General features: G+C 40.0%; 3 protein-coding genes across 9 annotated transcripts; all 3 read left to right on the top strand.

Moving 5' to 3' along the window:
- Positions 1–8,640: 8,640 nt before the first annotated feature.
- IMPACT (impact RWD domain protein) lies at positions 8,641–29,043 on the top strand. 3 transcript variants are annotated; one of them, XM_087754831.1, is made up of 11 exons: positions 8,641–8,955; positions 9,657–9,785; positions 10,559–10,611; positions 11,602–11,664; positions 14,757–14,842; positions 16,524–16,652; positions 16,937–17,034; positions 22,067–22,140; positions 23,685–23,775; positions 26,906–27,040; positions 28,837–29,043. In XM_087754831.1, the coding sequence occupies exons 1-11, from the start codon at positions 8,920–8,922 to the stop codon at positions 28,906–28,908; spliced, it is 966 nt and encodes a 321-aa protein (XP_087610957.1). In that variant the 5' UTR covers positions 8,641–8,919; the 3' UTR covers positions 28,909–29,043. The 3 variants fall into 3 exon arrangements, with proteins under 3 accessions (XP_087610957.1, XP_087610948.1, XP_087610939.1); XM_087754822.1 differs by having other exon boundaries at positions 8,817–8,955; positions 9,657–9,796; XM_087754813.1 differs by having other exon boundaries at positions 8,819–8,955; positions 16,940–17,034.
- Positions 29,044–32,124: 3,081 nt separating this feature from the next.
- LOC104018157 (histamine H3 receptor) lies at positions 32,125–49,251 on the top strand. Of its 5 annotated transcripts, none has more exons than XM_087736129.1 (4): positions 32,125–32,164; positions 40,321–40,591; positions 43,219–43,385; positions 45,751–49,251. In XM_087736129.1, the coding sequence occupies exons 2-4, from the start codon at positions 40,345–40,347 to the stop codon at positions 46,540–46,542; spliced, it is 1,206 nt and encodes a 401-aa protein (XP_087592255.1). In that variant the 5' UTR covers positions 32,125–32,164; positions 40,321–40,344; the 3' UTR covers positions 46,543–49,251. The 5 variants fall into 5 exon arrangements, with proteins under 5 accessions (XP_087592255.1, XP_087592235.1, XP_087592245.1 ...); XM_087736109.1 differs by having other exon boundaries at positions 32,133–32,164; positions 40,303–40,591; XM_087736119.1 differs by lacking the exon at positions 32,125–32,164 and adding an exon at positions 38,402–38,436.
- A 2,535-nt stretch (positions 49,252–51,786) lies between these two features.
- On the top strand, positions 51,787–58,619 carry LOC104018159 (histamine H3 receptor). The gene is made up of 3 exons (XM_009471266.2): positions 51,787–52,302; positions 54,944–55,110; positions 56,738–58,619. Exons 1-3 carry the CDS (start codon positions 52,014–52,016, stop codon positions 57,521–57,523), a joined length of 1,242 nt encoding a protein of 413 aa, XP_009469541.2. The 5' UTR covers positions 51,787–52,013; the 3' UTR covers positions 57,524–58,619.
- Positions 58,620–68,456: the final 9,837 nt, after the last annotated feature.

The following is a 68,456-nucleotide window of genomic DNA, read 5'->3' as shown; positions in this document are numbered from 1 at the left end:
CCTCTGCCGAGGGGGGCTGCGGGAGGGGAGCGGGACAGGCGACGGGAACGCGAAGAGGCTGACGGGCGTTCACGGGGGTGGAGAGGGCTCGGGCAAAACGGCCTGAGGAGGGGAGTGTCGGAGTACGCGGACGGTGTATCGCCAGAGGGGAAAAGGGGTGTCCTCGGAAATGGCTTCAGTCTCACGTACGAGTACGGAGCAAGTAAGAGGAGATGGTGAATACCCGCACTGCTCCTAAGAACAGCGTGCCCCAAAGCAACCTAAGAGTCCTGGTACTCCTGGGGATGGGGTACTCCTTCGGTTCAAGGCCCTTTGGGCCACCACTCCTTCCCATCTGTTTGTCCTGCCTCTATTTCTTCTCCAAGCCAATAGCCGGCACCTTGTTTTTCTGCCTTTAGCACCTGAGAGGGGCTTTGCGTTTTGAAAGCTCCCACAGTGCCTTTGAAATCCTGCAGGAATTTATTAAGGAAGTAGGGAAGCTCTGAGGTGTTGAGGCATGACTGAGTCTGTGTCACATGCGGAAGGAGGGCTGAAAAGGCAGGGCAGGAGCCACAGGTGCCATGAGAAACTATCTCAAAAGATTAGGATTAAACTTCTGTTCCAAAAGTGGGCAAGTCTAAACCTGAGCAATTCTTGTGAAACTCTTGAGACATAAATAATGAGGCATGCTTCATTTTTCTGTATTGTCTATAGCTACATGTATTTTTAATGTTTTAAGAATGAAGTACCAAAAGAAGAAAAGGAATAGTTCCACACCTGCAGAGATAACACAAATTTCCCGTGTTGGGACTTCTCCTGCTTTTCATTACTTTAAATTAGTTTATCTTAGTTAAGAGACCCGCTTCCAGGGATGCTTCAGCAGTGAGTATATGACATCTGAGAGGCTTCAGTGAAGGATCACGTTGACTTGCTTTCCTTAGGAGCAGGTCTTCAAGTTGCCATCCTTACTTCAGAGCAGTAGCTGTTTCATGCCCACATTCCCATCTTTTCTTATGCTCTCAGCCACTGCTGTCAGTCTGTCTAAGCTTCTTTCCCATTTCTTTCTCTTGCTTCTGGCTTTGAGGCATCTTTCACAATGCCATAACTGCACCAAGCAACCTCACAATAAAATCAAGCATCCCTCCCTTTTCCTATTTTGTCCTGTATTTTACATACACAAATACAATACATAAATATTTATATTATTTCCTCATATTTATTATAATTTTTGTAATAAAATGAAAGTGTAAGCATCCCCCTACTCTATAACTCATTGCAACGCAGCACTGAGTTCATAGCACAGAGCTTTCCCCTTCAGCCAGTTAATTATATTGTAGCTCCCTGTTCTGCACCAGGGAGTAGGGGCAGTGAATTGAGAGGGACAGTGCAGCGTTTTTTTCTGAATCTCAGTAAGAAAGGCCTGACAACAAATGGCTTAATAAAATTCCTGTTTTAAACAGACAGAATAGAGTAATACAGCTAGCGAGTAAACCTTTGTGGCCCTTTAGGTGCTGTGGACCCCACGTTCCTGCAGCATTGGACTGGATGTCCCGGATGGAGTTCTCCCACGGCACGCTGCACAGATGCCAGCTGTGGAGGGAAGCTCCTCCTTTGGTCATTCGAGCTATTTTCATTTTCTTACAGGAAAACAGCTATTCGTAAAGGATGTTCACATGACAACTTCTTGCTGCACTTCTAGATAAAGGCAAGGCCACGCAGGTGCTGTAATCGCCTGCAGCGAGCGGGAGCTGCCCGCAGGCTTCTCTGTGACAAGGAGCTGGTGGAGTCCCCTGCAGCCAAGGGATTTGTACGCCGCACCAGCGGCCTGAAGGCAGCACAGGACAGACCTGCGCCTGCTCAGGTTCACTGTGCTGTGGATCACTGACTCCTGGATGTACAGCGGTCTCCTGGTCAGGATCGCTACGCTCCCGCTGCTTCCAGCATCTTCAAGGAGTGTCTATTTTTCACCAATGGTTTGCATCCTTGCACATCCCAGAGTAATAGTGTGTTTTGGACTTTGACCTGTGGAAATAAGAAAAACAGTGCTGCTGATATCAAGGGTTCTTTCTGTTTTGAGCATGTCTTTTACCTTTTTTTCCTTGTCTTTCCTTTTTTAGATAACCTGCTGAAATTAGTGATACAGAAAGCATGAAATGCTTCCCATCTTAGGGCTGAATGCACTGGCAAACAGCCTTGCACAGAACTCACTGAACTGTTTTGCCACTGATTTTCACAGCATAGTATATTTTACATCATCTCATGTTCTGGGATGGGGCGATAGGGCAACCTAACTGCAGAATTCAAAGCTGTAAGGCCAGAGCGCTTCCTGAGGAGAAACTTATTAGGGAGGGAGCTTCTGCTGGGTGTAGTGCATAATCAACTAGTTGAATTCATTGCTGCAGGCAACCAAACCCTATGACTAGAAGTATTTCGGCTAGAAATTTTGACATAATACCACTCTTCATTGCCGTTACTCAAAAAAAAAAAAACCCCACACTATTGTGGTTGGTGTCATCATTAGCAACTATACAAGCCAAGATGCTGATCACTTCTCATTTTGCAAGGTACCATTAGCAGCTGAGAGAAGATAAGCAGCACCTCCCTACACCCATTTCTGCCTCTGCGTAGTTGAGCTAGGTTGCTAATGGTTTATCCAGGGCTGAGCTGAAGAACTTTTGGAAAACATTTCAAACTTGGAAAGGGACAAGAATTACTGGGCATTTATATTGCCACCCCCCATGAAATATCACAGTTTTATTTATGACACAACAATACATTTCTTGTTTTCTTCCTCTTCAGACTAGAGCATACTGGTAAAATTTGAGATATACCACTTAGCAAGGGAGTGTACACATGGAAATGCTTAGTGAAGTAATAAATGATACGTGACAGGCTGCACGTGTATTTTCACACAATAAAATGTTTAATGACTGAATGTTCATTGATGGACCAACAGTCATTGGACAGAAATTAAAAATTTGTTCCCTAATAGCCTGCATGCAGCCCTGGTGTACTTCTTGAGAAAGTTACTCCTCAACTCTGTCTGGAAAGCAGTATAGGAAGCACAGGGCCTTGCCGTATTTCCATACTGATTTTACTTACTAGGCTGGCAGAAGACAGGCACAGGAGAAGTAATTAGAGTACTGACGCTCTCAGATGTGATTCCTGTGGATCTTCTCCCTGAATTACCAAGAGCAACTTCCAGTGAGAGATGAAAGTAAATTTTCATGTTGTTCTGAACTACCTGCAATAGGAATTTTTACAGATGCGAGTCTGTTGCTGATATTTCATACTTTGCAGGAAACAACCATGTAATGTGGTTAATTTGTAGATAGTGTGAGCCAGATTAACTGCTGAGATTAGGAATGCTTTTTGCTGCTCAAAGCAGGGCTGAAGCACACTCGGGCTGTTTCTGGAGGTATCCTCCAGCCAAAAAAAAAAATCATATAATAGAGAAGAGTTCATTTTAACACGCCCTTTGTATCTGAATGCAGGCATGGCAGGAGAAAATGTGAGAATTCACTGATCCTCTTCTGCCAGGAGGCTCCTAAAACCTGCTATTATTAGCAGGTTTATTATATAGCAGTTATTACTTTGTAGAAAAGCTTTTGGATTTCTCTAGCTCTACAGAAGACAACTGTGCACTGCTATAGCCAATACACAACTGCGCTGTGGCTAAAAGAGAAGAAACAGTCTTAACCAAGGTGTAAGTCACCTGTACGTATACTTCTCCTTAGTCTTACCAGACGTGTACTCTTAGACCAAGATTTAGGCTTGTTTAATGCACTTTTTTGTTCTTGTGGTTGAATTGGTTTCGTTTGGTTTTAGTTCCAAAACGATAAATTAGCTGCATGTGGAGAGCTTATAACTACAAACCTTATAGCTAATTTATGTCAGTTTAGATTGCAATCTAGCAAAACACATCATTGTGAAACTGAAATCAGCTGAACTACTTTGTGCTTAAATGCATATACGCTCCTTATTGGATAGCCCAGACTGAGATTTATATTGGATGCACAGTAGAATTAGAACATTAGAGAAAAATGTTGTATTTTGTTGGTAAGTTACTATAGCAAAATGCTCCCATTGAGCTATTATTAAGAGAAAGCTACAGTACTGGCAGAGCCTCAGTAGAAGAAAATCCTGCTCAAAAACAGAATACAGAACTGAGGGCATGAATTGGTAGTACGCAACATGACATTGTCCTCATTTGTTCTTAATCATCTTTTTTTACGAGAGAAGTTGCAAATACACTATGCTGCTTGAACTGTTGTATGCAAAATCAAGCAGGGTTATTGATATTTTACTCCAACGTTTTAGTTCTTACATATTTCTTAGTTCTATATTTTTCACTTATTTGTGATTCAATCCTGATTTATCCTTCTATGTTTACATACTGTGGCCCCATCAAAGTTACTAGTCAAAATGCCATCAGCTCTAGCGAAGTTAATATTTCATGATGTACGCTTTACATGTGATTCTTTCTCATAAATCAGAATTCTTCACTCATATCAATTGTGGCATTTTATTCCTAATCAGCATTTACTTTGTGCTGTCAAACTCTATACTGTCTTCCTCTGTTTTCCTAATATCTTTTATGTAATACCTTGGTGTATTATGCAAATCTAAAGTTTATAAGGTTTGCATCATGAAGTTAAAAGCCGACTAGCGAACATAAAATACTTTGCAACAAGTAAAGCTCACGTGAGCTGAAGCTATATACACAAGGAGAATGACTAGTTTTCAGCGAGTTCCCTTTTCTTTAGAGTAACATAAAAATGTGGCTATTTACCTCCCCCCTCTGGACGGATTTGGTAGTAGAATGTAAGCAGTATTTCATTAAATAAAAAAGCATTTCTGAATTGTTTATAATTTTTTCTTTCAAAACTGTTGATAGCTTTTGCATGCAGTACATTTAACATTCCTCTTATTTATGCTTTCTGTGTAAATACTGCTTCCTTATCTATGTGAATATTATTTGTATCTGGTTTAAGCTTTTTGTGCTCTAGGATTAGATTCTGGTTCCAGAAAGGCATCAGTAATTACCCAGTGTATTATCTTGTCCTGACAAGACAGAACAAAGAATTTGAATTCCCTGTAGTAATTTGGGACACTCCCTGACCTTCAGGGTCTTCTTTTGCTTAATTGATTTGATTTGAGCTTTGAATGTTTTCATTTGCTATCTATAGTTCACAAAGACAGAACTGATGGACCAAAGGTTAGATTTAGTAACTATTTTAAATGTCAAAGTTCATGCATTGCTGTGAAGAGTATCAGTTTAGGAGATGCCTCACCATAAAGAACAGTGAGGTTCAATTAGGTACTAAAAGAAGACCCGAAATATTTCAGTAAACTCTACTGTGCTGTGATCCCTAGTTTGAAAGCTGCGGCTATGTATTTCATATCCTGCTTTAACAGACTGTTTATCTCAGACAGACAAAGAAAGTAATTAGCCGTTAAATAGTCCTGTGCACCATATCAATTCCGCTACTCTGTTATTAATTTAGTATACGTAAACATGTTGGAGATTCATTAACCACATTTATCTCCATTTTAATATAGTAAGAATTATCACAAATATAACTGACAATGAAAGGAAATGACAGAGTCCTCAGAAATCTGTCAGAGATGTCTACAGTCCACAGTTTTTGTGATTTATTCTTTGCGTCTTTTTATCTGGTACAGTTTCTTCCTGGCCCAATGGTAGGCTGCTAAACTCCATCATATCAATGCTTTTATATGGATTATAGATAACAACAGTCATAAAAAATGTCAATAACAAGTTTAAGTTATTTAATAACAAATAATGTGTGTAGTCATGTAAACTCATTTGTTCAGCTAAGTCAAAACTAGCAACTTATAAAGCGCAAGCACTATATAGAGATTGCTATCAGAAAGTTAAAAAAAGTCTTGTGGTGTCATAGTCCTCTCTTTAAATTTATAGGGCAATTTCGTATTAGGACGAACAGATGCAGTACCATCTTTTCTAGGTCCTTGCAGATTAAAGTGTTCTGTTATGTTTTGGTCAGAAGGCAATTGTTTAAAAAAGCCCCCTGCCCCCCTGTGGAAGCTGTGACTTCACCTGATAAAATGTGCATTTTTGTCATGTTCTGAGACTGGGCGTATTCTTTTTATTATTGTTTCAAAAATAATTAAACCAACTCTGTCCATGACACTGAAGACAAAGAAGCCTCACTGATCTTGGGAAAAATTACCTTTCCATTTATCAAATATGGAAAAATTTTTAGTATTTATAATCTCACAAGTGTAAAGTTATATCTTTAGCTATATTGGTACTCAAACAACATCAAGATAGAGCTCTATTTTATTTTTTGAATTACTATGGATTGGCTAAACTAAGACAAAAGTTTTTTCCAAACTTCCATCCCTGTAATCTGAACGTGGGATTTAAGATTTCAGGCTCAGATAGCATCAATAGCATTGTTCATTAAGTTCTGATATGCGTATAAAAATACGCATTTTCTTAGATACTTCCAAATTCCAATTAATTGAACTTTAGGAGCCAAAATAAGAGTATGAAAACTAAGTATTTTTTTAATCTAGGTCTAAACGTGGAACCAAATTTTGCCTTTTTTACCATCTCTGTCATCTTTTTGCCCTCAAGTTAGGGTCGTAGTTCATAGTGACAATCTAATTTCCAATAGAACTATAAGCCCAAGGATACTTCACATAAGCATCCTAGGAATTACTGCTTTCACAGCAATCTATCCCATTTTCCTGCCCCAAGACAAGATTAACTTTGTCCAGGCCTAACCTTTCTTAGAGCTTCCAGTAATGATGGCTCAATAAGCTCCTCAGTGCTTAGCTTTTCCTCATAATTAGCTGGATCTTCCTTCCTGCAATGTAAGGTAACATGTTGCTTCATCAGCACGTAGTGCTGTGCCCATCTTTGCAACAGCCAACATGTAAATAAAGATGATTATCACACCACCACCCCTCTTCACCCAGGATGACTTACTTCATTGTCGACGAATTCTCTGTAGCATCTGATTTGAATCTCTCAAACATCAAAATTAAATCTTTGTACTCCACATCTTTTCTACATCTGAGAGGGACAAAAATCTAGTCTCTTCTCTGCAGCAATCTGTAGCATAGTAAGGATGCCTACCTCTCTCAGACTTCTCCTTAAACTAACGAACTCCTCCTCTCCAGTCTTTTCAGATATCAGGCTTTCTAGATTTGTGATTGATTTCATTGCTTTAACCCAGACTTCAGTTAGCGCACATCCTTCTTCAAGTGTCTAAAATTGGAGATAGAATTCCAGCTGCGGCTTTAGTGGTTCCGTACAAAGCAGGATTACCTCACATGTTTTACATTACCTCACAACTGTTTGAACATCCCGGCATGATGGTTCTCCTTGAAGCAAAAGCATGGCACTGTTGGTGAATGCTTAGCTTGGGATTCACTGTAACTCCCAAATCATTTCTGTGGAACTGCTGTGTAACCAGTGGTTCTCCATCCTGAACGTATGCAGCTGATAATACAGCGCTGGGTTTGCCTCTACTCAGTTGCATCTGGGTTTTTTGTTGCTGTTTTTTTGTTTTTAGAACGTGTCCTCTGTTTGTCAGAATCATTCTGAACTCTAATCCTGTCCTCCAGAGCAGGTGCAGATTCTCCCAGCTTTTGAGAAAGGGGAAAACAAAGCTTGCCTTGAATTCTTCACAACTAAGTCATTATGAAAACACATTGGAAGAAAACGCATGACCTGCGAACTGCAAAAAAGGTGACACCCATACTTCGCACTCAAGCAAAAAGAGATCTTTGCTGATCAGTGCTGTCTTTAAAAGAGATACGTAAAACTTGTCAATGTTAAATAAATGAACTGCATTTCTATAACTGTAGTGGAAACCGCATGGAACACTTCATGATTTTTCTTCAATCCTCTTAGAGGAAATTATGTAGTTATAAGAATGCCAGTCACTCATTTTGAATGACATAAATGCAAGGTAAAAATGACTGCATCTGCTGAATCATCGCTGAAATATAACTGCTTATACACTTCATTTTTAAAATAGGATGTCATGAATAAGGTGAGAATAGCACCTGACAAGTGTAACTGTGATTCCCTGTCAATGCATGACAGAAGTAGATGTTGTAACGATTTAATGCTATATCTTGACCTAGTTATTTGGGGTACTTACTGTATGAATATGTTATGTTTCTTTTACTCGGGCCAGCGATTAAACCTAAGCTAGAAAGGAAGCGATCGCTCATGATCCCTCATTCTTTCAGAAATGCGCAAGGGTGGTTCCAGGGAACATCATTGCGGGGCACCGGGGATGAAAAGAGTAGAAAGAGGGACTGCTCGCATAGTTAATTGGAAGTGAAGCTCGGATGTAGCTGTGCTCTGGTCTCTGAAGGCCTGCCTGGGCCACGGGAGAGTCCTGCTCTCAGGTACACCGTACCTAAGAAACACGGGCCGCAGAAGGGAAGGTGGCGAGGGCTGCGCCGAGCAGGGCAAGCACGGCCAGCCCCGCGAGAACCGGAGCCACGGGGCAGGGCGGCGAGGCCTACGGGAGCGCCTCGCACCGCGGACGCTTCGCCAGCTCGCCTTGGGCCCTGCCCTGCGGGCGGGCGAGCAGGGCCCGGCTCTCCCGTTAGGAGCCTGTGAGCCCCCCGCTGCGGCCGCCTCTGCCCTTTCGATCCCCTCGCCAGCCGGGACGCAACAGCAACCGCCCGGGCACACCGGCCAAAGGGGGACGGGACGGGACGAGCCCCGCGGCGACCCGCACGGACACCGACTCCTTACACCCGCCCGACCCAGAAGCGCTGGGCAGGAGCCCGCCCGCCGGCGGGGAGGGGGTGCTGGCGGAGGGAAGGGCAGGCGGCCTCGCCGCCACTACCGCGCAAACTCCCCCGTCGGCGCATGGGCACACAGCCGCCCGCCCTTCCTTCCTCCCTGCCTCCCCTCCGGCACCGATGGCAGCGAGCGACGCGGAAACGGCCCAGCAGCAAGTGAGCGGCGGTGGGGGCGAGGAGGGCTGCGGGCAGCGCGGGCTGGCGCGGTCCCGCCGGGCTGGGCCGGGCCGGGCCGGGCCGGGCCGCGCCGCGGCGTCCTCGGGCAGGCGGTGCGAGCACCGCGTCGAAAGCCGTGGCGATCGGTGGCTTCTGGTGAAGCCCGGCCTTGTGAGGAGCTGTGTGGGCCGCCGTGCTGCCCGAGTGTCCGTTCAGGCACCAAGGGGTGACTGCACACCTGCGCTGGAAAGCCGTTTCAGTTGTCTGATTTCTAGGTGGAAAGGTGGCCGTCCGGTTTTTACGGGAATTTGCTGGATAAATTTATTCAGTCTTAGTAAAAACTAGTGCCACGGCCTTGGGGTTTTTCTCTTGCTGAGGGATGACCCAGCTGGGAGTGGCAGCGGTTGGGAGCTGCAGGGAGGTGGTGTAGCGGCCCCGTGTCGCTTTACTCGCCTTGGCACTGCTGAGAGTTACAGGAGTGTCCACAGAAATGCAAAGGCTGGCGCACGTATGGAATAACTGAGCAAAGTTTACTTCTGTCGTGAATCAGGATTGGATCCCCGATATTTATGGCCCTCCGGTATCCCGAGTCTCATCACATTCATAAATAAGCTGTAGAAGAGCAAGACGTAAAACAGATTGGCCCACAAGGTTGTGGGCTTTGGGGGGGTTTATTTATTTTTGCATAACGTTTTTCCTAGATTGATGAAATTGAAGCCCTTTCATCCATATATGGTGAAGATTGGTGTGTTGTTGATGAAGATGAAAAAATCTATTGCATTAGGATTAATGATTGTCTGGATCAACCAAAATGGACCCTCTGTCTGCAGGTATAATGGTGGTAAGGAGTTTGGCACATAATTTGCAGCTGGACTGATGCAGGCAAAATCTTGTGCTTGCGTGAAACCCTTTTAAATAGGATTCATTATCTACTCAGATGGATTAAGGAGCTTTTGGATTGGAATCCGTGACAGACTTTTCAGGCATTGTTCCTGTAATGCGTCAATGTGCACGTGACGTTTTCAGTAGCTACATATCCTAATTCCATATCTGACAAAAACTAATTTCAGTGTTATTCTCCAAAGACTAATTTTTAAAGTATTTTTTACATTGGCTTTGTGTAGGACACCTCAGTGAATCTGCTGAAATTGCTTCTAGATTTACTTTCTGGAAAGTGTGGAGACAAAATGAAATTCGGATCAACTTAACTGAGTAACTTGCTACTTTATGTTTACGGAACTGAAAACAATGTTTACTTAGTGGAAGAAACATTGAAGTGTCTACTTATGGAAGTGCAGTGCCACTTAAATAAGTCCAGTAACCATGTATGCAGCTCCTTTCAAATTTCTTCTGCACTTTATTTTGCATGACACTTCATCTGCAAAAATTGCACCATGAAATATAATATTTGTATGCATTACCATTACTGGAATCCTAAATATAGATATTCAGGTTTTCTTGTCATTCTGTAACAACGTAGCCAACTATTTTCTTCATTTGTAACACTGATTGTAGTCCCAGTGCTCGACATCAGAGTCCATCAGTAAAGCTCAGCTAGCTGAGAGGAGTAGTCCAGTGAATACTTATCCTGAATTTATTTCAGGTGATTTTGCCGCCAGGATATCCAACTGCAGAACCACCTATTTATCAGCTGAAGTAAGTCAAGTTTTCTTTCAAACATTTGTATTTCTTTTCTGAATTACCACTGTTAATTGTTTACAGTGTAAGTTGAAGTTTAATTAAGATTACTCCTTGAATTAAACTATACTGGGGATGGGGGATGTTCCTAGCAGGAATATTCTCTTCTTTCTCCTGAGTTAGACTCATGGAGCTCCCTATGACAGTTTGCTCTCTTCCCTCAATTCTTAATTCTTGCGGCATTATTTTGTGGCAAGGCAGCAATTAGACTGTGGAGGTATGGTGGCTGCTGCCTGTGGTGCTGGACAGTGACGTCCCATCGCCTCCTTGGGTGTACCCCTCTTGTCTGGATCCTTGTTTCAGATTGTAAGGCATGCTTTTCATTGGAGCACTGACTCTTGTTGGGATGGAGCCATGGCATGTGCTGTCGTCTTGTTTTCCTTCCCTGCTCTCCCCTTGTCTCCTGACATGTAAATAAGACGGGAATAGAGACGCATAAGCCAGGTCCCTGATTTGGATGACAGAGGGACGTGCAGGGCATGACACACAGCATATCTACTGAGTTTTAGTCAGCAGTATTGACAAGGCAATACAAAATAGTGCTGGTAAACTTGAGGCAAAGTTTATAGTTTAACGTGAGACCAGGAGGATACAGGTACGGAACTGAACGGTCATTCTAAGTATAATAGGTACTATGGTGCTGAAGGAGTTGGAAAGGTAAACTAATAATATGTAAGGTGACTCTGGAGTGACAATGGCCTACCATGAAAAATGAGTCCAGCTTTCTTACCTGAGGTAAGAAAAGGCAGCTTAAGTTAGGAGTCTTGAAGGAGAACTGGGTGACCATGTTTTTATCAGGATATTTACAACTGGAATCTTGTTAAGTGGGAATGATTGACAGTGTTTTATTTTCAAGGTGTTTATCACATTTATTTTAAAATGAATGTTCATTTAGATGTTGGAATCAGTGTATGGGCACAATTTTCATTGCATTTCTTTTCATTCTAGTGCCCCTTGGCTTCGAGGACAAGATTATATGGAACTAGCAAATAGCTTGGAAGAAATATATGTGTAAGTTGGAGACTGTGGAATATAGTAAAAGGCGACAATGTATTTTCAATTTCATGCCCTGCTCAATGTATTCTTTTGAAGTACCTGCATGAACTAGTACTTGTGAAGTGATTGCTGCAATAGCCATAAACCAGCAAGTTTCTTTTATAAATCTAACAGTTAAAGATGCCGTGTATTTACTAAGCATTTTGCAAGAACAAATTGTGTTAAACTCTGACAAATTTATTTTATATTGCTTAGACCTGGTGTTCTGTAAGGATAGAAGTCTTCATTTTGACTCTCTTTTAAAATCTGTGAGATTGCTTATGCATTGGTACTATGAAGTATGAGATTTCTCCATCTATTCTGCATTTGAATATTAAACCACAGGATGTGAAAGCATTTGTTCGTGTCTTAGAGCGTAAGTGGCAAAACAGTTTTTCTTAAATGATAGCTAAGGGATAAGTAGGTTTTAAAACAAATTAAACACGTGTAGAATCTATTAACTAGAATCTGTAACATAGCGGACTGTTTATTATCACAGTGTGCAGCTAACAACAACAATGCATAATGAATGCATGAGAATAAACAGAACATCTAGTAATACTCAGATTACATGTTTTTGAATTGCTGTGAAATTGGGGTAGTAAATGTAGTAATTTTATATGGTTTATTTAATTCTTTCAGATCCCAAAGATAACATAAACTAAATGAAATGAAAATATGTCATAAGGAAGCACAGTCATGCACAAAATATTGAAATCTGAACATTTTACATAAGGAATGGTTTTTAATGCCATAAAATAAGGAAGAGAGCACTTAGCTTGCATGAGGGTTTTTTATCCAATTACTCAGTTACTTTGATTAACTGGGTTTCTTATCTAATTAAGCAACAGATAATTTAAGCAAGTTAAATTGAATTTGAAGTGTTAAAAATGCACAAGAATTTTAAGTGAAAAGTTCTATGGGATCATATTAATCACAGTTATTCAGTGGAGCAAAAAGTACAGAGATTGTCCTTAACTCTGTCCAGATCAATAGGATTTGCTGGAGTCTCTGCTAGAGGTAGAGCTGCTGTAGGTGGTTCTTCAAATGTTCTGAGCATCTGGCGCAAGTTGCCACCTGAGGACTGTGAGGAGAAATAGCATGGTTGTGAAGCGTTTGGTTTTTTTTTTTCCCCTTTTCTTTCCACCTGCAGTCTTGTAGGCTGTTAAGCTGTGCTGGTTAGATCAGTCCCTTGCAGCTCCGTTCTGTCTATATCAGTTGCTGTTCAGAACCCTCTCTGGTCTCCTCTCCTTTTTGTTGTTCAGCAGGAAATGAATGCATTTGTACTTTAGGCCATATACGTCACTTTAGACTGTTTAACAACCTTCTGGAGTAGTCACTGATGTGCACAGTGTTTGTGAAAGCCCTTTATCTATCCAATGGCTAAATAGCTGTCAGGTAAACAGAGGTACTGTGCATCATTTATAATGTGTGTTTTACCAGGTTTCAAGTCCCTACTGATCTAAATTGCTTAGTTCTGAATTCTAAAACAGTATGAACTATGCTGTCCGTCACTGTCTTCTCAAGGAGTTGGAAAAAACAGATAATTAGAGATCGCAAGTCTGTTTTGGGAGACACAAAGTTCTTGGAAGTTAAGAATAGTAGCAAATATTTGGATTTTTTTTTTCTCCAGATATTTTTCTGGTAAGACTTTTATTCAATACAAAGCTTTGTTTCATGACTTAGACAGAAGTGAAAGAAAAATAGCAACATAGAAAGGTAACCTTTGAGAGTAATTGTAATTCGTGAATAGGCAGAAACTGAAATTGGGTTGTAGCTGAAGAAATTGCTGTTTCCTTGCATATAACAGAGAAATCTTATTCGTTGTCTAATCTCTCTCATGCCATCATTAAAACAAATACAGTTCTTCATGTATTAAAGCAGTGCTTCTGTATGATAAGAAGCAACATGAAATCAGGGCATTGAATTGTTCTGGAGTCTGTCCAGATTTTGAAGACAGAGCTACAAGGTTATAAATTCCTTGGGTTTGCTTGAATATTTTTCTTAAAATATGTATATTTGTTTGAATTTCTTATTGCATTCAGGAATAGTGCTATATACATTAAGCAAAGTAAGATTTAAAAAATGTGATTCTGTCACTGGTATGTGGTGCTCCAGATGGTGGCAGTAAGAATAAAATTAGTGAGAAACCCACAGCTCTAAATCTTTAGTTTTGTTTTTGAGACAAACATGCACAGTTCATAAACATTAAAATATAATTACAAAGACAACTTTTCAGGATACCATTTTAAATATATTTTTGATTGTTTGGGTCCTGCTGCACATTAAGGCAGCATTTCTTAACTCTCATTATGCACACAAAAAACGTGTTCATCCCATCCTCCCCCAGTACCTTAGTACAGACCTGTGCCCCTGACTAAGGACTCCTAGACCTAAATCCTTACCTCCCTGTCCTATAGGACTGCTTGTTACCCAAACCGTAGCATGTAAGTCCAACGCTCCACTGTGTCTACTGCCACTGACCTACTGTCACAGTCCACCAAGATCAACCTCTGCTGTGTGTGCACTGACTACTTGAGGGGGAAGAGAAGTCACGCTGTTCCAAGGAAGAGCCCCCCTCCCAAACATGAAGGGAAAGAGTCCCCTCCAGCCACAGAGTGGCTGAAGGAGCTCATCACTGGCAGTATGGTACTTTTTGTAGAGAAAACCGATCCTGAGCAAGCTCTAAGGCTAGACATCCTGGCTTAGTGTTCTTTTGAAAATACTGAGGACTGTCCAACTTACTCTTCTCGCAGTTGCTTTCCCTTTCTTTAGCGGTCAGAAAGTTTCTGTCAGTTGCCTATTTTTCTCCAGCATTGGTGTTTTTACTGTTTAAAAAGAAAAAAAAAAAAGGCAGCCACAAAGCAAGTATATAATGATGCAGATACCATGAGTTTCACCCAGTGAACTGCTGAGACAGAGCTTTTCACAAGCCTGTCTAAGCTCTTTATCTCACTAGATTATAATGTTCTATTTTTGCATGTCTGAAATCTGTATGTTCTTTGGGGTACTTTCCAAGTGAAATCCACAAAAATGATTCTTCATTCACTGTGTGTTTTAACTTCCAGGCAGAACCTTGGTGAAAGTATACTTTATTTGTGGGTGGAGAAGATACGAGAAGTTCTGATAGAAAAGGCACAGTCATCAGATCCAGGTACTTCAGAAAATACACGGGTTTTTCAGTTTACTTCTTGTTCAACTGCAAAGTAAGATTTCATTACAAGTTAAACCTTTATGCCCAGTTTTGTATTGGATCTAAATAACAGAAAACAGTCTCCAGTGTCATGGCTTATTGTTTTACAGTGATAGCTTCCCTTTTTAAAAAGCAGTAGGAAAGCAAAGGAAGGAGCTGGCCTCAGTGAACTAGAACAAGGTCCTCAGTTCTCCCAGGAATTAAATTACTTGCATGAAAGCAGAGTGCTGCTCACAGATACATCGTGCATTGTCCTCTGTTGTGCAAAGGAATAGTTCATATCGGTAATTAATTTCTGGTGTTGAGTGCACTCTTGGAGGATAGGAATTAGCGTCAAGAGAAGATAAGCTTCAGTGGAATATGGAGCCAAATGACCAAGTATTCCATCTTAATTGCATTTTACTGTATTGGGATGAGAAGTACATCATCACTCAAGTTGCAGTGATTCTTCTGCTGCTACTCTTATAGTGATAGAGTTTGTGTAAATTCACAGTTGTTCTTTCAAAAAGTAGTGGGGTTTTTTTTGTGGTTTTTTTTTTTTGTGCATTAAAATGCTAAACTGCTATAAAATGCATGAGTAACATGCATGCATGCATGCACACACTTGTGGCAAAAGAAAATAGAACTATTTTTCTATGTCATGGATGTTAGCTTAGTCCTGTGAGGAATAAAAGACTGAAGAGGAAGAAAAATGTGTATTCTCAGTGCTTCCTCATGATAAGGTCCAGTTTTAGTTTTTCAATAAACTGTGCATTTTGTTGCTACAGACATTTAAAAAGTCATTTTTTGTTGACATGACTAAAGGAGTGGATACTGAGAAGTGAAAATTGTACTGATGATGTTGGGTATTTCGACAGCAACCTTGTGCCTTCTACTTAATACATGTAATGATTTTTCTAAGCCTTTTGGACACGCTCTATCACCCCTCTGCTTTTTTATTGAAAATACTGCATCATCACCACATCATAAGTCCTCTAAACAGGAAATAAGATTGTGATATATTAACTTGTCTGCATGGTAGATTCTCTCTAAATCCAGTTGCCAGAGCACTAACTGTGTGTGATATTTACTCTGTTGCTCTTGACTATTATTTTTTGTATGTCCTATGCATGAAGGAAGATAGGATTTTTGGAATCCCAGAGTGCTTGAAACATGCCCAGAGAGATGTTTCAAATATAATGATTTTATAACCTCATGAAGCAGCATTGAACAACAGCTCTACACTTTTCCCCAAAAGACCGATAAATGACTGGAGTTCTTGTGACATATCAGACTATTTTGATCTCTAAATTCAGGTTAAATTAATGGTAGCATTGTAAATGTTTAATGGAAATCTTAAGCATTATTTTTCTTTTCTTCTTAGAAATACTGTTAATTAGTACTGAAACAGAAGATATTATGCAAGGATCCCATAGCATGAGTATTGTATTCCTAATTCTAAGTAAGATTTTAGTTAATACTGGACTAAGAATTTCTGGGTTTTCTTGTAATTAATGTTACTATTCTGAATTTCGCAATTCTTAATGGCAAACTGATTTGAACTGAAAAGGCAGAGATTTTTGAGAAAAAGAATTTGAAATTTCGTCTTACTTGTCTCACAAAAAAAAATGTATAATAAATTCTACTATTTGTATCTTAATAGAACCAGATATTAAGAAAACCAGTGAAGAAGTTGATGAAGATGACGGAGATGATTTTCTCCTAGACTATGAGCCCATTCAGGAAGATCCAATTAAAATGTTAAATTACATTACATCTGAAAGTCAAGAAGGTAAAAAATACGTCCTTGTTAATTCTGATGAAGTATTCTAGAAGAGAGAGACCTTAAAATTCTGGTTTTCTACTTGGCTTTTCAGTAAAATCAATAACATTAAAATTATAATAAAGATTAATAACAATCATAAAAAACCCAACATATTTTTGGTGGTACGTCATCTTGTGTACTTAACTTTAACAAATCCCTTTTTTAAAGTTGAGACATTCTTTACTTATATAGCCATATACATTGTTTCAGTACCCTTAAAAGAAAACAAACACTTCCTTGTTTGCGATCAGTAGATGAAGAACTGCCATCCATACATCATGGAAACCCAATCACAGATCGAAGGAGTACTTTCCAGGCACATCTGGCTCCTGTGGTGACACCCAGACAAGTTAGTACAGATCAATTCTACTCTTCTTGTCTGCAGTTTGAGCTTGACAAAATATTACTGAAATACTTGGCATTAGCTGAATATGTCTGTCTGTCTTTGCATCTTTGTGTGCTCATGTTGTCTGAGTAGTTGTCAGTTTCTTGCTTTCCCTATCAGCTAAATAGCTCTAAATATCAGCTCTGCAGTGCTTCCTGCTGTTCTTTACCATTAAGTGTATTAGATGTAAGAGAATGGGAACATCAAAATTTGACTTTTGGATGTTGGCAAGTTTATCATACGATATTTGGAAGCTACTGAGTCTGCCCTGTGGTACTTGGAAAATGAACTGAAATGAGTTTAGGAATGTTTTCCCTCCTTCAGAAAGGAGTTCTATTGAAAAATAGAATTGGATAATGCATGAGTAAACCTTTATCTAGACCTAAGTGAGAGGGGTAAGCATGCTTCTAGAGTTGTATTTACCTACAACTATAGAAAAAAATGTCTGCACTAGTTCCTGTCTCTTACTGGAATCAGTGGTGAATGTAGACCTAGACAGAGTGCTAGAAAAGGGCTGCTACATTTTGTTTCCTATCATGCATCCTCTCTTTCAGCAGTTTAACACAAGGTAAAGAAAGTATCCTTGTGTTTAATATTACTGATTTTTTTAGCCTCTGTGGAATTTGTCCAGTTGCTTCTTGCACCAGAATTAACTTTCAGAATCAACAACATTGTATGAAAATATGCCTTCCTGTGTTTGCTGTGAATCAGTCACTCATAACTTTGTTTGTTGCACCTCTCCAATTTCTCTATGCCGTTTGGATTTTTATAGACATCTATCGTATTTTATAGACCTTAGTTTTCTGTTTTCCAGGCTGAAGACCCCCAGGCTATTTTGGTGCTTTGTAGATGTAGGCTGTTCTGTACATGTAATGTATGCTTTAACCTCTTTAAGAGGCAGACTAGAACAATACACAACAAGATGTAATCACTCCAAGGATTTATAGAGTGGTGTAAAGAGTTTTTCTGTTTTCCATATTCTTTTCCTAGTAATATCTTTCAGTTTACTTTTTTGACCTCTACTGAGCACTGAGTGGTGTTTTGATAGAAATGTCTGTTATAACCCCAAGGTCTCTTTTTGCAAATGCTAATAACTGGTTTGGACTCGCTTTGTATGTCACTTTGCATCTATTAACACCAGTCTCCTTTGATCATCCCTGTTTAGCGTGGAAACTACTGATCTACTCATCTTTTCTTCTCATTAACTGAGAGTTGAACCTTGAGAGGATTTTCCTCTTTCCTTTTATCCAGTTCTAGCTTTTACTTTAAGAATTTTTGGTAAGGGATCTTGTCAAATGCTTTTTGAAATTCTAGGTAAGGTATATCAACTACATGCTCCGTGACTCTGAAAGAATGTTGACAGATTGACAGAGTTTTGAGGCATATTTCTCTATACAAAAGCTGTAAAGTTTTAAGCTGTCTGTGTTTTTTTTTTTTCGGTTTTACTTCACCTCCATTAGTTTGCTTAGTATGGACATAAGACTTGTTGGTCTTTAGTTCCTTACATCCTTGCTGGAGTACTTTTGAGATGTCGGTATCGCATCAGTCACCTTCTGCTGCAGAAACGGTTTTAACTGGTAGGTTAGATATCTTAGCTGTAGTTCAACTGCTGCATACTCCAATTCCCTTTGAACTTTTAAATAAATATGATCTGGTTTTGCTGACTTGTTTCTGTTCATTTTATCAGCTTGCTTAACCTTATTCTGTGGTTAGGCTCCGCTATATCATCCTTGCCTGACCTTTTAAGTTCATAAATACTGTACGTTCATTTAGGTTTTTGTGCTACAGCTGTATCTTCTTTAACTGATTCTTTTATATATATTATATATATTATGTTTGCTGGCAGATCTCTGGTAAGCTTCAGCAGCTTATGTGTTTGAGGAAAAAAGTTATTACTAATTTTATTTTTACACCTTCAAAAATGTGCTGTGCTTTTCACATCTATCTTGTCATCTATCTTATTTTTCTCTATCTAGATAAAACTAGAACTTTTTTGAACACACTTTCAGCTTTTTTGAGCTCTTCTTTTACTGCTTCTAAAGTGAAAGTAATTTTATTCATTAGGTTAATGTGGAATAACTCAGTGTTTTAAAATACTCAGTACATTACCATTTTCATTAAAGTAGCACTGCACTTCAGGGGCTTTCTTAGCTGTGCTCAGTCCTTATGAACTGTGAGTGCCGATGAACTGTGTTGCTTTAGAAAGGGAAGAAATTGGACTCATTAGCTTAATGTCCTTTTCTCATTTTAAAAAAACTCTTGCTTTTTGATCATGATGTATGAGTAAGATTGTTCTTACTTATGAGGAAGTCTGTACCGACAGACATGGGTTTCCAAAAGGCCAGGTCTGTGTCAAGAACTAGTACTCACTTAAAGCAGGTTACTAATTTCCCTCTCGCATGCAAAGACATTCTTAATTTCTTCTTTTATGACTTCTTTTAAAGACAACATATACTCAGTAAACCTAGGAATTTCCAGTCAAGGCTTCTTGGTATGTGGTTAGCATAAAGATAGAGCAATTCCCCAAGTGTCAAATCCATCTTGTTTCACAGAGTCTTGCTGTACGGTGTGAGGTGATTGGCCTTCAGACTGCAGAGAAGCTTTATTGTGGTTGGACTCATTTTTCTGAAAGAAAGTCAAAGGAGGTGAGGAATAGGGTAAACACTGGGCCTGTAGTGAAAGCTAGCTTCTTTACCAGCTGAAGAGGTTAGTGTGTGCCCATAATAATTTATCTGTGTAATCTATATGCTGCAATGATATTTATCGATATTTTAAGACAGTGCACAGATTGCTGTGTAAATTTCTTTGTTGAGTATTTTTAATAGTGGAACTTAACTTCTAGTGTAGTTTTCAATAATGATAGCCAGAGTAATACTGTAGTTACTTACGTAATAGAATATGTTACCATAAACCTTATGAGGGAAAGAAAGTGATAGGCATATTTCAGGTAGCAGGCTGTATTTGGTACCATTGCTTTTCCTTGTCTCAATTTGGCTTATTCTGAAGTTTAAAATGTATGCGGTTCTTGGACTTGACATTGATTTAGTATGGTGGGACTAAGAACTGATCTGTTGTTTAAGCATCTTGTGTCTTTTATGAGCAGGTGCCTCATTGACATGTAGAGAATTACATCCCTTAATTCCCTAAAGCAGGAATAACAGAGAGGGGAACAGGAGAAAAAGGCTCAGGAGCTACAACAGGAAAAAGGATAAACTATTGCTTAGCTGTAAGATGTGTGTCTTGGAGGTTTATTGCTAATACAGACACATAATGAATCTTTAAGGTATGTTTTCAGGAGCCTGGTAGCTGACAAATAACTAATGTCAAAGGTGATGATCATTTCATATGCTTTGTACCCTAAGTCCATGTATTGAAATGTATTTATGAAAGTGTATTAAGTAATATAAGTTGTCTTTCTTCAGTATTCCCCTTTAGGGTAAAAAAAGGGAGAAAACAGGTGTCTGAAGTGTTCATAATAGGAGGCTTTTTAATTGAGGTATCTTATATTTGAGGTGATTTTTGTAAGTTGAATTTCTTCCAGAAGAATTGGAAATAGCACAGTATAGCTAAGACAGATAATAAATATGTATATTGATTACTCCTGAGAGACATGCAGTGGAAGGCAATTTACTTGCCAAGCATGTTTTCCCAAGCTTTCTCAACTTCATTAATGTTTTGCTCAAAGTAATATTAATTTTGTATTATGTACTAGAACAGTGTCTTGATCAAAGCTCTCCTTTTTGCTGGACCAAATTGGAAAGCATTGAACAATTGCTAGCTTGTTTAATGAGAAACAGAAAATGAATGAATATTGATAAATATTTTGAATTTGGTACTTCTTAAGAGCAGAGAGATGGAAATGGTGGGAATAGCTGTTTTCTGGGACATACTGGCACTTTCAGACCCATAATAGAACATTTTTTTTTTATTATTATTCTTTCTGTGAAATGGAAACTCTGAAAAAAAGTATGTTTGAGGAAAACAGAAAAACTCAAAATGTAGCAGAGCTTTCTAAACATCACATTTCTTTGTGAAATAGGTAAAAGCAGTGTGTAATGGGAAAATGCATCTCTAGTTGTGTTATATTCCAGCTTAATGTTATAGTTAAAAGTAAGCAGGTGTAACTGATTCTTAATACCAATTAAAAATGTTTTCTAGATCTTACCATCTCCCTTGTTTAGTAAAGCAATTCGACACTTCTACGTCTTCAGCAATAACATGAATGTACACAATGTACAAATTCAAGGAATAGCTGTTTCCAGTATCCCAGAAAAATGAGTTGAAACTCGCATGAGAGTACTGAGAAGCTGCTTCTTGAGTTATTACACTGATACTGATTCGGCTGGGATAGGGTTAATTTTCTTCGTAGTAGCGGGTATAGTGCTGTGTTTTGGATTTAGTAAGAGAATAATGTTGATAACACACTGATGTTTTGGTGGTTGCTGAGTAGACTTTACACTAGTCAAGGACTTTTCAGCTTCCCATGCTCTGCCAGGTGCACAAGAAGCTGGGAGGGGGCACAGCCAGGACAGCTGACCCAGACTGGCCAAAGGGCTATTCCATACCGTATGACGTCATGCTCAGTATATAAACTGGGGGGAGTTGGCTGAGGGGCAGCGATCGCTGCTCGGGGCATCTGTCGGCAGGTGGTGAGCAATTGCATTGTGCATCGCTTCTTTTGTGTATTCTTTTATCATTATTATTATGATTTTTTCTTTCTCTGCTGTCCTATTAAACTGTCTTTATCTCAACTCACAAGTTTTACTTTTTTTTTTTTTTTTTTTTTTACCGGGGAGGGAGGACAGTGAGCGAGTGGCTGTGTGGTGCTTAGTTGCCAGCTGGGGTTAAATCACAACAATATTTAATTCATTTTATGTCAAAGTGTAAAACTGTTTCATTATAGTACTAAGAAGGAGATGTTTGTTTAGCAGTGATGCTGAGATGGTGTGTATGAAATCCCTGTTGTAAAAGTAAGCTTATTTCTGTTTTTTTAAAGGTAAAGAGAGTTCTTGAAAAACTGTATGAGAATAAGAAAATTGCAAGTGCTACCCACAACATATACGCATACAGGTGAGATATGAGTAGTGGTTTGGTTTTGGGTTTTTTTTTTCAGTGTTCTTTGACGAATGAGTGCAGGGCATGAGAAAAGTAACATCTATCAAAGAAGTTCCTTGCTTTTAAATCTTTATGGGAGTAGGTTTCTTATTTGTATGGTAAAGGTTTTAGGCTTCGTTTTGAATTTGAGGTCAAGAAAGTAGAACATGTAGTAGGAAATATGTTAATATAGTAAAGCAGCATTAGAAATAAAAAAAGACTAAAAATGGATTTGAACATGTGTTGTTATACTTTGTGTAGTATGTGTGAGCATGGAAGGGCTACATCATCCTGAACTAAATGTGTTTTTACTTGGGCAAAGTAACTTTTTTTTTTCCCCCAACCTTATATTTCAAAATAGCTGAAAATTTTTAGTTGAAATAAGAGCTGAAACAGAAAGCCTGATGCAGACATCTGGCATATGAAATTACAGCTGAAATACAAGAAACTTCAGGGAAGATGAGAAACAGGTAAAAATGAGTTTGGCAATGGTCTGTTTCTGGCAACTCTTGTGAACATAGCTTACATGAAATGAATTGGTCTTAGTCCAGATAATGATGTAGGTTTTCTGAGCAATGTAAGTGACAGTAAAAGGAGCCCCTTTCATTACTATAGGAACCAGTCATCTGAAAAAGCATGTATTGACACTGATCCATTCATATATGTCCTGGCATGATCCTAATGAAACATGAAATGAGAACAAAGTGAAAGCTTACTTTACCAAAAAGTCTACCGAAGTAAAAGGTTTCTGTAAAGAGGGGCTTTCTGTTGCTGCTGCTGCTGATCTAGCTTCTTTCACTCATACTGTCTAAATACATTTCAAAAAAGCAACAGAAACATACTTATTGCTTCATATTTGTCATCTAGTACCACAAGCCTCTTTGTCATTGTGTCACGTGTGTATTAACTAAGTTCGGAAGTTATGAAATCAACTGGTAACAAACAATAGACCTTTGAGCATTGCTTCTGGAAAATTAGACCTTTGTATAAAACAATACACCCCGAAGTTTCTTGGAATGCCCCCTGAGGAAGGAGATGGCATGGAGAATCTGAAGGTGAATTTCAGTAATAGTTTTATGCTGCTGCTGAAATATAAACCTACCTAATTATTCATAATATTTTTGTGTGAGTTCTTCCAACTTGTGGGTGTGTACCATAATTTGAACCTGTATCTGATAGAGTTGGTTTCAGCTAGGTGTAATTATTAGGCTAAAAACCTAAGGATTTTTCTTATTAGGGACTTTATACTGGTAATGAGTCTGGAGTTAACCTGAAGTAGCTAAAGTCTATTTAAAAGCTTCTCAAAACTTGTTCTACACTACAGATAAATATTTGTGGTTTACCCTAAGCCTCATCCTGTTTTCATGTAAATGTCCGTAGTAGGGAGGTAGAATTGATACACATGCATATGAGAGATCCCTGAGACTTCATTAATCATGTCAAAATGTTACTTGATTGACATTTTTTGAATCTAGTTTATGTTCACTTTTTTTTTTTTTTTCCTTTTTGTTCTTTTTAAGAATATACTGTGAAGATAAGCAGACATTCTTACAGGATTGTGAAGATGATGGGGAAACAGCAGCAGGTGGACGTCTTCTTCATCTTATGCAGGTTATAGAAATTAATCTTTGACTTCTGGAAGTCTTGAACAGATTTTAAAAATCACTACAATGTAAATAAACTTGTAGAAGGTTATTTTAATTCTCGCTCTGCTCTTAGCCAAATAGATGATTACTTTCTTAAAGGTGAAAGAAAAAACACAGACTGTTGCATGTGTGTAGTAAATTGGGATTTCCAAGTCTTGGATCATAGAAGCAAGTTGTGTTTCATAGGTGGTAGTAATAGTTTGAATGGTTTAAAAGAGAAATAAGTTTTGATTCCTCTGCTTACTATGTGGTGCAAGGTATACAGAAAATGAAGACTGGAAGAAGCTTATAGACAGAATGTACAGCTGACCTATGCACAGCCTTTCATTCAGTTTCCTCAAATATTCGTAATAAAAAGACACTTACATTTGACCTTGCAGAGTAGAGCTTCAAATGCAAAAGGTAGTGGGAGTGAAGGAGTTAAATTGTTTTGATCATTTAATCTGTTTCTTTGTGCTGTTTCCAGTTCTGGGTCCTTGGCCCTCATACTCACATATATTTTAGTTTTCAAGTGTTGAAATAATATTCCCTCGGCAAAGTTTCTACTAAATGTGAATTGAGATTGATAAATTTTGATTCACTGGCATGATGCAAGCCCTCGTAAAACCATAAATAAAGTATCATAACTACATGGATCAGCTGGGTACATCTTATGCAGCGCCTCAAGTCACTTAGCTGTATCAGCACACTAATTACTGTTTTTAATTTTGATTTTTAGATTGATGTCCCCTTCACAACCAGGCTTTTCTTTTCCCGTCCTTTGCTTGCTTGCATGTTCTGTTGCTTAATGTGTTATACTCTTATTCCTGGAGACTGTTTTAAAGCTGTTTTTTTTGCTTTGAAGCTTTTTTTCTTCTGAAAAAAATATAATTGATGGAAATACTTTGACATTTTTCATTTATGACTTTTTGAAACTTCCTAAGTAACTCAAACCTGACTTGGGAAGGAAAACTTCCTTTATGTAATATATGCAAGTGCATGTGGTAATTGTGAAAACACTATTGTAATAAAAATAATGTAAAGAAACAACTTTGCAGTTACTGTACCTCAATTTGTTCTGAGCTTATCAGCTTTTTCTCAGCATGTTAATGTATACTTTTGAAAGTTGTGAGACTTACAGTGTCTACGCACTTAACATTCCATAAAAACCCAGTGTAGAAAGTGACATGAAGTTTCCCCTTTCAAATGTGAATGTGTTTAAATCATACAGATCATCTCTCTCCATCCTAGTTGCTCTCCATCCTAGTTGCTGGGAATATTTTTGTTTTGGAAGAGTACTGCTGTAGCGATCAGAAAAGTGCAATTTTCACCTGTAAGAAAAGATTAAAATCATTTATGGGGTGATTTCTAGATGTTCACAGGTCTTGTAGTTTTTCTGTTGTAAGCACTTGTCACATATGGGCATGAAAATTAGGTGGTTTAATACACTTATTGTTGCTGTACTTATAGTTCTTCTTTTGCAATAGAAATCTTATCTCATTTCAGATAAACCTAGTACTTCAGTCAAGATAGCACTTTCCGGTTACAAGAAACTCTTTTTTAGCTTAATTCTTTCGAACTTAAAGTTAGAGTTAAAAAATTTCCCAACTATGTTTGGCATCCTGTTTACTGTGAACAGTTGCTATACATAGACTTTATGGCCAATGTGTAAATGTAGAGTAGAAAATTTATATAATTTCCTTAAAATTTTAAGAATATTTCTGTTTTCACAAACAATGATAGAATCTTCTAATAGTATTGTTCAAATTAGCCAAATATATGTATTTTTCTCCTTAGTGGAGATAATGTGTGGTTGTTAACATGCTTTATTGATAGCTAGCTCTTAAGGGATTTTTTTCACTTCCACCAAACCACCCTGATATCTTGCAGACCACAGTGTTTTTGCTCAGCCTTGTGCAAATAAAGCTGTGTTTGCTCTGTCTGGCTCCGAGCCATCTGTGTGCATTAGTGTAGTACTGCGCAGGACTTGCGAGAAAGCTGTTTATAAGTGAAGACCTTCCACAGAGACTTCAGATGCCTTAGTTTGAGGGACAGATTCAGGATCATGGTCACTAATCATGCAAGACTAATTTGAGCAAAAATGCTAACTGGTGATTGTCACTACACATTTCCATGCAGTAATGTCTACCTTATATTTTGACAAGATTTGTGTTTCTCTCTGATACTTAGTTGGCATTCCCTGTGTTACTAGTGTTTGCTGGTGATGGGGAGATCTTGAGCACAGAATTGCTGTAAGCGGAATAAATGCTAGTTTTCAAGTCACGTTTAGATTTTGTGAAGAGTAAAGTTTTTGAAGGCCTTCCATGCTTCTTGCCTTTAATTGCAGTAAAAGAAATGATCACTTTCTGTTTAACTCTGTACTTGATTTTGTTACTCACAGTCTTAAAGCTATATAAAGGTTGTTTAGTTCCTTTCAATCCTAATTGCTAATACAATTATTTCATGTTGTGTGAACTTTATATATGCCTTTTTGAATTCAGAAAGCAACTGCTTGCTTGTAAGGGACTAAGACTCAAACCTGGAAAATGCAGAGGTGTTTATGGATTATCCAGGTGCTGTTGCTACGTCCTGCACATGGCAACAGTGCTAGCTTATGGCATTTTAGGTATCCATGTGTATGCCTGTCCCCTGGCTGTTACTAGCCTCATCCACCAACACTTCCAGAAATGTGGATAGACAATCTGCTGAGTGACAGAGGTTCCCTGGAAATAATAATTCATCATATCAAAGAATAATAAATGCAACTCAGTAATTTTCCCTTTAAGTAATGCCTGAAGCCTTTGACACACAAATGAGCAACTGTAGTGCACATGATATAGCTTTGTGCTCTTGCTGAGGGATATATTGACTCACTTTACTTTGAATTTACCTTTGGGTAGGAGCTTGGAGAGGGAAACTTACCACAACTGCTGACTTGTTATTATTTATTACCCTCTGATAACAACATATGTGTGACACAGACCTGACTGTAAGTTCTTCATAAAAATGCAAGATAGTAGACTTTTTCTATGTTTAAAATAGGTGTCATCAGTAAAACTAGTTCAAGTAAAAAATAATAACTTTTCTTTCTTTCTTTTTTCTTTTCTTTCAAACAGATTTTGAACGTCCACAACGTGTTAGTTGTGGTGTCCCGCTGGTATGGAGGTATTCTCCTAGGACCGGATCGTTTTAAACATATAAACAATTGTGCAAGAAATGTACTTGTGGAATACAACTACGTACATTCAGTGGTAAGTTTCTGCCACTTGGAATGAAGGCATTTGTATGTGAACTTGTGTAAATTGTCACTGTTAGGTGAAGCCAGAAGAAAAGTACTACTACCTGTGTCATCCTCTGGTTGCTTTGATGCACTAATAGTATGCATAGGATCACTGCAAAGACTCTGGAAGAACTTCCAAAGAAGTTAGTGAGCTGGTTTGTAAGTGTGAGGTGTACAAGGGAAGGGTGGCAGCCGTTGAGGACATTGGTCCAGAACGCAAATCTGAGGGTTGGGGGAGAATGGGAAGGGGAAATGCCTTTTTCTGTGTGTGCAGAAAACTGGAAGCTGCTGCTGCTTTTCATGCTTACCTGTGGCACCAGTTGTAGTGTGTGGCAGACTGAGCTTGGGAATCACTGTAACTAGTAGGCATTTTAAAAACTGAAAACTTTTTTAGACGTAAAGAAGCTTTCAGAATTACAGATAATAGACACCATTTAAAAAAAATCTAGACTAGGAGAATTCAAACAAAGTAACATTAACTGTTACAGAAATGATTAAGGGAAAATGTTTCAAGGGAGCTCAGGAGACAAGGTTCCAAATGTCTTTAAATGGCATTTTACTTCTTAAGGGACTTAGGTCATTTAATCGTCTAATGTTCTTGGTTTTCAACATTTCTTCTCTTCATCCTCAGAACAGCATATTAGATATGTCGATGTACATTATAGTATGTAATTGCTAACAATAGAAAGTTTAAGACAGTAGGAAATAATTACTAATGGATACTTGAAAATGTATGCAACTGTCAGTTTTCCTTTTTATGTGAAAGTATCTAAGATTGTTGTGGCTGAAAGCTGAGCATTCTTCCCCATTCCAGCCCCTGCACTTTTCAATTATTTGCTTTTTGCATTTTAGACGTGCTTGTATATACTTATCGATTTACTTTCTTGGCAGTTTATCAGTGTTCTCTTATTGGAAAGCATTGCTCATAAAATAAAAGGAAACTAACAAGACTTTTAAGCATTTTTCCTTTCTATTTTTAATGACTTAAATCAGACTGCATTTCTTTATTGTGTATTAACAAACATGTTTTGTTACCAGTGTCCATCAGAAAAATAACAGATGGAATTTACGGTAATTATTATTCTAGTACCATAGATGTGGCTCTTGGAAAAAGTGTTTTACTTAACTCTCTTCAGAATAGCAGAATTCAAATATTCTGTTAGGGTCCATTTCCCTCCTGTGTGCAAGAGGTAGAAGATTAAAATGTCCCAGATTCTGTCATATATAGTGACAGATTCCTTCACCATTTTGGGGAGTGCTTGCAATGAATGCCTACTGAAGAAAAACTTGTTTTTCAGAACTGGCAGTCAGAGTAAGCTGTACATTACAATGTTGATCCAGCAAGACTGGTGAAATTTTGTCCCAGTGTAGGTTTGTTTCACTTAGGGAAATGGTTTTAATGTACTGGTGTGCAGTATGTCTCTTGATAAGGCCACATCCACACTAGAAGCAGTTTTGCAGTATAGTGTAGATGTATTCCTATGCTGGTAACCTTTTCCTTGAGCAGAAATGGCTTACATTATTTTTACATTATATACATCTGTTGGCATAGCTATGTCTATAATTTTATTGCTGAAGGCAGAAGTTTCTAAATAGCAAGATGAGCAGACAAATTAATGAAACTGAGTGGTTAAGTATTATACAACTGAAAACTTCAATAAATCCCAGTGTTCATATTAAAAATAATTCTCATGGGTGACCTTGAGAGAATGCTCACGGTATGTAAGAATGTTGATTAAATTTTGAAATGCTTGTTTTTCATTTCAGGAAGAATCATCTAAACAAGCAGGAAAGAGCAAAAAGATAAGGAAGGACAACAAGAAGAGAACAGAACACTAATTTATTTTTTAAAACTATAAAAAGATTATTTTGCACATATTTATACAACGAAAACATGAACGCTATTGCCTTATCCAATACAACAGACATTTTGTATTCAAAAGAGAATTTAGTAAAGATATAGATATATTTTCATCTTGTTCTGTGATTTCTTCTGCTGTTGTACACTTAAGCACAAGTTTTCTGTATTCTTACACATTTCAGCTTCTTGCTTTGAGGGCATTGTAACATCTGGAACCATTTCCCCTCCCACCACCTCCCACCCAACGGTGGTTGGCTAATTTAAAATGTGGTTTACTTATCTTCCCCATTCCTGGGTTCGAACTCAAACACCTGTCTTGTATTAGTAATTGAATTCCCTAGTTTGTTGTATTGAGGGCAAGACTGGAGTCATTCATAGGCAAGGTCACTTAAGTTTTACATTTTTTTTATACCTAAAAGGAAAACGTGTGGCCCAGTGCTATTTGGCCTTGGAGAGCCTGGTCCTGCCTATGCAGTTCTTGGTCATGCTAGGTAGGGCCTGCCTGGTGACGTAAGAAAGACTGAACATGGGTGATGAACTAAGAAATGTAAACAAATTACTTCAAAATTTCTTTGAGGATTGTGCTGTGAGTGTCGGGACTCTATGAGCCTGTGGAAAAGCTGAGGTTTAATTGTTGTATAAGTAAAGGAACAAGTGATTTCAACACAGAATATGGGGATTTTGAAATCGGACTGTTACAACTAGCGGTGAACATTAGTAAACATTCTGAAGTGACTTCCGTTGGTGTAGAGTGGGGGGAAAAAACAAGTGTTAACGATATGATCAAAAACACTTGAGTTTTCTACTCTTTTCATAGAATCGTTAAGGTTGGAAAAGACCCTTAAGATCATCGAGTCCAACCGTTAACGTATCACTGCCAAGTCCACCACTAAACCATGTCCTCAAGCATCACGTCTACCCGTCTTTTAAATACCTCCAGGGATGGAGACTCAACCACTTCCCTGGGCAGCCTGTTCCAATGCCTGACTACCCTTTTGGTGAAGAAGTTTTTCCTAATATCCAATCTAAACCTCCCCTGGTGCAACTTGAGGCCATTTCCTCTCGTCCTGTTGCTTGTTACTTGGGAGAAGAGACCAACCCCCACCTCACTACAACCTCCTTTCAGGTAGTTGTAGAGAGCGATAAGGTCTCCCCTCAGCCTCCTCTTCTCCAGACTAAACAGCCCCAGCTCCCTCAGCTGCTCCTCATAAGACTTGTGCTCTAGACCCTTCACCAACTTCGTCGCCCTTCTTTGGAGACACTTGAGCACCTTGATGTCCTTCTTGTAGTGAGGGGCCCAAAACTGAACACAGTACTCGAGGTGCGGCCTCACCAACGCCGAGTACAGGGGCAGTATCACCTCCCTGGTCCTGCTGGCCTCACTATTCCTGATACAAGCCAGGATGCCATTGGCCTTCTTGGCCACCTGAGCACACTGCTGGCTCATATTCAGCTGGCTGTCAACCAACACCCCCAGGTCCTTTTCTGCCAGACAGCTCTCCAGCCACTCCTCCCCCAGCCTGTAGCGTTGCATGGGGTTGTTGTGACCCAAGTGCAGGACCCAGCACTGACCCTTGTTGAATCTCATACAGTTGGCCCTGGCCCATTGGTCCAGCCTGTCCAGGTCCCTCTGCAGGGCCTTCCTGCCCTCCAGCAGATCGATACTTCCACCCAACTTGGTGTCATCTGCAAACTTACTGAGGGTGCACTCAATCCCCTCATCCAGATCATCAGTGAAGATATTGAACAGGACTGGCCCCAACACTGAGCCCTGGGGAATACCACTCGTGACCGGCCGCCAACTGGATTTGACTCCATTCACCACCACTCTCTGGGCTCGGCTGTCCAGCCAGTTTCTAACCCAGCGCAGAGTGCACTTATCCAAGCCGCGAGCAGCCAGCTTCTCCAGGAGAATGCTGTGGGAGACAGTGTCAAAGGCTTTACTAAAGTCCAGGTAGACAACATCCACAGCCTTCCCCTCATCCACTAAGCGGGTCACCCTGTCATAGAAGGAGACCAGGTTAGTGAAGCAGGACCTCCCTTTCATAAACCTATGCTGGCTGGGCCTGATCCCCCGGTTGTCCCGCACTTGCTGCATAATAGCACTCAAGATGATCTGGTCCATGACCTTCCCCGGCACCGGGGTCAGGCTGACAGGCCTGTAGTTCCCTGGATCCTCCTTCTGACCCTTCTTGTAGAGGGGCATCAGATTTGCTAGCTTCCAGTCATCTGGGACCTCCCTGGTTGACCAGGACTGCTGGTAAATGATGGAGAGTGGCTTGGCAAGCTCCTCTGCCAGCTCCCTCAGTACCTTCAGGTGGATCCCATCTGGCCCCATGGACTTGTGAGCATCCAGGTGGAGGAGCAGGTCGGTGACTGCCACCTCTTTGACAACTGGGGCTTCATTCTGCATCCTATCTCTATCTCCCAGCTCAGGGGCCTGAAAACCCCGAGGATGACCAGTCTGACTATTAAAGACTGAGGCAAAGAAAGCATTAAGTACCTCAGCCTTCTCCTCAGCCTTCGTGGCAAAGTTACCTTCTGCATCCAACGAAGGAGGGAGATTCTCCCTAGCCCTCCTTTTGTCTCTGATATATTTCTAAAAACATTTTTTGTTATCTTTAACTGCAGCGGCCAGTTTAAGTTCTAGCTGGGCCTTCGCCTTTGTAATCTTCTCCCTGCATAACCTCACAACATCCTTGTAGTCCTCCTGAGTCACCTGCCCCTTCTTCCAAAGGCGGTAAGCTCTCCTTTTTTTCTTGAGTTCCAGCCAAAGCTCTCTGTTCAGCCAGGCCGGTCTTCTGCCCCGCCTGCTCGACTTGCGGCACATGGGGACGGCCTGCTCCTGCGCCTTTGAGACTTCCTCCTTGAATAACATCCAGCCTTCCTGGACTCCTTTGCCCTTCAGGACTGCCTCCCAAGGGACTCTGTTAACCAGACTCCTGAACAGCCCAAAGTCTGCCCTTCTAAAGTTCAGGGTAGCAGTTTAGCTGACCCCCTTCCTTACTTCTCCAAGAATTGAAAACTCTATCATTTCATGGTCGCTGAGCCCAAGACAGCCTCCGACCACCACATCGCCCACCAGGCCTTCTCTGTTCGTAAACAGCAGGTCCAGCGGGGCACCTCCCCTGGTTGGCTTGCTGACCAGCTGCGTCGGGAAGTTATCTCCCACACACTCCAGGAACCTCCGAGACTGCTTTCTCTCTGCTGTGTTGTATTTCCAGCAGATATCTGGTAAGTTGAAGTCTCCCACGAGAACAAGGGCTAGAGATTGTGAGACTTCGGCCAACCGCTTGTAGAATAATTTTTTATTATTTTTTAATATTAATTATTTAATAATATAATTAATATTATTATATACAATTAATATTAATATTGATAATATAATATATTATATACAATATAATAATATAAGAATTACTATATATAATTAATTAAAATAATTATATGTTAATTATTTAATTGATAATTTTATTAATTTTTATTAATACCTTCCAGACTTTTCTCTAATGCATTACAAAAAAATTAACAGAACTTTTTGTCAGTTAATTGTCATATTATTATTTAGATGAGATTGAAATAATTTTTTTTACATTCCCTTGATATCTTCTACTTGGGGAGGATGATGATCTGTTGGGTTTTTTTCTTTTTTTCTCAAGTTAATTTCTAAACTTTGTGATTCATTAAGTACTAGCTGAGTCACCGGTGCTTTCTTAGGTCAGGTACACCTTATATAGTTTGCTCATATAGTAATGTCAGGGCTGTGACTATTTTAATGACATTTCTCTAGTGGCACTTACATAGTTTAAAGGTGTATTTGTAAGACTAGCTTATTTGACCACCAGTTCGATATACATCTTTTTGCCAGTATGTTCTTACACTGAACTGTTCATTGTAGTTCTCCAGTAAGGGTACCCCAGCAAACCTTTCTTAAGGCAAACTTCATCTAATCAAAGTAACTACTCTGGAGTTTGATATAGCAACAGAGATACTCCTTAAGAATTTCATTAACCACTAAAATACATGATTAAAAAAAAAAAAAAAGGTTACCACTAATTCTCTGGCAGATAGATCCTGCATTGATTTATTGAAACAATTTTATGCACTTACATTACCTTGTCTGCATAGTAAAGCTCTTTTGGGTTCAGGCTTAGCAGCTGTACTTGTAATAATAAAATGGCATTCGTCCCAGGGAAGGAGGTCCGTATATTACAGTATGTAGTAGTCTTGCATTTTTGGGGTCATGCAAGTATTTCTTGTTCATAGTTTGTCTGTCTTATTGCTAGACTTTTATTTTGCCATTCACTTCCAGTGCCTTATTAACTTAAGCATTCCAAAGTTTCCGTTGCTTTTATGAAAGTTTGAAATTGCAGCAATTACTTAATATGAGAAGCAGGTGAATTGTGAGATGTTCTGCTACAGCTGCCCAAGATTCAGTTCCACTCATGGTAATGCATGTTCTTTTTCCAAAGAGCATTCTTTCAGCTTGAATGCTCAGAATCAACAAGTGATTCTGAAGGTCTGAACTTTTGGGTGTTCAGTCTGAGGTATGTGAAAGCTAGGTGTCTAATTATTTTTTTTTTAATGTCTGTTTTTTTCAGTAGGTACTGATCCTTGTCCCCAAGAATCTTGTGTTTCAGTGTTGTGTGTTAGCAAAAACCAAAACCCCAAAATGGAAGAAACAAGTTGTTGATAACCACTTGCTGCATAAATTAAATAGACCATCTAGATCGTCCAATTAGTGAGCTAAAGGAATCCCCTATTCTTTAAAACAGTTGGTATTTCCGGAAGAACATGAAGTGCTGGCTGGCTGTCTTGTGGACACTTTTGGTTAGAGAAGTTGCATTCTCTTGCTACTGTTTTTTTAAAAGCATTTCCTAAGTTTAAACTTCCTTTATTCTAAGAACAAGTTTTCATGTGGCTTTCCAGAAGAGTTTTGCAACGCAGGATTTTGTCCTTTCCTTTGAGAGCGATGCCTGAGCATACCTTGTGGCCTAAAGAACCTGTGATTTGTGCTCTTTGATTCTTAGCTATACTCCAAGGAGGTTGTATCCCATCACTTAATCGAATACAATTGTTTCTACTTTGTAATCAGAGAATCTTAAAGCAGCAGTGATCATTACGTGTCAGGATCAAAAATTTAGCACTGATGCAGCAGTTGAAGTCCTCGAGATGTCAAGAGTGTTTTCACACTGGGACTGGTAACCAAAGGACACAAATAACCTATTCTGCCTGTAGAGCAGAGCAGCAGCAGACACACAGAATATATTTTGATCCTCACATTTTCATCATTGCCTATAATGCATTTGGCTTGTTAACAAAGAAATCAAGAACGTAAATTCTTTAGAAACTGGGCTATAAAACATTTTGTTTCTCTTAGTGGAGAACATAAGTCCCCCAGAATCTGAGAAAGAAAACAAGTCAGCCTACTCTTACAAGCAGCTGGCTTGCTTCCTAAATCATTTCTGCTCTGAGGCCATAAGTCATTGCTCCAAAAAAATATGCAGATACCTTAAAAAAAAAAGAAAGAAAAAGTGAAATTATACTTCATAATATTTGTGGAAGTTGCAGGTTCCTGTAGTCTAACCTTGGATAGACTGGTATCTCTGCTGAAGTTTGAGAGTGCTGAAGGATGTGCCTTTGAAGTGTGTTATTCTGAAGCCAGTGTATTGCTCTTGAACAGACTGGAAGTACTGACGTCTTTTGTCTCTGAAGTATAGTAATTTTAGATTGGTATTCCTTTATTAATTAAAAATTGTGAAGAGAACAAAATAGACAACTCCTTGTCATCATAAGAACCCTGTCATTTTGGTAACTAACAACCATTTAGTTTTTATGTTGCTGACATAAGTAATCATTTTTTATTTGGGGGTAAGGTTTTGTCGTGATTTACAAATACTAAGAGAGAAGTTGTAGCCTTCAGTGTGTGTCTATGCAGAAAAGAGAAAGGTTTGCCTTGTCTGTTAGGTATGTGCCTCCATTTTTGCAAGTTTCTGTGGTGAAACGAAGTTAAGCAGAATCAGCAAAGGTCCCCCTGACAGTAGGAAAGGAGTGAATTTTTGCACTCTGTTATGTGAAATGTGCTGACAGGAGATCTGCTTTGGATTTGGCACAGCTTCCTCCCCTACCAGGTAACAAGGGCTGGATCAGCCTTTGCTTTTGAGTAAGTTGGGGACGCAATCTCCATACTCCTGTTAAGTGCATTATTATAAATACTGATATTCTAAACTCCTATTGCTAATCAATGTAATAATCTTGTTTATCAATGTAAACTATGATGGTTTAATATTTTCCTGCAAGTTAAAGATTTATAAATAAGGATCTAGAGGAACATATTGAAAACCAACTAATCAAAATGGAGCACCAATGTTCTTCAGTCCAGAACTTGACAATGCAACCTGATGAGAAATGAGATTGCATTAAACGAATTATGTGTGTGTGAACTAGCAAGGGATACAGCAAGGGAAAGAGATTACAAAAATGGCTTGCAACAACTTTAACTTTAAAAATAACGTCCTGATAGAATGTATAGTGTTAAACTGAAGCAGCAGTTTTAACAGTGAGTTTTTGTTGTCAAATATTGTAAATTTGTTTAAGACAATATAAGGCATATACATATCCCCTACTTGTGGAACAATTACAAATTTCGTTATCTGGAAAAGAAAAAAAGAAAAGGATTATAGCATTAATCCATATCTAAAGTACAGCTGCCTGTCATAAAAATACGTCCGTGAAGAATCAAACAATAGCAGAAAAACGTGGATTGCGACTTCTGTTTAATCTTTTTTGCCACTCTGTTATCTTATCTCTTTCTTTTACTGTTTTCGCTTTGCTCTTCTGGAAATGAATCAGGAGTATGGCTGAAACCAGATTAGCCATTACAGGACCCCACTCTCCTACACGGTAGTATCAGAATGATTTATTTTTCTTTGTTGCTTAAACTTAAGAGACTGGACCAAGAGCTGGAGTTTATATCTGGTCTCTAATCGGGGTATTTTGTTAGCAAAGTATCTTCTCAAGAACTGCCAGGTTGTTTCTCTGTAAATCAGAGACTTCACATACTAAATTCAAGACAGTTGAGCAGTGGAAAAGAACTCCTGTCATTCTTACAAGCTTCTCTTTGAGAAGTGGTGATGAGACAGAACATTTTGTCTAAATGTCCTACCATATATCTGGAAATCTTCCATGCTCAAATACGGAAAGGTCAGTTGTTTTTAAAAATCTGCTGCCCTTAACTTTTGAAAGTGAAGATAATTGTCTCTCTAATTGCAGCATATCAATTCTGGTCTGTTTGTAATTTCTTGATATTGCAAAGTCTGAAAACTTTAATAAGCAAGTAATTCAGAGTGGTTCTTTTACTGTTTAGTATGTGTTCTTGTTTAACACCTGGGGAAGAAGGAAGGGAAGAGAAAGCTGGAACGCTTACTTGTGGATCCTTTTGGTGTATTAATCTGTGCTATGTGTTTGTTGTCTAGCATGTCTATTTGAATAAAAATTCCCTATCTTTTTGTAGGGTTATCATTGAACAGTTCATATGCTGCCCTGATGCCAGTAGAAAATCAGCAGTTTGTTATCTACTTCAGATATTTTTCTAGCTAAACATGTGTTCTAGATTGGTTTAGTCACGGTTATAGTCACACAAAGCCACACAAAAGAGTTCTGCTAAAAGATTATGTAGTGGATCTTCTATTAAACTTCACTTACACTGCTGATGTTTTAAAAAAACTTGCTGACTGGTGTAGATTATCTTCTGGATGTGAACAGATTAGTTACATGGCATCATGACTTGTGCAAAATAGGACTGTGATGTGGGAGGTACATTCACAGGGCACATGAGTGTGGCATCCATAATTTTAGGTGCCCTGCTGCACACAGACTTTCTAAGCATGGTGGGGAAGAATTAGATATCTAAGATTTTGAGAAACCAAGTTAGATCTAAGTTAGCCCCAAGAAGAAGTGTTGAGGGGGGGAGATAGAAAGGAATTAGGTAGCTATATACTCCTAGAAAGCAGCCTAAGACTTAAGCCATTTGGTAAGGTCAGCTGTTTCTCATGAAAAACAGTGCAGCTGCTGAGCCTCCTCTTGAGACTGAAGAGTATATGGGTAGAGTGCTCAGCTAGGATGAATCCTGTCTTCAGCTTGATTTTGGAGGCTGTGAAATCTGGTTTCTTTGCTTCCCAAATGAGTTATCTTAACTAATAGACTAAAGGTACTTTGGACAGTGTATCTTTTACTCTCTTCTACTGACATACTTTACTAATAATACAGAATATCCTTCAGATTTTGAGAAGCTTGCTAAGCATTACCTTCCTTTTAGAGTTGAGGAAACTGAAGCAAAGACATCAAGCAACAGACTGAAAAGTTACAAGGGGGGTCCACTTGGACCAGAAGTGGAGCCCAGAATTTCCAGGTTCCCAGGGGACTCTCTGACTGTTAAACTTTATTGCACTTAAGCTGATGTCTTAATTCTTGCAGCAATAAATAAAAATGTCAAAGAAAAGCAGGGAATTCAAAGTGATACCATATTTCTTAGCTTAATTGTTTAAACTCTTCTCTGTATCTTACCTTAACAAGGTATAGCATAGCTGTTATATATATGTGTACTAAAACTATGATAATTCGTTGCATGCTACGAAAGTGAGGATGTGGTCGTTGTATATTGGAAGCCGTTATGTGGGCAGGCTCCGTATTTAATGCTTGTAATACTCTCCTAATTCAGTACCTCAACACTGAAGATTTTGGGTTAAGATACAATGAGAACCTTTCTATTTATACTTTGTAAAGCAGCTTGAGAGAGAAGAACAGGGTCCAAAACATTATACTCACTTTTGCAAAGAGCTGTAATTGCACCATTCTAAGGCACAGTAGTTGCAAATTACATCAGTAACTGCCACTGTAGTTTTAATTATTTTAGCATAGATTCTCACTGAAGGAAAAAATGCATAAAACTTGAGTAAGAGCTTTGCTATTAAGAGGATCCAGTTTTAACTACAATTGCTAAAAACTGTAGTTTTCAGCCTCATGGCTTGTCTATCTGTATGTTTTTTACAAAATTATATTCTTTCAGAACACAGTTTGGATCTATGATTTTTCTGCTTTTATAAGATTTTTTCAGCCTTTTGGTCCTCATGGGGCTTTCAGGAGACTGTAACAAATTATTTTCTTCTGAGACTGGTGGCTGTGCATTGATTCATCATAGATACCAGTCTGCGGAAAGCCTGCCAGCTCAAGCTGGCATTTCTGGCCATTCAGGGACAAGTTAAGAATTGAAAGTATATCCAAAAGTCTCCAGTAGAAAAGAATACTTAAGAGCTTGGGTCTTCTCCCCTTTTCTGCAGTTGAAAAGGGGGGAGTGTTACTGGGATGGGGAAACCCATTCCAGAACCCCTTCCTGACTGAGGCCAAGCAGCCCCATGTCTAAAAGAAGAAAACCTTTTATGTACTTTCCTCTAGGGTATGTGACTCAATGCACTTTCTGAGCACCCACTGGCGAAGATTTGCAGCAGGTATGTTGTCTGCATATGAGCTGCCCTAGGTTCAGTGATTCTTATCAAGGGATTGTCACTTTGACTGCGCGGGAATGAGCTCTTGCTCCTGTGATAAGGTGAGACCAGTCAAAAAGGACTGGTTGCGTTAGGTATGAGGAAAGAAAAAGTAGAGTTGGAACACGGTAACAGTTTATGTAGGATCCATGATTTGGCAGTATCCATGGCAATTTTCCTGCTGTTCTCTGGCTTTGAATGCAGAGAAGCAATCACAGAAAGACTGTTGCCCTCCTTAGAGGCCTATAGAAGCCCTGTGATGTCTTTTATTATCAATAAAATGCAGAAACAGAATTCTTGGGGTAAGAAGGTGACTGTTTAGAAGATGAAGTGAAAGTAAAATGGTTAAATGTCACTTCTGGTATTGGCACCTTGAGCTGCAAATCACTGGAGGCATGGGGGGCACACCAGCAGTGTATTTTGCCACGTTCTTACACTCTTTCTTAGGCTACAGACAGCTGAGACAGACAGGATACAGACTTGGCCAAACCCTTAATTTGACCTCACATTTGTTCACCACTTTATTTTCTTTTGAACCACGTAATAGCTTGGACCTCAAAAACATCATGTAGATCAGCTTCAGTACTGCTAGCAGAAGAAAGATTAGCAGTATTACATAGTAGTCATTGCCAAAGTGTGTTTTCTATATTTCCAGCATTACCTGGAAACAAAATAAAGCTTAGAGCAGTAATGGACATGCATGCTGTGAAGATATTTGTTTGGATAATAAAGTTCTGCATTTTTTGTACTGCTGCCATTCAAACATTTAATAAAAGCACTTGGCAAATGCTAATGAATTTGTTCCCACAACAGAAGCACAGACATGACAGCCAACATTTTTCAAATTTAAGTATCTAAAATTAGACACCAAAGTGTTTTTAGGACCCATAATAAAAACGATTGAATTTTTACAACTGTGGAATACTCACAGCTCTCTGCAAGTGGCTTCATTACTCATACAAAATATAAGCACTTGTGGAAGACACGATTTCTCCCACCAGTGTGGAAATAAAAGCCTTGTCCTGTTAGAGTTAATTGCCAAGCTCTCATTCACGTTCAGCGAGTCAGTATTTCGTTCCTCGGTTCTGTGACGGCAGCAGCCAATGCAGTGTCACTGAGGCTCCGAAGAGTTTTGAAACTGATTTCAGTGGAGTTTTGCAACTGATCTCTGAGGGCTGGGCCATTACTGGTTAACTGCTCTGGTAAGTAATTGTATATATGCTTACTAAGAGCATATCAGTTTTCAGCCCCAGGGTCCACAGAAAGAGGAGCAACAACAGCAACAACGAAGTTGACCATGGCCTGGGTCAACAAAAATATATAACAAAATAGAGAGGCACCACAGACTTGCCAAAATACAATGACACTAGATAAACAAGGATGAAATTAGGAAGTCGTTTACATTCTCTTAAGGATAGGTACCAAGGAACAATTTCTAGAAATGTTGATGTCCATAATGCTAAGAAGCAAAACCCTTCTTCAAGGGAGGGAACAAAGGAGGCAGGAAGGGAGGAAAGTAAGAGAGAGTCTCAAATCAGTCCTCTTGACCTCCACAGATAAGAATCAGGTTGCATAGAGAGGAACTTGCATTTTAAAATACGAGCTTGGAAAAGCTACATATTTCTTAGTGGTAGCTTCTAGAGATATATATGGTTTCAGATGCATTGGTATTTATTAAAATTACAAAATCTTAGGAAAACTAGATTTATCTAGCATCAGAACCTTTTAATTTTTGCCCTCCTGAGTCAATTTTTTTGGATGTTTATTGGATTTTTTGCCCATCGTGTTTATACTCCTTACAAATCTTGACCTTTTGAATAACTCTGCCAGATGCAAATTTCTTCCCAGACTGAACTGACCTGGATACACAACATGCACAACGGCACAGCCGAAACTCCACATACAGCTGGAACGTGTAATGAGACTTTGTCCACACCGTCACCGAGCTCCGAGTTTTCGCTGGGCGTGTTGGTGCTCCTGGCTTTCCTCATGGTGTTGCTAGCTCTGGTCACCATCCTCGGAAACGTCCTGGTGATCCTTGCTTTCATCATGGACAGAAATCTCAGGCATCGGAGTAACTATTACTTTCTCAATCTTGCTATTTCTGACTTTGCAGTAGGTAAGTCTTAACGGTGGAGGCAGGTACTATTTGTTTCCTAGGAACCTTAGGAGAAGCAATGGGGCTTCTTTTGCTGGGTGGTTTCTTCTAGGAGAACTATTTCCCAGCTGTGTGTCTAGGGGAAGGGTAAGGAATGGTGGAAGCTGCATGCTAAGTGTTTTAGCAGCCTACTATTTTTCAGAAATACATTGTCATAAGAAGTGGATCCTTTGCCAGGTAAACAGATAATGTTTAATGTTATTGCTTCAGGAAAAAATACTACTGTGTGTGAATCGATGTGTAATAACAAAGAATGGAAGTTGTTTGTGAGGAGTCTTGACTAAAGTCTAGGTAGTGAAATTGAATACACCATCTGGCAGATCTTGCGTACGTGGCTGATATCTTCTATTTCAAACTATTCTCACACAATACAGATAATCACCTGAAGTTTGCAACTAAATAGTGATGAATAGTATTTTTAAACATCTTGCTGTACATGCTCTATCTAGAGTCATACCTTAGGAATATGTGTTTGTATAGGTAAATAAAAAAACCAAATCAAACAGTTTCTAAGAAGTTTGATGTTATACATATATATTTATACATAGGGACACATTTTATTTTGAAACTTGTACTGAGAAAAAGTACAATTAAAACACTAGTGATATGTGCAATTAGATACTGATGTATTGCAATATTCTGTGAAAAGTTGAGTGTCTCTGGTAAATGTCTTGGTTAAATTATTGAGTAGGCAGAAGGATGATTTCAAACAGGTGTGGCTGTTCCATGAAATCTATATTCTGATTCGTCACATCACAAAAAAATCTTTTGAAACTGTTCTTATTCTGTTTCTTTTACCTACACATTTAAAAAGGCTACTGAAAGAACTGAAGAAACTGTTCTTAAGATGTATTGCCAGTGTCAGAAATTCTGTTACAGGGCACGGCTTCTAATAGTCTGGTTCTCATGATGTCCAGATCTCCTTGTATAATGTTTTGATCCCTTCCCCCATATGAACGATGTCTTCTTCTAGCTTATAACTGCCTTGTTGTGCCACAGAGCCCTTGCTGCCTGCTGTTTGGCTATGGTACACAGGGAAAAAAACACAGCAGTGATAGTAAACAAGTGGACAGGGTGGTCTTCTGTCATCTTGCTCACAATCTAGCACTGTATTGAACAAATACCGGTGTCTAGCTGAGAAGTACCCAGTAAATAATGTACTCTATCAAAGAAGGAAGTAGAGCTTACTTGGCATTACCTAACTTCCATAAATTTTTGTTTCGTGATATTATGTTTACTTGAATGTCTAGTTTTTCATTCTAAATTTCGTCAAAAGTTTTGCATACTTTAGAGTCAAACTGGTTTATAGTTCTGTAGCTACATTATTTAGATTCAGGATATACTTAGATTATCCTTAATTTCCACTTCATCCTAATTGCTAAAAGCACACACTTTCATGCCTGCAGAGCCCTTTGCTTGTTCCTTTGATGTATTTAATTTGTCTGATTTTGACCTTCGACAACTTTTGCTTTATTTCTGTATAGCTGGATTTGAATAGAGATCTCTTGATTCTTAGTAGAGGTAGAATAACAGGAATTATAAGATTTTTAGGGAAACAGAAACTCTCAAGATACTGTTTGGTACCTGTTGCAGGAGTGCACACTATCATGAAGTAAACCTAACGTTGAAATAATACCCTTTTTTTCTTCCCCTGTGAATGTTAAAATGTATAATATAACCTTTTGCTGGATGAAGCAAGTGTTAGTTGCTCTGTAGATGCAGTGATTTCATTTCATTGCAGCGTTGATGCTTTTCACTGCATTTCTGCGTCACAGCAAACTATACCGTTAGCTCTTCAGCCTTGCAGGGCTGCATTGTGACTGTGTGTAGTGTAATCACCTAGAAATCCATTAAAATGAGATCATATTGGCACTTAACAACATTTGGATTTAACAGCTTAAATTTAAATAGCCATGGATGCGGGTCACTCATGTATGTTCCTGCTGCTTGGTGTGTTCCCATAGATAATACCCTATCGGCTCACCGCTGAAAAGCGGTTATGATCAAGAACTATGATGAGAAGAAATGTTAGACTGGGTGTACTTAATTAACTGTGCAGGTTTTGTCAGCCTTCTGATTAGATAGTTTTAAAAATTAGTCTGAAATTCATATTGTATTTCTATAAAAGTTACTTCTGGAGCACTTCTGGACACCGTATCATGCTTCTAAGAGGATAGAAGCATGGCAATTGGATTGTTTATTGTAAAAAGCAGTTGGTAAATTACTTTAGGAGGAAAAAAGATTTTTTGTTTGTTTGTTTTAATTTCAGTAGCTAAATACAGAGTAGTGTTTCCTTCAACAGGTAAAAAAGTCAGCTGTTCCTTCCTTTAGCAGGTGATATAAACAGGAGAAGTAATAATAATACACAATAAACATGACACACCTTTCAGAAAGGTATTAATTATAAGAATGTTACTGGTGCCTAGTTTGTGGTCAAGTGTTCATTGGTTGCATGAGAATACAAAGCCTTCCACATGGCAGTTCCAGTCAGTATTGCGCTTTTATCGGATACTGAAGAAATGTTTCTTTGCTTTCATGAGCACTGCCTGCAGTGCTGACTGACATGTGCATTTGGTTTATTTCCATAGGTGCGTTCTGTATGCCTTTGTACATCCCTTATGCCCTGACAGGGACATGGCACTTGGGAAGAGGCCTGTGCAAGCTCTGGCTAGTTATGGACTATCTCCTGTGCACAGCTTCAGTGTTCAGCATCGTCCTTATCAGCTACGACCGCTTCCTGTCAGTTACAAAAGCTGTAAGAAGAACATTTCTAATTATTTCTTTATATATCTTGAGATTGCTATAAAACTCAGAATGTTCACAATAACACTAGAAGCTAAATAGTCTTTCATTATTGTACCATTTTTTTCTGCAGAAATTTTGATGCTTCAGTGTTGCACTGGGACTTAGAGACAGGACAATGCTTTGCCTATGATTTCAATGTTTCCCTCCTGCTGCCTGGATTAGAAACTATTTACACTACAGAGGAGGTGTGAAGCTCAAGGTAGAAAAGGGGCAGCAGGAGCGCAGAGAACTCAGGCTTTGGTCATTAGAAGAGTGGTAATGAAACTAGGTTGAGTCAAGGATGTGTTTAGACTTGGGATAAAGTTTAAAGGAGAAAAGGGTATGGAGAGACATGTGGGATGGACTGACTGAAGATCAGATGAGGATCTGCAGTACTTCAAGGGCTGATTGACATGTGCTGCCAACAAGCAGTTGGGTGGAAACTAATCCCTTGAAACAAAAAGAATGTATCAAAATATGCGGAGAGGTAAGAGGTGTTTCTTGAGTATTATCATTCTTCTGCTTCAGAAGATATCTGGGGAATCCAGTGGTAAATATTATCATTCACCATTTCTAAGCTCTACCTGGTGTTTGGTCCAGACAGAAGATGATCAACATCCTTTGCTTTTGATGAGTCTGCTAGCTTGAGTGACATGGGCTGTGTTAGATCGGGAGGTTCTCATTTGGGATGTGCTGATGCAATGTCTAATCTCTTTTTTTCTTCCCTAGTGTTGTGGTTTTAGGGTTGGTTGTTGCTGCTTTTTTTAAAAGCTGAACAATGGAGTATGAAAACCCCTGTTTTTAAGAAATAGTAATATTGAAAAATACTAATGAAGTTGCAGAGCTCAGAATGTGAGAAATGTAAATTAAAAAGGTCTCTGCAACCCAGCCGAGCTCCATGTTCTTACACACTGTTGATGGTCTTCATTTACGTGATCACATTCTGGTTTTCTCCTCTAGGTAATTGGGATGGAGTGAGTCCAGGAGTGTGTAACACAGGGCTGATGATACCCAAAAGAAAAAGTTATCATGCTTCCTCATGGACTTGGGATCCACCTCTGCCTCTGCTGCAAACCTAGCTTGTGGTCAGGGGCCAGTCATTTCAGACAACTTTTTGTGAAGCTGTGCTGAGCTTCCTGTTTTCTGCCTACTAAACTGAGATGCTTGTGGTCTTGCAAAGGGCTACAAATTCATTATTGCAGAACTGGAGCTGTGATCTGAGCCGATATGTTGCTTTAAGATGTAAAGGAGTCTGAACCTTCAGGCTACAGATATGTAAAACAGAGAATCTAAAATAATGTATGTAACACTGCATTGCTGCTCTGTTACTCACTGGTAAAATAGGGACAATGCGCCTCGTGCTGTATATGGTTGTGAAGATACCATTCATTAATATTTGTATAGCATGCAGGTGCTACGCTAATGAACGGCATAGGAAGCTGATGAGGAATGTAGTAGTTCTGGGTCTGAGTAAAGCCTGGGATGACAAATGTTGAACAGTACGGAGGAAATAAAATTGTCCAGCTTCTCATTAACTGATCGTCTTGTGCTGTGAAAGATGCAGGGGACCAAGAGCTAGAAGTATGTATTGTACATACTGCCTGGGCTATTACAAGGGCAGTTTTAACTCTTGTATTTGCTGACTTTGGATGACATGATTTTAATTCTTAATATTTTTTTCAAAGAAAGATAGCTGTTTATGGCTAGGGAGTAAAATAAATTAATGCAGTCTGGGTAGACATAAAAACATCAAGATTTGCAGTAATACAATGAGCTGTTTACAAGGTAAAGTGAGTGTTAAAACAGAACGTTTCAATAAAGTAAGGGATGTTAAAGCATATGTGTGGGATAGATTTTTCTGCTATGGCAAGAAGAAATAGTATTAAAAGCTACATTGTCTAGTGATTGTAGTCTCACATGGCAACCTGTCTAATACAGAAGGCTTCTACCTTTGCCTGTGCAGCAACGAAGTCCCACAGCTGCTTTCACTCTCCTCTGAGCCTGAGCATTTCATGAATCATAAACTGATTGCTTATTGCTACTTTACTGTGGTGGTGATGAAAACGAGCCATGTCCTTTCACACCTGGAAGCCAAACAGTAGTTTAGCCATCATAATTTCTGCACCTCTCCAATCCCAAATATTAAAATCAATTACAGAGCTACAGTATTTGATGAGCAAGACTAACAGAGTGTTTCAGAACCTTACTTAAGTGAAGATGTTGTAGGTGTCTGGGGAATTACAGAACGAATATTATATTTGACTTGCTTATGTTTTTTTTGAGATAGTTGTTCCAGAATGTTATCTGAATACGTGACATGTCCTTTTCCTTCACAGGTATCTTACAGAGCCCAGCAGGGAATAACATCCAATCCTGTCATCAACATGGTGGCCATCTGGGTCTTGGCCTTCCTCCTCTACTGCCCAGCAATCCTCTTCTGGGAGCACGTGGCTGGATGCAGCATGGTAGCAGTGGATCAGTGCCACACCGAGTTCTTCTACAACTGGTACTTCCTCCTGTGCGCGTCCACCCTGGAGTTCTTCGTGCCGCTGCTCTCAGTGACCTACTTCAATGTGCACATCTTCCACAGCATCCAGAGGCACCAGCGGCATGGCAGTGTGCAGGACTGTGAGCCTCCAAGGAGCAGCAGACTGTCCTGGAGATTTTGCCTCCTGCCAAGGCCAGGAGCATCTTCTCCTCCATCGGAAGCAGAAGACAGTGTTTCGTCATTAACGAGGTCATGGAGACCAGAAGCGACAGCTAACTGTCCATCTCCAACACAAACCAGTCCCACGGCCCTCAAAAGGGACATTTCTGTTTCTTTCCGTTCAAGTACTGGGTCAAAACTGCAGCAGGACAAGAGAAGAGCAAAGTCGCTTGCCATAATTGTATGTGTCTTTGCCATTTGCTGGGCCCCCTACACTTTACTAATGATTATTCGTGGGGCCTGCCGAGGAAAGTGCATCCATAACTCCTTGTATGAAATAACCTTTTGGCTTTTGTGGATTAATTCCGCTTTGAATCCATTTCTTTACCCTGTCTGTCATATGAGGTTTCGAATGGCTTTCATGAAAATATTGTGTCCCAAAAAGTTTGCAACAATGAGATCGCGTAACCCATCTTTTTAGAGAGTTAAAATAAATGACTTAACAGATAAGAGGTTCATCTCTTATTTAGTGCTATTTTTTCATATGTCTCTTCAACAGAAAGAGAGAAAAAACTTTTGTTTACTAATGGCGTTGGTTAAGAGTGCAGCAGAGACGTATTTGCCCTGATTTTGCTAGTTTTCAGGATTTTGTTTTTGGTTTTGCTAGTGTGATGACAAGTTAAACACCATCTAGTGCAATGAAAAGAATAACAAGTTTTGCTGGATATCCTTGGTTTGTGGGTTTGAGGTACTTTTTTTCTCTTCTTTTTTTTTTTTACATAGAGCTGGTACTAGGAAAGAACTCTTCTGTATGTATCTCCATAGAGGTTCATTGGAGGGAGATACCTGTTTATATGTGTGTTGAATTAAAATTTATGTCCTGTTTGTGAGCCCAAAGCAATCAGTGAAGAAGCAGTCCTGCTACATTTTTGAAAGGTTGTATAAATACTCACAGGAGCAGTATAATTTTGTTTTAAAAACTATTACAAAGACAAGATAGTGCCCTGTAGTCGTTATAATTCCCACAGTGAGCAATACGCAAGTGAATGGTCTGCCTAATCCAGCATATCTGTCCGTTTCTAATTTTAATACAGTCCATACCTGGTGTTGCAGGACACAGTACACGTAAGTTAGTAATTCTGGATGATTTTCAGAGAATGAAAGTTTCTGTGATAATGGAATGTTGAGATTGGTTATCAAAATTGTCACAGGCATAAGTGGTTGTTACTCTTTTCACCAGTGTTGTCTTTTCTCCTGACAGTGGCTGTCTTTTTGGTCATGCTTAAATGATATTTAGTGGCAGATTTGTACACTATCTGATTACCTAATAGATATGCCAGGCTTGGGCACATGATCACATTCCTGTTGAATTAGCAGAGCAAGCAATACAAAGTTCATGCTGGATTTATGATTTTGGCTGGCTGTGCAAGAACAGACAATACCCTCTTGGGTGTAAAGCTTTGCAAGTGCAAAGATATTCCATCAAAACTTCTGGAACAAATTTGAACTGACATAGTGATTTTTATACTAGATCAGTTCTTTGTGTCCTGTTACTGTGACATTATATAGATTTTCTCTGCCACTAAACCAGTATCAAACTGGATTTTTTTCTATCACTGAACAAGGGCCATATTCACTGCTTGAGAATGGGATTCACAGAGGTCTATCTGAAAGCTGACACAGAGGTGTCTTAAGCAGCTATTAATAAATAATGTGGGTGAATGTGCGGTGCTGAAAGGAGTGGGTGAAGGCAATGGAGCTTGATTATAACCCATTCCACGTATCAAACTTTCTTGCCTTATGTTGGGTGTTGCAGCTCACCCAGAAGGCTTTCATGGATGGGTAAGTGAGAGTCACTGGTTAATTTTTTTTCCTCTCCTTTTATATGATTTTTCTTTCCTCTTTGTATATATATAGAAATGTATAAAATATGGAAAGAGAAATCTAATGCACAGAACAATGAAGATCAATAGTCAATTTAAATAATATTTTTTATCTAATTTGAAATTAGCTGTAGAAGTGTTGCAAAAGCGGAGTACTCCTTTGCAAGCACAATTCAAATGCATGTAAGCAGCTTAATCATAGCACAAAAGTTGATGGCTTTGAGGAGCTAAAATGCCATTCTGTTCAGAGGTCTGGGACTAAGACTTCTCTTGACAGTTTTCACACGGGTGGAAGATTGTCTTTCACCATTCATTCTCGTTATGCTTCTGTGCCTCACATGGATAGTGTTACGGATTGTGTCTAATTCCTAAGAGAGATACAGCTTCAGGAGGAGGCCATTGATTCAGCACAGCAGTTTTCACTGTCATGAGCTAAGGTGATGGCATAGATTTTGTGGGGTTTGTTTTTCTGGGAGGCTTAAAAAAGCCAAACACACACTCACACACACACACACATTTAAAACATTTATAGAATAGCTGGTGTACTAAACAAATATCTTTTAAACAGAGAAACTGTAGGTAGGCCCAAAATGGGAAAGTATTTGAGTCATCTGCTTTTCTCACCCTATCCTTTTAACGTAAAAATTCAGTTTGCATTTTGTAATTGAAGAATGTGCTCTTTACCTTGGAAAAATGGCCTACAAAATTATGGACTAGGTAAATCGTATCCACATTTTGCAGTACTGGAAAACTAGAGTTTGTCAGGGAGCACAATGTGCAGCAAATTTGAAACCACATAGGGTAGTAAAGCTACTAGAGATCAATGTTTTTGATGTTCTATATTACACACACAGTGTTCAAACTGTTTTGTCACACCAGTCCTGTATATTTGAAGAATTTGTTGTATTTTTCTAATTGTTCAAAATTCTGCTCAGTGCTCCCAGGCTAAGTCAAGCACTTAGTTGCTGTGCTCACAGCATTAAAGCTGTCTTATTCAAGGTGGCATCCTAAGTCTTCTCCTCCCTATCAGACATTTTGCAGGGTTATGGTAAGATACTTATTCAGCATTTGTTCTTGGGTGTACCTTTCATGCACTGACACAAATGGACTTTGCTTGCCAAAGTGATTTCTAAACCAAGTCTCCGTCCGCTCACTCATCCATTTCACCATTTTGTGTCCTTGAATTTTCTTCTGTCTTTGCAGTAGGTCTTGTAAATACCTGGTGATGGTAGGCATATGACTATGTGAGGTTCAACTCAAACCACAACAGTGTTTTTCTAACTTGACCCTCTCAGGTCTTAAAAAAAAAAAACAAATAAAACATACACGTTGGAAGAAATTGTGTTATCTCTTATTTGTTTGTTTGTCTATTTCTGGGATGTGTATTCAACCCTAAAGATTCTCCTAATGTCTGTCACCTTTGTGTTAGGCTATGGTTTTCCTCTACAGGAAAGAAAGGAGAGACCACATAGATTTCTCCCTCAGCCCCATGAAGAACCATGATTAAAACTTCAACATTTGATTTATTCCCTAATTTTTAAAAGCAAATGACTACTCTCCCCTTGGCCACTAATCTAGTCATTTTATCAAAGAAGACCACCAAGTTGCTCAGGCATGATTTACCCTTGGTAAACCCATGCTGACTGTTCCCAGTCACCTTTTCCTCCCTCAAGTTCTCAGAAATGCCTTCCAAAAGGACTTCCTCTACTATTTTCCAGGTACTGAAGAGAGGCTGATCTTTTGTCCTCGTGACATCATTTGAAGATGGTTGCAACACTTGCCTTTCTTCAGTTGTCGGGAACCTCCCTTCATCTCCATGACCTTTCACAGAGGATAGAAAGTGGCCTTGCAAGGATGGTAGCTGGTTCTCTCAGCAGCCTTGGGTGCAGCCCATTGAGTCCCATGGATTCTTAGGGGCCAAGTCCTCTCAAGTAATCCTTGCCTTATTCTTACCTGCTCCTGACAGGTCTCCTCCTTGAACTCATTCAGTGAACATGGAGGAGAGGGAGACCTAATTAGTGAAGAATGAAGCAAAGAAAGCATTAGGTCCCTCAGCCTTATCTGCATCTGCTGTCCCTAGATCACTGGCCCCATTCAGCAAAGCACCTACATTTTTCTTATTCAGCATTTTACTCTTAATGGGGTGGCTGAAGTTCCTCATGTTGTCCTTGATGTCCTTTACAAGCATCAACTCTAGGTGAGCTTTGGTTTTTCTAACATCATGCTTATGTGGCCAGGCAACATATCTAAATTCCTCCTTTGTAGCCTGTCCCTGCTTCAAACTTCTCCACGCTGCCTTTCTGCATTATAGCTTCCCTGGTTACCCAGTCTCCTGATATGTCTACTTGTTTTCTTGAGAATTTGGACGTGCTTTTCTTGTGCATGGAGGCTGCTGTCCTTAAAGTTGTGCAGGTTCCCTGAGCTCCTTTGCACTTCAAAGTTGCCTCCTGTGGGATCCCACCTACCACTTTCCTGAATAAACCAAAGTCTACTCGCTTGAAGTCCATGGCCTGTACTCTGCTACTCTTCTTCCTGACCCCCTTTAGGATCTTGAACTCCACTACCTCATAGTCACTACAGCCAAGGCTGCCATTGATTACACATCCTTAACCAGCTCCTCTTTACCAGTGATCTAGCTGTGTGTCACCTCCATTGGCCTATTCAGTACTTGTGTCAGAAAGTTCTCCCTGACATTCCAGGAATCTTGTTGACTGCTTGTGCCTGCTCTGTTGCCCTTCCAGAAGATGTCATGAACACTGAAGTCCCACACAAGAAACAGGGTCTGTGATCCAGAGGCTTCCTTGTTTTGCTTAAAGACTTCATCGCCTCCCTCATCCTGATTGAGGTGCTCTGCAACACACTCCCGCCACTAGGTCACCCATGTCACTGGCTTCATGACTGGTGGCTTTGTGACTGCACAGGGAGCTCTGGTTCCTCCTGTGTGTTTCCCAGACTGCATTTGTGCACATGCACCTGAGACAGGTGTCTGTTTGCCACATTTTATCATTCCTGAGGTCTCTTCTGTTCCTGTTGCCCTACACCTTTTGCTTTATTTACTGTTTACAATATATTTCCCTTTGTTCCCCAAGACTGGATCAGACGGCCGCACCTCCCCTCCCCAGGTCTTGTCCACCCTCTCTTTCCTTGCTTCTTGCCCTACGTCTTCTCAAGCACCCACCATTATGGCTGCAGTCCAAAACGCCGGTCGCAGGGCGTGCCATGGTGCTACGGAGCTGGTGAGCTGCAGGCACGAGTCACAGCCATGGCCTGCTGACTTCTGTGCACTCTTACCAAAATAAATGAAAGTGTGATGAGGAAGGGATACGCCTTCTTACACCTGCAAAGGGCTAAGGGTGTGGCACTTTGTGGAGTGGGAGCTTACCTGGAATTACTTGGGAAGTGGAGGATTACATGGGCCATGCTTAAAACGTCCTCCAAAGTCCAGGTTCTTGTTTTGCTGTGCCCAGGGCTAGACTTGCTTCTGATTAGGATGAGCTGAAAAGGTATTGGTGGTACTTCTGCTGTATATAACTGAATTTTAAATGCTCTGTAATCAACAGCATTAAGAAATATATATCTCTGTTCTTAACTGTAAAATTTAGTAAGTCGTATAGCGGCAAGTGCAAGAGTGCCGACAGTTTACTGTAAGAGAAATAAAATTGTAATAATTTAAATCCTGTTGACCACTGGGGAAGTGAAAATGAGATCTTTTTTTAGCTTCAGCAGAATTCAATGTGTAAAAATGCTTACACAATACTAATATGCAAACTGCTTGACTGTGAAAAGAGTTGTTTTCAGACTAACTTTTCTGACCTCAGTAGATAAGGATCAGAGTTCAGGAGAGAAAGAGATAATTTATTTTAAAGTGTGCACTTACTGCTGCTTCTGAGGTGTCTTTTTTATAGTTGTTTTCAGACCAATAGGTGCATTCAGATCAAGGAACATTAGAGACTTCAGGCCTTGAAGTCTTGTGATCCTTTATTTTGATATTGTGAACTTTTTTTGATGTTTCAGTATTCAGCCTATCCTGTTAATAGACTTGTCTCAAACTTTTGGATAACTCTGCCAGATGCAAATTTCTTCCCAGACTGAACTGACCTGGATACACAACATGCACAACGGCACAGCCGAAACTCCACATACAGCTGGAACGTGTAATGAGACTTTGCCCACACCGTCACCGAGCTCCGAGTTTTCGCTGGGCGTGTTGGTGCTCCTGGCTTTCCTCATGGTGTTGCTAGCTCTGGTCACCATCCTCGGAAACGTCCTGGTGATCCTTGCTTTCATCATGGACAGAAATCTCAGGCATCGGAGTAACTATTACTTTCTCAATCTTGCTATTTCTGACTTTGCAGTAGGTAAGTCTTAACGGTGGAGGCAGGTACTATTTGTTTCCTAGGAACCTTAGGAGAAGCAATGGGGCTTCTTTTGCTGGGTGGTTTCTTCTAGGAGAACTATTTCCCAGCTGTGTGTCTAGGGGAAGGGTAAGGAATGGTGGAAGCTGCGTTAAGTGTCTTAGCAGCCTATTATGTCTCAAAACATGTGTAATGAGAAATGTATCCTTTTTTCATAGAAATACTTTTAATGTTTCTTCAGGAAAAAAGGAGCAACTATTGTATGTGAATACCAATTGAAGGAAAAGAGGTAGTTTGCTACAGTTTACGATTTACTTTTGTTCCTCCTGTAAGATCACACACTTCAAAACATCCTTATATTTGACAGTGTAACTGTTTTCTTATACAGCCAGCTGTGGTACATCTGGGTAAATTAGTTAGTTCTCTACATAGTACTAAAGGCTTATGAGTGTATTATACTACAACATAACACTTACCACTATAACTTTTTACTGGCTTCAACTCAATGCAGGCTATAGATCAGGTGTCTTGCCCGATGCCAGCAACAGCCCACTGGCGTCTCCCATCTGTTTTCTGCATTAGCCCCCTCTTCCCATGGTGTCATTGCAGAAGTCCAGGAGACTTGCACCCTGGAGGTGCCCTGGACCCAGTCCTGGCAGGTGATGCCAGGCGAGGAGGTGGGGGCGTGAATGCCTTGTGCAGCCATCCTTCAGGGTTCAGACCAGGGAAAGAGCCCATGCAGCAGAGAAAGCCTGACAAAACCATGGTCCCGTGGAAGATATTTCAGCAGACATCTTGACTTGAGGCTAGCAAGGGGATATTTCTACACATAAGTGCTCTGTCTTCAGGACGGTCACAGAGACCAGTATTCACTAAATCAGGAGGAGGGAAATAGCACTCATTGACCTACTTCTGGCAATACCATCCCTCCTAACTGCTGTTGCTTTATCAGTGCTGTGTAATGAAGTGTATTAGTTTAACCTTTAAGATTTTCCTTCATTTATGCCATTTCTAACCTGTGGTGCCTAATTCTGGGGCTCACCCTATGGGGCAGAAATCAACTGGTACATGTGCTGGAGCCTTTGCTTTCCTGCTCCAGGCAGACAATTTGCTAGAGCTGCCATTTCATTGCTCAGGTCTTCTGCAAAAGTCTGTTTCTCCTCATATCTTACAGTTTAGTCAAGAGATTTAAATATCTACCTTCCATATCAGTTCTTGCTTGTGGCTGGTGCCTCATGGAGTCTTAAACCAGCCAAGAGGAAATGATTGGTATCAGTATTATATTGGCCTATAGACCATGTAAATCTAGCACTTTGTCTCTGGGATCAGTCAGAAAATGCTTTATTTTCTAAAGCTGCTGTGGTATTTTTTTAATTTCTTAGAAGACTGGAATCTTTCCAGGCATGTGACCCATGTCTTTTGCATTCTCTAATTAGTAAAAATGGGAATAGTTTCAAATATAAATGCTTAAAACCTGGTTCTTGCATCTGTATTTATATCTATAGCTAAAAGCAGTCACTACTTTTTGACATGGTGGCAAACATTGATCCCGTTGCAGTTGATGAGAGCAGTAGCTGTCACCAGCAACTCTGAAAAAATGAATATTTTGTACAAAAGTGATGCTGCTTGTATTTAAGGTATATGTTAAAACAAGCCATCAGTATTGAAAGTGTTGCGCGCCTTTGCCTGTTGTTAACAGTCTGTCAGCTCATTGCCCAGAGGATTATTGTCAGTGGGCCACATCAGCCTGGATATGTTCAGTAACTTCTAACATCTTGATGGATATATTGAAAAAGAATAATCTGAAGAGTTTAAAATGGATCTTGAAGCTGCATATAGTTTTATATTTGTCTCTAATGCATCAGTGTTTTCAGGAATGTAGCATAAGATATTGCACCACACTTTTGAAAGAATATTAGGGGCAAAATGAAGATGTTTCTGCCTCAAAAATAAAACACAAACATGACTTTCTTATAAAAATACTTCAGTGGAAGGCCTTTTGGAGAAAAAACAAAGGTAACAAACCAAAAAGTAGTTCTGGAGTTAATATCTCAGCTGGAAAACCAGCGTGAGATTAAAACACGTCTTAAAAGTGGGAGAGGGTTTCAGACCCCTGCTGTGTCTGCTTTATCTTTGGTAGAAGAGGTTTCCAGATACCACACAGACTCTTCAATATATTATCTAGCTTACAAATGGTAACCGATCTTACATTAATAACCGACATTAACAACATCTGTAGTTGTGTTTGGGGGAAAACTCTAACACAGATAAAAGACTAGAGGTTACACAGCGATGAGGTTACATGTCAGAGCACAACCACAGTGCATATCTGCTGCAGCACTGATTATATATCTTCAGAAACTATAAGTTGGATAGACTGCAGTTTTCTTCTTCAGCAGATCCTTCTTTGCTGATTTGCCCTGAGCTTATTCCCAACAATCAGCATACCCAAGTATACTAAGATCTAATACACAGAAAGTCAGATTTCACAAGAATGTAAGAATTTCTGTATATAAATTACATATTCATCTTTATAGATTTATTGTTTTTAGCCAAACACCAGAATAGTGTGTCTCTCTGCTTCCAGGAGTACCATTTGCAATCCATATGAACCGCCTGGTGTCTCTGTTGTTGCTTTCCATAGGTGCATTCTGCATGCCTCTCTACATCCCTTACAGCCTGACAGGGAAATGGTATTTGGGAAGAGGTATCTGCAAGCTCTGGCTAGCTATGGACTATCTCCTGTGCACAGCTTCAGTATTTAACATTGTTCTTATCAGCTACGACCGTTTCCTGTCAGTTACTAAAGCTGTAAGTACCCTGTTTATCGCTTCTCTGATTTTGTCGCAAGACCATTGGAGAATTATACTGACCAGCCTTTGCCATGTTAGTGAGTATAAGCTCAAATTTAATAGAGATAATAGCCCTCCAAAATATGCTGGCATGTGGAGATTATTAGATATTTGAAGCTAGTTGCAGTGAAAATTCTGCATTAAGCGTGCTCCAGCCCAGAGCCAGTCAAACAGGACTTTTTCACAATTTCTGCTGCAGATTACTGTTGTGCTACTGCTTGAGGGAAAGCAGGCTGAGGGGTGAAAAGGGTAAGGCAGGAGGCTGGTAAAAAGGGGGCAAGGAAAAAGGAAATTTGAAATAAACTGGATTTGGGTTTTGGACAGAGAGTGGGACAAGAGGCAGACTGCAGAGACTGCCTGTGGACATGGGGTGATTGATAAACTCCTCTGGGTGTCTGGGGCAGAACCCCAAACTTCAGACTCACTCTATGTCTCTGCTCCTGCAGAGCATCCTACCCACCATACCTGTACTTTGTGTATTGGTTCATGCTAAGGATGGAGACCAGAATTTCTCACTGGTCACTCTGTTAGCTCAATTGGCAGGGAAATGTCGGGGAGAGCTAAAGGTTCCAGCTCTTTGGCGATGTATGAGAATGCCAACATAATGTCATATGATAGAATTTCAGTTCTATTTTTCTTAATTATAATTAATTTTACTTATTACACTTGCCTTTTTATTAAATTTTATTATTTTATGTTATTTTATTTTATTTAAAGGAATAAATCTTGGAAATCAAACACTAAAACATTTTGCACATAAGAAACATTATACTGGAAAGCCAAAGACTCAGCATTTACAAAGTTCAAAATTAAGACCACCTGCACAAATGTAATTAAGACCTATGGACATTTGTATGATGGTCTTTAATGACATTAACTCATACTTTTTTTTTTTTTCAATTGGATATCTAAGCTCCCAGAATTACACATTCACCCTGTCATCCTGTGAAAGGGATGGAGCAGAATGTGACCTACAAGATATCTGTCTGTTCTGCAACATACAGTGGAAAACATGTACTGGCCCCGGAGTGGGGGGAGAAGAAAGAAAAGGGATGATTTTGTGGTTTCATCAGCTAAAGGTTGCATTGCAGAGCTGGAATCTATTCCTACCTCCACATGAAGTGTACAATAAACAATTTTCTCAAAGGTGGGTGTTAAACATACATGCCACATTTTCTGTTGACCACTGTGACGCATATAGTCCTATTTGCTTGCAAAATGCTGTAAAAAGCAATACAGTTGTCAGTGAATGGGATTCATGCTCTGAACAACTATAAAATGTTAATTACTCTGGCACTTTGGACCACAGATGTCTCAAACAAGGCATACCAAATTACTAGGTACTGATGAATGAACATGTTTCATCACCTGGACCAGAACCCTAGCACAGTTACATTAACCTGTAGAGAGACACCCCTATGTTATGTCAACATAAACGAATTAAACGTACTTGGGTGAGCTTCACCTGATCAGCATAGCCGCAGCTCTAAATTACCAAGCACTCTATTAAGTTCCTCTCCTACTACTTCTGTTGGTTCCAAAATGTGTCTCTACAGGTATGACCTTTTTCTTTTTTTCCCTCACAGGTATCTTACAGAGCCCAGCAGGGAATAACATCCAATCCTGTCATCAACATGGTGGCCATCTGGGTCTTGGCCTTCCTCCTCTACTGCCCAGCAATCCTCTTCTGGGAGCACATGGCTGGATGCAGCGTGGTAGCAGTTGATCAGTGCCACACTGAGTTCTTCTACAACTGGTACTTCCTCCTGTGCGCGTCCACCCTGGAGTTCTTCGTGCCGCTGCTCTCAGTGACCTACTTCAATGTGCACATCTTCCACAGCATCCAGAGGCGCCAGTGGCATGGCAGCTTGCAGGACTGCGAGCCTCCAAGGAGCGGCAGCCTGTCCTGGAGATTTTGCCTCCTGCCAAGGCCAGGAGCATCTTCTCCTCCATCGGAAGCAGAAGACAGTGTTTCTTCCTCCACGAGGCCAAAGAAAGAATCTTTGGTAACTGAGATCTCATCTCCATCCAGAGGCAATTCTGTAACCCCAGAAAACGACCTCTCTGTTTCCTTCTGTGCAACGACCAGGGCAAAACTGCAGCAGGACAAGAGAAGAGCAAAGTCGCTTGCCATAATTGTATGTGTCTTTGCCATTTGCTGGGCCCCCTACACTTTACTAATGATTATTCGTGGGGCCTGCCGAGGAAAGTGCATCCATAACTCCTTGTATGAAATAACCTTTTGGCTTTTGTGGATTAATTCCTCTCTGAATCCCTTCCTCTATCCTCTCTGTCATGTTAAATTTCGAATGGCTTTCATGAAAATATTGTGTCCCAAAAAGTTTGCAACATTGAGATCAGGCTCTTTTTAGAACGAAAAAGAAAAAAAAGGCTCAAGAAGAGCTGGATGAGGGATGTGAGAAGCCACAGTTTGAAATTAGAGTTAGTCTCTTCCAGGAGATTAGTCTAGTTAGAAAGCCTAGATAAGCCTTCCATGAAATATGTCCTCCTTCAGACAAACATGTATGCTCAAAGTTTGTGTACTTTTTCCAGCTATTTCAATTGGCCCGTTAAAGGGTATTGCCTCAGTCTGACTTTCCCTAGTAGCTTGTCCACATTATCTTCATTCTGGTTGTTGAAGACACTGTCTTCAATTCAGTACAGCTTATATTCGTGTTCATCGGTGGTATTAGTTAAAAATACAATAAAGGTGGGTATTTGCCGTAAAGTCAATGGTATTCTAAAGTTAATATCTTCTCTATTCTGTTTCTTTTGAACAGTTTGTACTGCATTCAGAAGCATTTTTTTCCTTATCATAAAACATGCAGTTAAGTTACGACTTTTGTTGTCAGGCACATAGCAGGATTACTTCCTTTCACTAAGGATGTTCAGACATCAGGGGAACACAGGGCTTATTTTTAAAAACTTGAGTGAAGATGTTCTCTGCAGAAGGGCATTAATCTGTGTACTTGCTCAGATGCAGCAGTACAGAATTTAGGTATGTAAAGCATTTATGTGCATCTCCAGCTATTCTTCAAGAAAGAAGCCTTCTACAGCTATAGTTTTGACAGCTCATAGAAAAGAGTAGTATTTGTTCTTACTCCTTGAGGGAGAAAATCTGCTGCTGCTGGCCCAGGGGAGGATGTGTGCAGCAGTCTGAGCAGCTCTAACACTGCATAGCCCCTTCTGGATCATTTTGGGACTCCCAGTGAAGCTCTAACCCATACTGCAAAAAATGCTGGTCTTACAAGCCCCGCTCACTTCCAAATACGACATAATGCACAGGGACCAACTCGACTCCACACCTGAGTAAATCCCCATTCGGTTCAGTGTGCCAACGGGCGAGCAATTCGAATAATTGAGAAACAGGCTAAATGTGAATATTATATCTCTCATTTGTCCTCTTCTGTACTTCTATTTCTGTTACAAGCCATTTGTTGGAGGTTATGATAAATGGGTAAATTTCTTACACACTATATAAGGCTGTGTTTGGTTTGCTGCATGAGCCAGGAAAATGAGTGACCTTGATGACTCCCTACAGTAGGTGTGGTGACTTAGCTGAGACAGCATGAAGGTAACGGTCTTTCAATACCCAGTTTCCAAGGTGTTAAGGGTTATTTAGTTGCACAATTCTGGAATTACCAGGTACTAGATTCCTTACTAAATAAACAGTGTAACTCTTTAAAATACAAATGGTTTCTTTTCATCATACTGTCAGTGAGTAGAAGGGCAGCAAATAAATGGAAGAATAAATACTAAAGAAATGTGAGAGGTAGTGGATGTCCCTTTTATCTTCTGGTTTTGTTTAGTGTATATTCATGCAGTATATTAGCATATTTTACTTAACATTGTTCTGAATGTTCTACTTTTGGGCTGAACTACCAATTAATCACGGTTATTTGTCTTGCTATACTGTATGATAAGCTAAACTCGTCTACTTTCACAAATTACCCATATATTCACAAATGTAGGAAGTGTCTCTCAAACATGAGCTGAGAACCATAAGAGTCGATAGAAACTACTTCAAAAGCCTGTTTTTTAGATGGAGCTTTGCTGAAAATGTTAATCATGAGATACAACATATGAACCAAAAATAACATAATGCAAAGAATGCATGAAAGCAATACATTTTTTTTTTTCTAAGCTTAAAGGGAAGAATCTCAGTTTTGATATTTTTAAAGTTTTTTTAAATGTTAGGAAACACTGATGGGTAGTCAACCCTTTGGGAATAAACTTGGCCAAGATTCAGGTGTGAAGTGCTGAGGAAGGACGGTCATTCTTACACCTGCAGGTGGAAACGTGAACATGAGTTCAGTGTCAGGAGAATGATGGCCAGGGACACAACCCTTATTTGCCTGTCTAATAACTAATGAAAAGCTGCATTATGACAAATACAGGAAAAAGATGTGCTTCTGTTGGTATCCTCTCCAGGCAGACCAGGTGATTACCTAGCCTAGCCTGGTCTTGTTCCACTGTCACACTCAGCTGTTGAGGTGAAAAGTTCTTTCCTTCTACAGACTCTGGCCTATTATCATTCCCTTTGATTATTTTTTTTTTCCTTTCTGTGAAGTTTCTTTTTGGATTAACATAGGCTAAAATGTAAACGTAGGAAGCCTATGGGTAATGGAGAGGTTTACAAAAGCATATTGGCTTTTCTACCTCCTCTCCGGCGTTCTCTGAATACACTTCTTATTTGTTCTTTAGACTAGATACAATCTTCTTAGTTGATGTCTAAACACCATTATAGGGTCTTGGCCAATGAGTTGGGCTTGTAATTACTGCTAAAAGTCAACAGACATATCCAAGGCAGGTCAGAACACAAAACACAAGTGGCCACTACACCCATTCTTTAAGTGCAGCATGTACCAGTTTTTCACCCCGCAAAGCTTTGTCATTCTTTTAAAATGTAACTTGTAAATTCAGTAATGTTGAACAGGTGCAAACAAATCCTTTTGTGTCAGCCTTAAGAGCAAATGGCTCCTTAATGCTTTATAAGACATGCTTTTGATAGTGTTAGCAACAGGGAGTTAAAGATCTCATCCTGGTTAGCTTATCAAAAGGCTGTCTATGAAATTAAGCCATTGTCATGTGTAGATAAGGACACATACTCTAATATCTATGACTTTTTTTTTTTTTTATTATTTATTCTTCCTCTTCCTTGCTCCTGTCTTTTGCTTGCTTCTCATGCCAGCCTGGTATCTGCCACAACTGGTTGGTACAGGCCAGAACAACAGCTGAATGCTGATATCAACAAGGACTTATTTTTAAGCAGTCTGAGGCCTCATGAAGCCTGCAGCAGTGCACTGTGCAAGGTCTAGGAAAAACAAGATTAAGTTAGTTGACAGAAGATACTGAGCACAAACCTAGGTCCTCTGAGGGGCAGTGGAGTCAATAATGCTGCCTCCGCTTGGGCTTACTTGACATGTTAGAAGTTGCCAGAATAATTACTCTAACTGGACAGTGCTTCTTGATGCAAATTTGGTTTTAGGGGCATGGGCAGACATTTCACTAACACCTCTGGCTTATTTCTGGCACTCTTTGCAACTGTACTGGCAAATAAGTTGGGAATCTAGTTGCTCTTGTCTTCCTCACTTTTTGTGAGCTATCATTTGTAGGACAGAGGAGTAAGAAAGAAGCAGATGGGCAAGAGTAGTGGAGTGTTTTAGGTAAGGGGCTAGATTAGTCCTTATTCTTCTGATGTAGAAGTTATTACCAGCAAAGACACAGTATCTCTGTACATTGTACTCCTTATCCTTCAGCTAGGCAGCAGAAATATTGGAAACTGTCAGAGCGAGGGTTTGGTCCAAGGAGGTTTTTGTGGACTGTGGGTCCCCATGGAAGTTGCACGAGTAAGCTGCATTACTGACCTAAGTGTTGATGACATGAAATTCTCCCTACACCTGCTCTGAACTCATGGTCAGTGCAGATCCTGCAAGCCATGGCATGGGGTCCACACTGATAAAAGGCATCAGTAAGGGTGCTGGTTAAAGGGCAAAGTGATTCCACTGTCAAATTCAAATTTCACTTCTCCCTTGGTTTGACAGAACCATGTGGGCCTTTTCACATGTGCCTTATTTAGTAAGTGAGAGTGACCAGGCAACTTCCTTTCTTTCTTACACTTTTAAAAAAAAATACTGTTTCAAGATACTGGAGTAAAACTTTATTTTGAAGTACAAAATTTACTTGAAAATTGCTGTGAAAATGTGTGAAGAAAAAGCTTTTATAAACAAAATTCAGATATGTATCTAAGTGCAAAAGCTAGACTTGAATAAAAGACAGTGTCATGCTTTTTAGGAGGAATCTGTCCAGATTCTGGCGACATGGCTTTTTGGCTTCATTACTGAACAGCAGCATAATCCTTCATTAACAAATCTTCTTTGGGGTCTAACCAAAAGAAATTAAGAAGGGCAGGACATCTTGCTGAGCAAATCTTAGTCAAGAACAAATGAGTCTTATCGTTACTTGTGTGAGGGCCCTGTGGGCACCCAATAGGTTTTAACTGCCATGACTACCCTCACCTGGACCTGCACCATCAACATCAGCCTTGGGCCCTGGAGCACTGTGAGACTGGGGGAGTCCTGGTCTGAGCCATGTGAGTGCCTGTAGGCTGCTCTTAGCTCTGTCTTCTGCATTTTTTTGAGGTTTTGGCTAGACTTCAGAGATTGGCCTTGGACCCAGCTCATCAGATCATGTTTGTGTCATGATCTCCCCCAGCCGTACCTGGGGAACTCAAGTCTTCCACAGTGGAAGACTATCTATGATATTTCTTGTCTCTCAGAGACAAATTACACAAGTGATTTCCAAGTGAATCCAGCCTGATCAGGGGCTCCTGAGCTCTGTTTGACAAGGGTCTCTTGCCATTCTTCAGCCAAAACAATTCCAAATCCCACCTTTTCCTTTTATTTATTTTTATCAGGTTACCACGGCATGTAGTGCAGTGCTATCCTACTACTTTATTGTTATATCAGTCTTCCCTTAGTATTGCATACTTCAACACTGGTTTTTTCCTTGCCACCTCACCACATTTTCTTGTATTCCTGTAGTACCTGGTTTCCCATTTTACATCAGGTACTTTGTGTTCCTCCATACTGTTGTAGTGCCTATAGATTTGCTACGGCATGTATTTCTGTGTGCTTTGCTCAACAGTTCCCCAGTCATATTGGTAGAGCTTTTTCACTAAACATATCACAGATCTGATTGTTGTTCTCACTCATATTACCATTTTCTTTCTCATTTCCTGTACTCTAAAAATATCTTTTTAAGAGATCTACAGAGAAATTGAATATTCCCTGGGTAAAATCTGTTGTTGTTAACATGTTAGCAGTCTAACACAACCGTAAATACTTATACAAACTTTACCATTCATAGCCTGCTTGCTGTAAGGCTGCTGTAATTTTGGGGTGGAACACAGGATTCTTGCGTATCATCACTAAAAAGACAGTGCTGCCTTATCTCACAAGTACCCAAACTTAATGACCTCTGTTCCTAACAGATATAAATAATCATAGCTGATTCCCTTTGATGGTGTGAAGGTTCTGGCACACTATTTTGTAAGGGTTTTGAGAACTTGGATTAAACATGATGTAAAATGCAAAATTTTTATTTAAGACAAAATTTAAAATAATAATAAAAAAATCAACCAAGATCAGAAATTAATAAATTTTAAGCAAAGAAACACAACAGATGTATCCAGACCAAAAAAATTCAATTCCTCTTTGTTCTGGTTTTCTACATGCCTGCCTCTAGTTTAAAAACAATGTTTCAACAGCAGTGTTAATGAAGTGAGTTAGAAATAGCTTTCCTCGCATAAACAGGGTAAAGTGTTATAAAGTAGAGTGGCTGGATTTGTGTATGGCAAAACTGGAACAGCATCACATAATGAGAAAAGATGAAGCTCAATTTTTTACTATGCAGAAGTGATCGCTTTCTTGAACAGAGGGGAAATGAAAAAAGCAGACTGTCTCCTTCCTTACAGCACCAAATCTAGATATTTTCCCCTCTAACTCTTTTTTTTGGGATCTGGCTACTGTACTTCAGGCTGGATCGAACTTTCTTGTCTTCAAGTGTTTGCACAGTGCTCTGACCTTCAGTCGTGTGCATACTCACTCACTCATTTTCTCTCCTTGCTAAAAAACTGCCCAAAGTTTTTATCTTGAGTATGCTTTTTTTTCTTTTTTTTTGGTAGGAACTCTCCCTTATCACTATATCTTTAAAGAAGAGCGTTCGTTAGACCTATCGGTTGCAACAAGACTCAATACAACCAACAGTGACTCTTCACTGATGTGTTCTCTCTTGAGCTGTGGAAACATTTTAGATCAGCTGCTCCCTTTCCTCCATTTTCTATAGGACAAGGCACAATGATTTGTGTTTGTCCCCTTCACACTGGTGTCTCTTGGTCACCCTACCTGGGTCTGACCGAGGAAACAACACAACCTCCCCCTGAAGATCATGCTTTTATTTCTCACTCCTAGGAAGGAGAACAGTCACACTGCTGTGTAAGTGCGTGCCTTGTAAAACAAGAGACCAACTTTTCCTCCCCACCTATATTGCCAACAAAATGAGAAGTTCCTCCAGAGTGTGATTTAGAGGAGGGATCTGACTTAACCCCTTGAGACAACAGTTAAGAGGGCCTGTTCATCCCCTGGTAGGCTTGTGAAGGTAGGCGCTGTGAACATATTTGCCAGTTTGCCTTATGAGAGATTCTCGAAGAAGCTTGATTTTTGTCTTTTTCCTCCCGCTGTTCCAACTGACGTGCTCCTGCAGATGTCACTAGTGCTACATGGTATTTTTAAACCTTGCAAATCCATGAGTTTTTCAAAAGGTGCCATATGTACGTACAATCCTGCATCACATGACACCAGCACCTTTCTGCTAGAAACGCCACCAGATCTGTTATATCACATCTAATATTTACTCTGCTGCAGAAAAGATTAGGGGTAGGGCTTATTACCTTGGCAAAGAAAGAGAGACTTTAGTCATATAGATAATCATAAGTCAGTGCAGGACTTCTTCCTAAGTTGTTCTGCATAGAAATCATCGTGTGCTCTGCATTTAAAACAGAGCCTTATATCTCCCTTGGAAAAGGAGAGAAATGCCGAGCTGAGAGCAGGTCCTCAGTATTGGCTCATTGAAAAAATGTGTCCTCTCCTCTGATATAAAAAGCTTTGGTCTCATGATTGCTTTAAGACTATTCTAATTGTGGACTGCTGCTAAATCAGCCATCAGTCTCTCCTGGCCTTGCTGCTGTGGCTGTTGCTCCTGGCCCCATGGTCCTGCCCCGCTGCCATCCTGGGTGAGGGCTTGTGCAGCTGTGCAGGAAATTCAGTTTAGGGGTTGATCCAGGTGACAAGTAACCGTTTCTCGGTTTACTTGGTTAGTTTAGGGTGAGGACCTTATCTAGCTTATCACACAAGCATAGAGGTGCTAGCTGCTGGTGTAACAGAAGAGGCGAGACCTCTTCCTTCATCAGCAGCTTACTTTTGGGTCAGCTTAAAGTCACGATGAAGCTGCAGCTTTGGGTACGAGTACTTGGATATGTTTCTCATTCATTTTCTACAGTTCAGAGCTTTAGCCTGGCTGTCTTGGTAAACCTTCGGTGACTTTAGCAAAGTTGTGCCAAACCAGGATGGAGTAGGACCTTGCCTGATCTGTACAGTGGAAACTTCAAGAGGATCAGCTCAGCTGGGCTTTTGGGGATGGAGGATTTCCCCAGTGGGACAGATCTCAGTTCTACTGCTTTCGCTGGTGTGCTAAGGGTCTTAGAAACTTTAGCTCTGTCTTGAGCCCTTTGTATGGGGGAAACTGTCCGTAACTGTTAAAATTAGCGGAGTTCCCTGCTGAGACATTTACATTCAACTGATTCTGCCGCTTTTGACAACTGACTGCAAGTAGAGTCAGTCCTCAAGTATATGAAAAAGACAGTATGTCAGTGCAAATGCCTGCGTTACAGGACATGAGCCAAATTAACTTCTGGAATAATGCCATGGAAGTTAATGGGTATAGCCTCTGAAGTTTAACTGTTTGCATTATTTGTATCGTATTTCAGTAATAACTTCTGGTGTACACAGATCAATCAGTTTTCAACCTGTTCTACTATTGCTATTTCAGGTTAACTCATTGCCTGGCTTTTCTGGTATTATACTGACAGGCACACTGTTCCTTTTCTGTTCTCTATCGGTGCGTTGTTCACACTGGGTAATTTTTTCATTATTATACATCAGGTTTCCTTTGCTGTGTTCTGCCTGGGCAGTTGCCCCTTTGCACCAGACCACCAGGCTAGGTGTATCCTGATAGCAAACAGCATTGGCTCACCTCCTTTTGCAACTTTACACCTAGTGTTGTACCCTTCCTCTCTACGATGTTGGAGAAACTGGAAATACGGTCCTTTGAGGAGCTGCGTGTAAATGCTTGGTTTTTTCTTGGTGAAGAATGGCAATAGTATCTTTTTAAATATTCCTCCCATCTAGCACCCAGGTTTGTCTTCCTTGCCACTTTAATCTGTGTATACGAGAGACTGAAGAAAGGAGAGTTTAAACCAAAACTGAAGCAAAAAGGTGCTTTAATTTCCTTCAGAGATTCTTGCCATGTCCAGAGCTTAGACCCTGATCTCTGTGCAAGTTATTTCTTGTGAAGTTACTAGATTTGTTGCTCCTTGGTATTGTAGAAGGCCACATCTGCACAGGGAGAAAAAGCAGAAGGTTAGGATTAAGCTTATTCCAGTCAGTGTGGAGAGCAAATCACCAAGGTAATAGACCTGCAAAAAGATGTGACGTTGATCTGAGGAGCTGCTTTGTCATTTAAAATATAGAATAAACCCTTGACCAACTTGGAGAGGGCAATGAGTTTTCAGATGGAGCTAAGGAGGTTTCTTCTGATCCCTTGCTGACCAGGGCAGGGCTTATTAGGTAAAAACTCATGTCTAATTCGAATGGGCTCACAGGCTGAAACCAGTGGTTTTACTGACGCTCATACTGATAGGACTTCAGGGTTCCAGTGATGATGGGAGGTGGGAGGAGAATGACACTGAAACTATAGCTCCATCTGAGGAGTGATTGTGCATTTTATTTCTGTTGCACTGGGATGCTGGAGCCAGTACCATTGGTCAGCTCCAGGGGAGTTTTGCTACTCCTAATTTGGCAAAAATATTGTTTACTGTTTTTTAACTGAATGACCTGGAATATCGAGCAATAAGATGCATTTTACGTATCAGTGCTCCAATGGATAAAAATACATAATCTCTTTTATGGGTGAATAAAAGACACATAGACTAGCATACACAGACTGCTGGCATGTATGAATGTAACACTGAATTGCTGTACTTCTGTTTGACCCACACAGATCTTAAAAGGTCGAAAGAAAAAGCCTGAACCAAATGGGGGATGTGAGGCAGAGTAGTTAGTTCCCTATTAAAACAGTAAATGGGCAAAAACCCTCTGGTTTTGGTAAAGACCTTGAGCCGTATCTGAATGTCTCTTCTCACATAGCTTCTTAGATGCTAGAAAGGACTGTCTGCAGATCAGCTGAATCAATTGCCACAGAGAGATCTAGCAGACTTCTTTGGATGTATTTTTCATGAGAAAGGGAACCAGCAGAGCAACAGGTGCGACTCCATGCTGTGCCATATCCAGTTCTGGGCTGGAAAAGGTCTGACAGGTTAAATAGGGTCTTTCTTGGTTTGGTTGTGGGTTTTTTTGTTTTGTTTTGTTTTGTTTTGTTTTCCCCAAATTTGCTAGGTTTTTAGCTAAGTACCTTTTAAAAAGGATGTTAGTAACATGGGTGTAGTTTATTAGTTTGCTGGGGTTGAAAAAGATGGTTTCTCTAATTTTTGACATGTCAGCTGTGCAAAGAAATATCCAATGAGGGAAAAGTGTGTGTTGGACTTTTGCACTGCTGATAATATCACAGCTTTATGGTCAGGTCGAGGAGAGGGGACCACCTCACCCACAGTGGAGCAACTCAAAGTCTCTCTGTAGTGATTAGTATTCCTGGAGCAAGCCTGTTTATTTCTTGCACGTGAAGCCACAAAGTGTTCATATAGGCCATCACCTCATCTCCTTTCTCCTTCTGATCCTCCCAAAGCATAAATCACCCGTGTAAGAGTTCCTGTGGGTGCTTTTTGGCAGACCTTGCTGTTAGGATCTTTTCATCTTGGACTGTCTTCCTTTCTCACTTCAAGCCATTAGCCTTTGCCTTATCCCCATTGACTGCCCTGCATCATTCTTGCCTCTCCATGGCTCTTCCCAGTTTAGATTTATTAATTGAAAGGAAAGCTGCCACCATGGCCCAGCCACCTGAAGGGTTGCTGGTGAGCTGTGGTGGGGCAGCAGCCTGCAAAGAGAAGTGCTACATTTCAGACTGCCCTGGTGGCTCTTGCCATCAGCTGTGCTTTGCTGATAATCAGGGCACTTTTAGCATCCAATTTAGCTTTTCTAATAGGCAAAAAGGGCTCCACAGCTATGAGGTGAATTTGAAAGCCGTGCCCTGGCCCAAGAGGGGAGGGCAGAGATGTGAGGTGGGCAACATGGCACCATGCCCAGGACGCACCTCTCAGGAGCTATGTACCCTGTGCGTGGGGACCTGGATGGCCCAGCCTGCAGGGGCTCCAGTTCTAAATTATCTTCACATGTAACAACAAGCATCGAGGGCAGATTTGCCTAACTGAGGATTTTCCTTGGGCTTGTGAGTTCAAAGCTGGGCAATGTCCTCTGATTCTTTTGGTTTTGCACTAAATTTCAGGCTTTGCAAAAAAATAACTTCATTTTTTTTGCCTGCAAACTTTTGTTTGATTCTTGCTCCAATTTATAGCCAAAAGCTACTGACTCCTCTTTACTACCTCAAATTAATGCTACAAATGCTTCCTCAGGAGGTTTCCAGTCTATAATCTGTTTATTTGCTGGTCAAGAGTGAGTGGGGTTGAGGTGTTTTCTTGAAGGGTGAAGCAAAGAGATGAGGGCCAGCAAGGAAGACGTTTGGCTGACCACACACTTTGGCTGGGTTCTTAGGCTACTTCTACAACTGTTGGGGTGTATGAAGGCGCTGCAGTCCCTTTTCTCTGCTGAGCCGTGAATTCCCCCTCCATTACAATGTTCAGGGTGGCTCTAGTAACAGGAGCTGCTAGTCCTTTAAAGCCTCTTTTCTTTCCTTCTTTTCCTTCTCTCATCCTTAACTGCTCTGGATGTCTCCTCAGTGCTGGGGAAAGCAAAATTCTGTCTCCATCTGTGTGGTTTTGTAAGGGAAGAGGAAGAAGAAGCAAAGCTACTCTTTATTTACAACAAAAGATGCGATAGGAGGAAGTACAAGGCTACT

Source organism: Nipponia nippon, unplaced genomic scaffold, assembly GCF_047370975.1.
Source record: "Nipponia nippon isolate SJK-2023a ecotype South Korea unplaced genomic scaffold, ASM4737097v1 scaffold_1, whole genome shotgun sequence".
In the NCBI taxonomy this organism is placed as follows: Eukaryota; Metazoa; Chordata; class Aves; order Pelecaniformes; family Threskiornithidae; genus Nipponia; species Nipponia nippon.
Note: the sequence above shows the minus strand (reverse complement) of the source record. Positions and strands in the feature narration are given on the sequence as shown.

What these genes read in the sequence shown, in the direction of transcription:
- IMPACT (XM_087754831.1), top strand. Translation starts at nt 8,920, where the DNA reads ATGGCAGCGAGCGACGCGGAAACGGCCCAGCAGCAA. An exon ending in AGCTTGGAAGAAATATATGT is followed by an intron (nt 11,665 to 14,756) that starts GTAAGTTGGAGA and finishes TTTAACTTCCAG; the next exon opens with GCAGAACCTTGGTGAAAGTA. An exon ending in CACAACATATACGCATACAG is followed by an intron (nt 22,141 to 23,684) that starts GTGAGATATGAG and finishes GTTCTTTTTAAG; the next exon opens with AATATACTGTGAAGATAAGC.
- LOC104018159 (XM_009471266.2), top strand. Translation starts at nt 52,014, where the DNA reads ATGCAAATTTCTTCCCAGACTGAACTGACCTGGATACACAACATGCAC. An exon ending in TATTTCTGACTTTGCAGTAG is followed by an intron (nt 52,303 to 54,943) that starts GTAAGTCTTAAC and finishes TGCTTTCCATAG; the next exon opens with GTGCATTCTGCATGCCTCTC. An exon ending in TCCTGTCAGTTACTAAAGCT is followed by an intron (nt 55,111 to 56,737) that starts GTAAGTACCCTG and finishes TTTCCCTCACAG; the next exon opens with GTATCTTACAGAGCCCAGCA.
- LOC104018157 (XM_087736109.1), top strand. Translation starts at nt 40,303, where the DNA reads ATGCAAATTTCTTCCCAGACTGAACTGACCTGGATACACAACATGCAC. An exon ending in TATTTCTGACTTTGCAGTAG is followed by an intron (nt 40,592 to 43,218) that starts GTAAGTCTTAAC and finishes TTATTTCCATAG; the next exon opens with GTGCGTTCTGTATGCCTTTG. An exon ending in TCCTGTCAGTTACAAAAGCT is followed by an intron (nt 43,386 to 45,750) that starts GTAAGAAGAACA and finishes TTTCCTTCACAG; the next exon opens with GTATCTTACAGAGCCCAGCA.